This window comes from Chiloscyllium punctatum, chromosome 18, assembly GCF_047496795.1.
Source record: "Chiloscyllium punctatum isolate Juve2018m chromosome 18, sChiPun1.3, whole genome shotgun sequence".
Classification (NCBI taxonomy): domain Eukaryota; kingdom Metazoa; phylum Chordata; class Chondrichthyes; order Orectolobiformes; family Hemiscylliidae; genus Chiloscyllium; species Chiloscyllium punctatum.
The window spans coordinates 97,284,017-97,344,964 of NC_092756.1; the positions used below are offsets into that span (position 1 = coordinate 97,284,017).

General features: G+C 46.8%; 3 protein-coding genes across 4 annotated transcripts in view; 2 read left to right on the plus strand and 1 right to left on the minus strand.

Moving 5' to 3' along the window:
* The window catches only part of LOC140489386 (ATP synthase subunit f, mitochondrial-like), an 18,068-nt gene extending 5,988 nt beyond the window's left edge, over nucleotides 1–12,080 (plus strand). Inside the window, exons 2-4 of the mRNA XM_072588886.1 lie at nucleotides 7,633–7,740; nucleotides 10,153–10,269; nucleotides 11,954–12,080. Of these exons, the coding sequence (XP_072444987.1) occupies nucleotides 7,633–7,740; nucleotides 10,153–10,269; nucleotides 11,954–11,982 (254 nt within the window). The 3' untranslated portion in view covers nucleotides 11,983–12,080. The remainder of the gene's footprint in view (nucleotides 1–7,632; nucleotides 7,741–10,152; nucleotides 10,270–11,953) is intronic.
* Nucleotides 12,081–20,624: 8,544 nt separating this feature from the next.
* LOC140489020 (16 kDa beta-galactoside-binding lectin-like) lies at nucleotides 20,625–34,200 on the plus strand. The gene is made up of 4 exons (XM_072588259.1): nucleotides 20,625–20,734; nucleotides 25,330–25,409; nucleotides 26,838–27,009; nucleotides 33,093–34,200. Exons 1-4 carry the CDS (start codon nucleotides 20,726–20,728, stop codon nucleotides 33,237–33,239), a joined length of 408 nt encoding a protein of 135 aa, XP_072444360.1. The 5' UTR covers nucleotides 20,625–20,725; the 3' UTR covers nucleotides 33,240–34,200.
* Nucleotides 34,201–46,951: 12,751 nt separating this feature from the next.
* On the minus strand, nucleotides 46,952–60,318 carry LOC140489387 (urotensin-2 receptor-like). Of its 2 annotated transcripts, none has more exons than XM_072588887.1 (2): nucleotides 59,658–60,318; nucleotides 46,952–48,458 (listed from the first exon to the last, which is right to left on the minus strand). In XM_072588887.1, the coding sequence occupies exon 2, from the start codon at nucleotides 48,397–48,399 to the stop codon at nucleotides 47,275–47,277; it is 1,125 nt and encodes a 374-aa protein (XP_072444988.1). In that variant the 5' UTR covers nucleotides 48,400–48,458; nucleotides 59,658–60,318; the 3' UTR covers nucleotides 46,952–47,274. The 2 variants fall into 2 exon arrangements, with proteins under 2 accessions (XP_072444988.1, XP_072444989.1); XM_072588888.1 differs by having other exon boundaries at nucleotides 59,653–60,318.
* Between the last annotated feature and the right edge of the window lie 630 nt (nucleotides 60,319–60,948).

Here is a 60,948-nt window from a genome sequence, read left to right on the forward strand (position 1 = left end):
GGGAAGGGGGGATACAGTGTAACCCGGGGGAGGGGGGATACAGTGTAACCCGGGGGGAAGGGGGATACAGTGTAGACCCGGGGGAAGGGGGGATACAGTGTAACCCGGGGGAAGGGGGGATACAGTGTAACCCGGGGGAAGGGGGGATACAGTGTAACCCGGGGGAAGGGGGGGATACAGTGTAACCCGGGGGAAGGGGGGATACAGTGTAACCCGGGGGAAGGGGGGATACGGTGTAACCCGGGGGAAGGGGGGAAGGGGGGATACAGTGTAACCCGGGGGAAGGGGGGATACGGTGTAACCCCGGGGGAAGGGGGGATACGGTGTAACCCCGGGGGAAGGGGGGATACAGTGTAACCCGGGGGAAGGGGGGATACAGTGTAACCCCGGGGGAAGGGGGGATACAGTGTAACCCCGGGGGAAGGGGGGATACAGTGTAACCCCGGGGGAAGGGGGGATACAGTGTAACCCCGGGGGAAGGGGGGATACAGTGTAACCCGGGGGAAGGGGGGATACAGTGTAACCCGGGGGAAGGGGGGATACAGTGTAACCCGGGGGAAGGGGGGATACAGTGTAACCCAGGGGAAGTGGGGAAGGGGGGATGCAGTGTAACCCGGGGGAAGGGGGGATACAGTGTAACCCGGGGGAGGGGGGGATACAGTGTAACCCGGGGGAGGGGGGGATACAGTGTAACCCGGGGGAAGGGGGGATACAGTGTAACCCGGGGGAAGGGGGGATACAGTGTAACCCGGGGGAAGGGGGGGATACAGTGTAACCCGGGGGAAGGGGGGATACAGTGTAACCCCGGGGGAAGGGGGGATACAGTGTAACCCCGGGGGAAGGGGGGATACAGTGTAACCCGGGGGAAGGGGGGATACAGTGTAACCCGGGGGAAGGGGGGATACAGTGTAACCCCGGGGAAGGGGGGATACAGTGTAACCCGGGGGAAGTGGGGAAGGGGGGATGCAGTGTAACCCGGGGGAAGGGGGGATACAGTGTAACCCGGGGGAGGGGGGGATACAGTGTAACCCGGGGGAGGGGGGGATACAGTGTAACCCGGGGGAAGGGGGGATACCGTGTAACCCGGGGGAAGGGGGGATACCGTGTAACCCGGGGGAAGGGGGGATACCGTGTAACCCGGGGGAAGGGGGGATACAGTGTAACCCGGGGGAAGTGGGGAAGGGGGGATGCAGTGTAACCCGGGGGAAGGGGGGATACAGTGTAACCCAGGGGAAGGGGGGATACAGTGTAACCCGGGGGAAGTGGGGAAGGGGGGATGCAGTGTAACCCGGGGGAAGGGGGGATACAGTGTAACCCGGGGGAAGGGGGGATACAGTGTAACCCGGGGGAAGGGGGGATACCGTGTAACCCGGGGGAAGGGGGGATACCGTGTAACCCGGGGGAAGGGGGGATACCGTGTAACCCGGGGGAAGGGGGGATACAGTGTAACCCGGGGGACGGGGGAAGGGGGGATACAGTGTAACCCGGGGGAAGAGGGGATACAGTGTAACCCGGGGGAAGGGGGGATACAGTGTAACCCGGGGGAGGGGGGAAGGGGGGATACAGTGTAACCCGGGGGAAGGGGGGATACAGTGTAACCCGGGGGAAGGGGGGATACAGTGTAACCCGGGGGAGGGGGGGATACAGTGTAACCCGGGAGAGGGGGGGATACAGTGTAACCCGGCGGAGGGGGGAAGGGGGGATACAGTGTAACCGGGGGAAGGGGGGATACAGTGTAACCCGGGGGAAGGGGGGGATACAGTGTAACCCGGGGGAAGGGGGGATACAGTGTAACCCGGGGGAAGGGGGGGATACAGTGTAACCCGGGGGAAGGGGGGGATACAGTGTAACCCGGGGGAAGGGGGGGATACAGTGTAACCCGGGGGAAGGGGGGGATACAGTGTAACCCGGGGGAAGGGGGGGATACAGTGTAACCCGGGGGAAGGGGGGGGATACAGTGTAACCCGGGGGAAGGGGGGGATACAGTGTAACCCGGGGGAAGGGGGGGATACAGTGTAACCCGGGGGAAGGGGGGGATACAGTGTAACCCGGGGGAAGGGGGGGATACAGTGTAACCCGGGGGAAGGGGGGGATACAGTGTAACCCGGGGGAAGGGGGGGATACAGTGTAACCCGGGGGAAGGGGGGGATACAGTGTAACCCGGGGGAAGGGGGGGATACAGTGTAACCCGGGGGAAGGGGGGAAGGGGGGATACAGTGTAACCCGGGGGAAGGGGGGAAGGGGGGATACAGTGTAACCCGGGGGAAGGGGGTGTACAGTGTAACCCGGGGGAAGGGGGTGTACAGTGTAACCCGGGGGAAGGGGGGAAGGGGGGATACAGTGTAACCCGGGGGAAGGGGGGATACAGTGTAACCCGGGGGAAGGGGGGGATACAGTGTAACCCGGGGGAAGGGGGGGATACAGTGTAACCCGGGGGAGGGGGGATACAGTGTAACCCGGGGGAGGGGGGGAAGGGGGGATGCAGTGTAACCCGGGGGAAGGGGGGATGCAGTGTAACCCGGGGGAGGGCGGAAGGGGGGATACAGTGTAACCCGGGGGAAGGGGGGATACAGTGTAACCCGGGGGAAGGGGGGATACAGTGTAACCCGGGGGAGGGGGGGATACAGTGTAACCCGGGGGAGGGGGGGATACAGTGTAACCCGGGGGAGGGGGGGATAGAGTGTAACCCGGGGGAAGGGGGGATACAGTGTAACCCGGGGGAGGGGGGAAGGGGGGATACAGTGTAACCCGGGGGAGGGGGGATACAGTGTAACCCGGGGGAGGGGGGAAGGGGGGATGCAGTGTAACCCGGGGGAAGGGGGGATGCAGTGTAACCCGGGGGAAGGGGGGATGCAGTGTAACCCGGGGGAAGGGGGGATGCAGTGTAACCCGGGGGAATGGGGGATGCAGTGTAACCCGGGGGAAGGGGGGATGCAGTGTAACCCGGGGGAAGGGGGGATGCAGTGTAACCCGGGGGAAGGGGGGATGCAGTGTAACCCGGGGGAAGGGGGGATACAGTGTAACCCGGGAAGGGGGGATACAGTGTAACCCGGGGGAAGGGGGGATACAGTGTAACCCGGGAAGGGGGGATACAGTGTAACCCGGGGGAAGGGGGGATACAGTGTAACCCGGGGGAAGGGGGGATACAGTGTAACCCGGGGGAAGGGGGGATACAGTGTAACCCGGGGGAAGGGGGGATACAGTGTAACCCGGGGGAGGGGGGAAGGGGGGATACAGTGTAACCCGGGGGAAGGGGGGATACAGTGTAACCCGGGGGAGGGGGAAGGGGGGATACAGTGTAACCCGGGGGAGGGGGGAAGGGGGGATACAGTGTAACCCGGGGGAAGGGGGGATACAGTGTAACCCGGGGGAGGGGGGGATACAGTGTAACCCGGGGGAGGGGGGGATACAGTGTAACCCGGGGGAGGGGGAAGGGGGGATACAGTGTAACCCGGGGGAGGGGGGAAGGGGGGATACAGTGTAACCCGGGGGAAGGGGGGATACAGTGTAACCCGGGGGAAGGGGGGATACAGTGTAACCCGGGGGAGGGGGGGATACAGTGTAACCCGGGGGAAGGGGGGATACAGTGTAACCCGGGGGAGGGGGGGATACAGTGTAACCCGGGGGAGGGGGGGATACAGTGTAACCCGGGGGAGGGGGGGGATACAGTGTAACCCGGGGGAGGGGGGGATACAGTGTAACCCGGGGGAGGGGGGGATACAGTGTAACCCGGGGGAAGGGGGGATACAGTGTAACCCGGGGGAAGGGGAGATACAGTGTAACCCGGGGGAAGGGGGAATACAGCGTAACCCGGGGGAAGGGGGAATACAGCGTAACCCGGGGGAAGGGGGAATACAGCGTAACCCGGGGGAAGGGGGAATACAGTGTAACCCGGGGGAAGGGGGGAAGGGGGGATACAGTGTAACCCGGGGGAAGGGGGGATACAGTGTAACCCGGGGGAAGGGGGGATACAGTGTAACCCGGGGGAAGGGGGGAAGGGGGGATACAGTGTAACCCGGGGGAAGGGGTGATACAGTGTAACCCGGGGGAAGGGGGGATACAGTGTAACCCGGGGGAAGGGGGGATACAGTGTAACCCGGGGGAAGGGGGGATACAGTGTAACCCGGGGGAAGGGGGGATACAGTGTAACCCGGGGGAAGGGGGGATACAGTGTAACCCGGGGGAAGGGGGGATACAGTGTAACCCAGGGGAAGGGGGGATACAGTGTAACCCGGGGGAGGGGGGAAGGGGGGATACAGTGTAACCCGGGGGAAGGGGGGATACAGTGTAACCCGGGGGAAGGGGGGATACAGTGTAACCCGGGGGAGGGGGGAAGGGGGGATACAGTGTAACCCGGGGGAAGGGGGGAAGGGGGGATACAGTGTAACCCGGGGGAAGGGGGGACGCAGTGTAACCCGGGGGAAGGGGGGACGCAGTGTAACCCGGGGGAAGGGGGGACGCAGTGTAACCCGGGGGAGGGGCGGACGCAGTGTAACCCGGGGGAGGGGCGGACGCAGTGTAACCCGGGAGAGGGGGGGGCGCAGTGTAACCCGGGAGAGGGGGGGACGCAGTGTAACCCGGGAGAGGGGGGATGCAGTGTAACCCGGGAGGTGGGGGGATGGGGGGATGCAGTGTAACCCGGGAGAGTGGGGAAGGGGGGAAGGGATGGGGGGATACAGTGTAACCCAGGAGAGTGGGGAAGGGGGGAAGGGATGGGGGGATACAGTGTAACCTGGGAGGGTGGGGGGGAAGTGGGGATACAGTGTAACCTGGGAGGGGGGGGGCAAGGGGGGATACAGTGTAACCTGGGAGAAGGGGAGGTATACAGTGTAACCTGGGAGGGGGGGGAAGGGGGGATACAGTGTAACCCGGGAGAGGGGGGGAAGGGGGGATACAGTGTAACCCGGGAGAGGGGGGGAAGGGGGGATACAGTGTAACCCGGGAGAGGGGGGAAGGGGGGATACAGTGTAACCCGGGAGAGGGGGGAAGGGGGGGATACAGTGTAACCCGGGGGAGGGGGGAAAGGGGGGATACAGTGTAACCCGGGGGAGGGGGGAAAGGGGGGATACAGTGTAACCCGGGGGAGGGGGGAAAGGGGGGATACAGTGTAACCCGGGGGAGGGGGGAAAGGGGGGATACAGTGTAACCCGGGGGAGGGGGGAAAGGGGGGATACAGTGTAACCCGGGGGAGGGGGGAAGGGGGGATACAGTGTAACCCGGGGGGAGGGGGGAAGGGGGGATACAGTGTAACCCGGGGGGAGGGGGGAAGGGGGGATACAGTGTAACCCGGGGGGAGGGGGGAAGGGGGGATACAGTGTAACCCGGGGGAAGGGGGGAAGGGGGGATACAGTGTAACCCGGGGGAAGGGGGGATACAGTGTAACCCGGGGGAGGGGGGAAGGGGGGATACAGTGTAACCCGGGGGAAGGGGGGAAGGGGGGATACAGTGTAACCCGGGGGAAGGGGGGATACAGTGTAACCCGGGGGAGGGGGGAAGGGGGGATACAGTGTAACCCGGGGGAAGGGGGGAAGGGGGGATACAGTGTAACCTGGGAGAGTGGGGGGGGGGAAGGGGGGATACAGTGTAACCTGGGAGGAGGGGGGGGGAAGAGGGGATACAGTGTAACCTGGGAGGAGGGGGGGGAAGAGGGGATACAGTGTAACCTGGGAGGAGGGGGGGGAAGAGGGGATACAGTGTAACCTGGGAGGAGGGGGGGGGAAAGAGGGGATACAGTGTAACCTGGGAGGAGGGGGGGGGAAAGAGGGGATACAGTGTAACCTGGGAGGAGGGGGGGAAAGAGGGGATACAGTGTAACCTGGGAGGAGGGGGGGGGCGGGAGAGGGGATACAGTGTAACCTGGGGGGGGGGGGGGGAGGGAGAGGGATACAGTGTAACCTGGGGGGGGGGGGAGGCAGGAGGGGATAGGGGGTGGAGAGGGAAGAGGGGATACAGTATAACCAGAGAAGGGGGGGTCAGGAGGTGGGAAGAGGGTATACAGTGTAACCAGAGAGAGGGAGGGGGAGAGGGAATACAGTGTAACTGGGGTAGGGTGAAGGAAGACGGGATGCAGTGTAACTAGAGAGAGGGGGAGAGAGAAGGGGCGATACAGTGTAACCAGGGGTGGGGGAGGTGGGAAGAGATGGGGTGGGATACAGTGTAACCAGGGGTGGGGAAGGTGGCGGGAAGAGAGGGGTTATAGTATACCCAGAGGGAGAAAGGTGGGAGGTGAGGGAAGAGAGGGGGTATAGTGTAACCAGAGGGAGAAAGGTGGGAGGTGAGGGAAGAGAGGGGGTATAGTGTAACCAGAGGGAGAAAGGTGGGAGGTGAGGGAAGAGAGGGGGTATAGTGTAACCAGAGAGAGAAGGGGGGCTACAGTGTAACCATAGAGGGGAGGAAGAGAGGGGATACAGTGTAACCAGAGAGAGAGAGGGGTGGGGGGAGGAGAAGAGAGGGGATACACTGTAACCAGGGCGAGGTGGGGGGGGAAAGAGGGGTTATACAGTGTAACCAGGGAGAGGGGGATCCAGTGTAACCAGGGAGTTGGGGACGGGGAGGTGTTGAGGATTTGAACAGATTCCACTGGGCGTGGATGGTGTTGACCTCCGAGGGTCTGGAATAGAGTGAACTGGGGTAGGGTGTATTGGAGGGGTCGGAGGGAGAGAAATGTCCCAGATTGTAGGATTAGGACACTATGTTTACCCGTGATGTGGAGGTGCTGGTGTTGGACTGGGGTGGACAAAGTTAAAAATCTCACGTCACCAGGTTATAGTCCAACAGGTTTATTTAGAATCACTAGCTTTCGGAGCACTGCTTTGAACCATCTGATGATGGAGCAGCGCTCAGAAAGCTCGTGCTTCCAAATAAACCTGTTTGACTATAATCTGCTGGTGTGTGATTTTTAACTATGCTTACCCAGTTAGTCTGGTTTTTAGTTGCTACTGGCAATCTCAGAGATTCAGGGTTTTGGGAACTGGCCTGTTGGGTTTAGAGTGAACTGTCAGCAAATCTAAATCTAATCACTTTTATTCAGGATGGGATGCAGCTCAGTTGACTGGTTTGTAACAACAGTGTGGGTCCGATTCCTGCACTGGCTGAGGTTAGAATATAGGTCCCTTCTTCTCACCCTTGCCCCTCTTTGCGATGTGGTGACCCTTGGGTTAAACAACCACCCGGTCCTCTGGGATGATGGCGACGGTTTTTTATAATGTTGAGGCCCAGGCTAATGCTCTTGGGACATGGTTTCAACTCGCCACATGAAAAGGGATGGAATTTAAACTCAGTTAATAAATCAGCAATATAAAGTTGGCCTTGATACTGGTAACCATGACAACTGTTGTCATCCAAACCTAAGTGGTTCACTAATGTCCTGCAGGGAAGGAAATCAGCTCCCCTTGTCCAATATGGCCTACATGTGACTCCAGGTGCGGTGATTATGGTTGGCTCTCATCCACCCTCTGAAATGGCTGAGCAGCCACTCAGTATTAGGGAAATTAGGGATGTGCATCAAATGCTGGCCTGTCCTGTGGCCCACATAAACAACTTCATAAGATTGCATTATCAGTTCTTGGTTAATTTCTCCTCGTATCTCCCTCACCCCTGACACTGCCTTCCTATTGGTTTCTGTGTCGGCAGTTCCAGTTGCAGAGAAACCTCTGATGAATGTGAAGCTAGGGGAGCTGTCCCGATGGATCACTGGACGAGATTTCACACCCAATGGCGTTATTGGGGCTTTGCGTAGAGGTAAGGTTATAATCCAACCGAATCTGCAAATAATTGGCAAGTAAATTATATTGGAAACTTGTCTTGCAAACGTTTCGTCCCCTGTCTAGGTGACATCCTCAGCGCTTGGGAGCCTCCTGTGAAGCGCTTCTGTGATGTTTCCTCCGGCATTTATTGTGGCCTGTCTCTGCCCCTTCCGGTTGTCAGTTCGAGCTGTCTGCTGTAGTGGCCGGTACATTGGGTCCAGGTCGATGTGTTTGTTGGCCAATATACCGGCCACTACAGCGGACAGCTCGAACTGACAACCGGAAGCAGCAGAGACAGGCCACAATAAATGCCGGAGGAAACAGCACAGAAGCGCTTCACAGGAGGCTCCCAAGCACTGAGGATGTCTCCTAGACAGAGGACGAAACGTTTGCAAGACAAATTCCCAGCTCGGCGAACAGAACCACAACAACGAGCACCCAAGCTACAAATCTTCTCCCAAACTTTGAATATTGGAAACGTTTGAAGCGTTCTTTAATCAGGCTTTGTATCAGTTCGTTAGTTCCCTGGAGGCTGATTGCCATAACCAGAGTTCTGCGACTGAACTAGGGACAGTTGTGAGGTTCAACAGAACCTTGTTTTAGCTATAATAAACACACCAAGGACTGAAGAAACTCACCAGATTATGGGCAACATCTGGAGACAGAGAAACAGAGTTAACATCTTGGATCCAGTATGATTCTTCTTTGGAACAGCTCTGAAGGGTGTCATGTTAGACTTGAAACATTAACTCTATTTCTCTCTCCACAGATTCTGCCCACCTTAGTTTCTGCAGCACTTAGTGGATGCTGGAGATCAGAAATAAAACATGTTTTGCTTTTACTTTGGTTACTTGAGATTGTTGAGGGTAGAACACAATGGTTCTCCTGGATGTATTGCCCTGTACACATTTACTTGTGCATGCAAGCCTCTGAGGTTTGTCCATGGATTCAGAGATTTATACAACGCAGTCTGCATCATCATAACTCCCACTAAAGGTGCGCTAATCCCAATTTCCTGCACTTGTCCCATATCCTTGAATGTTATGATATCGTGGTCTGCTGAGGACAGCAAAAAGGTGACAAATAGTCTTAAGGGCGAAAAAAAAATGGAAAATTAGAGGGAGAATCAAGCAAGTATACCCACCACAGGCTCTGTCTGGATATGAGCTGCTTAAAACAGCCAGCTCCCATTTTCACCACCTCCCGATCCCTAATACCAGCTTTTCTCCTTCCCCTGACTTACTATCGACCATCTTTTCATCTGCCTAAATTTTTCTCTGTTTTTCTCTTGCTGGAGTCCATGTCTTGAAATATTCATTTAGTATCTTACCGTCTTCTTGTAGTTCCACACATCAATGGCCAAATAGATCATTAGGAGGCCTAATTGCTCTTAATGCATTTGTTGAATCTTCTTTGGATTTTTAAATTAGAGTCATAGAGATGTACAGAATGGAAACAGACTGTTCGGTCCAACCCATCCCCGCTGACCAGATATCCTAACCCGATCTAGTCCCACCTGTCAGCACTTGGCTCATATCCCTCCAAACCCTTCCTATTCCTAAACCCATCCAAATGCCTTTTAAATGTTGCAATTGTACCAGCCTCCACCACATCCTCTGGCAGCTCATTCCATACACGTACCACCCTCTGAGTAAAAAAGTTGCCCCTTGGGTCTATTTTATATCTTTTCCCTCTCACCCTAAACCTATGCCCTCGAGTTCTGGACTTCCCCACCCCAGGGAAAAGACTTTGTCTATTTATCCTATCCATGCCCCTCATGATTTTGTAAACCTCTATAAGGTCACCCCTCAGCCTCCGATGCTCCAGGGAAAACAGCCCCAGCCTGTTCAGTCTCTCCCTATAGTTCAAACCCTCCAACCCTAGCAACATCCTTGATAATCTTTTCTAACCCTTTCAAGTTTCACAACATCTTTCCGACAGGAAGGAGACCAGAACTGCACACAGTATTCCAACAGTAGCCTAACCAATGTCCTGTACAGCCGCAACATGACCTCCCACCTCCTGTACTCCGTACTCTGACCAATAAAGGAAAACATACCAAATGCCACCTTCACCATCTTATCTACCTGCAACTTTACTTACAAGGAGCTATGAATCTGCACTCCAAGATCTCTTTGTTCAGCAACACACCCAAAGACCTTACCATTAAGTGTATGAGTTCTGCTAAGATTTGCTTTCCCAAAATGCAGCACCTCACATTTTTCTAAATTAAACCTCATCTGCCACTCCTCAGCCCATTGGCCCATCTGATCAAGATCCTGATGTAATCTGAGGTAACCTTCTTCACTTTCTTCACTGTCCACTACACCTCTTGTACAAAGCCACGTTCCCATAAGGACGAAGTGCTACTGACTGTTTTAACTGCGCTCTCTCTCTCTCTCACTAGGCCACGACCGATACTACAATAAGTACATTAATGTGAAGCGAGGTGGCATTGGGGGAATTGCCATGTTGCTGACTGGTTATGTTCTGCTCAGTTACATCTGGGAATACGATCACCTCAGTAAGTGGAGCCCCCTGGGGCTGGATGTTTGTCATTGAATGCATGAGAGTAAATGTCACACACATTGCAGCTATACCGAAGTACCAAGGTGTACAATATGCCGCATGGAGGAAGATGAAATATTAGTGCACTTTCTAGAATGTCCAGTTTGAAATGCTTTGCAATGTACTTTGGACAGTTTAAATAGTGTATTTTTCGGGAAAGAATGGGGAACAGAGTTTATTCCGACTCTTCATTGAGCTGGTTGGATGATCAGAGCATCTAAGGAGTGGGCAATTGATTCCAGTCTTGCACCCGTGCCCTGAAAATGTTTTTCCTTCTCCATACTGTCCGAAAAGCACTTTGGAACTCCTGGTCCAGCGCCACACGGACCACGGTGCTTCAAGAAGATGGCTTACTGCCAACTTCCAGGGCAACAGAATTCCTGGCCTTGCCAGCACGTGCCCGTTGAGTCTGCACCATCATAACTCCCACGGTGTGTTAATCCCAATTTCCTGCACTTGTCCCTCATCCTTGAATGCTATGATACAATGGTCTGCTGAAGATAGCATTAATACAGCACTTGCCGGTGCTGTATTTGGCATTTCAATCATACCCTAATTACTCCAATTTACATGGGAAGGTGCTGACTTTTATATGAGTGTTGCTGGGGTTTGAGGGAGAGGCTGAACAGGCCAGGGCTATTTTCCTGGAGCATTGGAACCCGAGGGGTGGCCTTAGAGGTTTATAAAATCATGAGGGGCATGGATAGGGTGAATAGCCAAGGGCCTTTCCCTGAGGTGGGGGAATCCAGAACTAGAGGGCATAAGTTTAAGGTGAGAGGGGAAAGGTTTAAAAGAGACCTGAGGGCAACTTTTTTCACACAGAGGGTGGTATGTGTATGGGATGAGGTACCAGAGGAAGTGGTGGAGGCTGGTACAATTACAACATTTAAGAAGCATTTGGATGGGTATATGAATAGGAAGGGTTTAGAGGGATATGGGCCAAATGCTGGCAAATGGGACTCGATTAATTTAGGATATCTGGTTGGTATGGACGATTTGGACCAAAGGGTCAGTTTCTGTGCTGTGCATCTCCATGACTCTGAGATGTCCTGCAGCCAACCAGAATGTAGTGTTAAGATCATACAGGAACATCCTGCCATGAGGACCTTTTGTAGTGAATGAGGATGAACTCTTAGTCAGAAGATTTGTGGGTTCAGGTTCCCCTCCAGAAACTGGTCTGCATAATTCAGTCTGACTTCCAGTGCAGAACTGGAGGAGTGCTGCAGGCCAAAGGTGCTGTCTTTTGACCAGAACCTTAAAGCCAGGTCCATTTTGCCATCTTGGGTGGACAAAGAACTCTCCCGGCATGATTTATAAAGAGCAGGAAGATGCATGCCCCAATGTCAATGTCAGTATTTGGTGCTCAATCTCCATCAATGAATGTGTGATTTTAGTCATTAATGTATTGCTGTTTGTAAGAGCTGGCTGTGTTGGAATTTGTTGCTTGTTGCGAAGTTTTCATGTAATAGTCACTTTAAGCCAATTGAGTACCTTTGATTTGAAGTAAAACACTTTGGGCTGCACTATAGGTTGTGAAACGTGCTGTAGGAACTAATGTATTGTTGCTATAAGTCATATGCTTTCCACAATCAATAGTTTTAACTTTCCTTTGACTGTTTGTAACTTTATTTCCCACTCAGAGCACGAGCGATGGAGGAAGTACCATTGAACTGCTGCTATGTTCCACTCGCTATATTTATGGAATTTGAGACGAGTGTTCAAGTTAGAATCATGAAAAATAAAATCAGAACCAGTTTCAGTGCTGAATTGTTCATTCTTTTGGCTTCTATACTTTGTGACTGAATATTCCCAAGTACGGGTACAATATGAACTGAGCAGAGCATCTGTCATCAGAAAAATGCTGGTATCTATTATGAAGGATGTAATAACAGTGCATTTAGAAACACATGATCAAGCAAAGTCAACATGGCTTTCTGAAGGGGAAATCATGTCTGACAAATGTATTAAAATTCTTTAAACAGGTAACAAGTGGGATAAAGGGTAATCAGTAGATGTAATAAATTTGGATTTCCAAAGTGTTTAATAAGGTGTTGCATTCAAGGCTACTTATGGGAATAACGTGAGCATGGATAGAACATTGACTTAACTAATAGACAGTTGGAATCATGGGCATTTTTAGGATGACAAACTATAACTTGTACTCCCACAGGGATCAGTGCTGGGGCCACAATTATTTATTGTACATATTAATGACTTAGATGAGAAAAGTGTACCACAGTCAGCTTTACAAATGATACAAAAAGATGGGAAGGCAAGTGGTGATGATGACAATGTACAGAGGTGTTTAGACAATGGGTATAATCTTTACAGATGGAATATAATGTGGGAAAATGTGAAATTATACACTTTGGCAAGAAGAAAAGAATTGACAAGGAGGTTATGACTCACTCCCCTCCTCCACGCCTGATAGCCAAAGAATTCCAAAAGTGATTGACCACTCTCAACGTCCAGAGTGTCCCACCAAGTGTGGCATCATGGAGCACTAGTTTATTTGAAGTAGCTGGAGTAGAGGAGAGATCTCCTTTGGTTCGAGTCGTACCTAGCAGAAAGGAAGGTGATTGTGGTTGTTAGAGACCACTCCGCTCCAGGTCATCACTGCAGGTGGTCCTCAGGATAGTGCCCTGGGCCAACTATCTTCAACTGCTTCAGTAAAGGTCATAAGGTTGGAAATGGGAGTGTTCACTCAGGATTGCATGATGTTTGGTTCCATTTTCAGGCTGCACTTACATGCAGCCAGACTTGGGCTAAGGGTTGAGTAACATTTGTGCCCATAGGTGCTAATGCCCATTTCCAATGAGAGAGATGACATTGGCATTATCATTGGATCCACCACCACCATCACCCTGGTGATTGACTGCAAACTGAATTAGACCAGCCATATGTACACTATTGGCCACAAACAAAGGTCAAAAGTCAGGAACTCTGTTGCGAATAACTCCCCTTTTGACTCCTCAAAGCCTGCAAAACAGAAGTGGGAAAGAATACCCTAAACTTACCTGTGTAGATGCAGCTCCAACAATATTCCGAAGCTTGACACCATGCAGATTGTAAAGTTAAACAGCATGCCATTAAACAGTTTAGATATTCACACTCTCCACTACCAATGTAGTACAGTTACAGTGTGTGGTATTATATGAAATGCCATATGTGATTGGAGCTTGGGAAGTAATGGAGAAGTGGAAAATGGCAGAGGCATTGAATAAATTCTTTCCATCAGTCTTCACTGTAGTAGATGCAGTAACATTCCAGAAATACTAAATAATCAATAGGAGCTGAGGAAATAAAGACAAAAAAAATCACTACAGAAGAAAGCACCAGGGAGACTAATGGACTAAAAACTGACAAGTCCCTGGACTTCAATTGTTGGAATACTCAACAGGTTTGGCAGCAAGAAAAATATGGTTAACACTGAGTCCAGTGACCCTTCCTCAGAACTGACAGCATCCAGGAAATGTCCCCGAGACTTGTTTGCAATATTTGAATCTACAGCTGCAAAGAATTTCTTGTGCAAACTTAATAAATGCCTTTCTGTGCTCAGATTTACCATTGGAGCATTCAAACAAGCTCTCTATCCATCAATGTTTTAGTGGAGAAGTCAGAAAATGGATCCTCACTGACCATCTACCAAAAACCTCCATTCATTGGCCAATATACATGTTGGAATCAGTAAAGTCCCACATGCTAGAACATCATTCATATTGGTGACCTTGAGAATAGTGCCATAGCCATTGGTGCACCAGGCAATTTTGACAATAACAAAGTGCATGCCAAAACTACCCTGTGTCAGTTTGGAGATACCCTGATCACATCATCATTTGTAGATTGCAAAAACTCAAGAAATGGCCTTTGTTCATCACTTCAGACTCTGACTAGTGTCCGGTCTATCTCATTACCTGAGAGGGGCAAAGTGTCTGAAACATTTGAACAACAGATGAAGCCAGCTGTCACATGCTACTGCAGTGTAGTAAACCAACGAGTGGTTTTCTCCATGGTCAAGATGCTGCAGTCAAGCCAAAAAGACGCTTCACCTCCCACACAAATGAATAATGCCATGTGTTTCAGTGCCAATGTGATGCTAGGTATCTAGACTGTAGATACCTGTGGCACTCCATTAACAACAGATTGCCATCCTGAAAGATATCCCCCTCATCCCAACTCTGTCTTCTGATAGTTAGCCAATATTCTTTGCATGCTATTGTACTACCTCCAACACCATGGGCTCTTATCTGATTATGACTGACGGAATCTTTCAAACAACACATCCATTGATCATTCGCACTGGGCATTTGAGTGTACTCAGCCAAGCCTGAGGATTATACCCATTATGAGAAGTGGTTATGCTCGGAAATAATTCATTAAATGATCCAGACCGTGCTATGAGTTTTGCTGTAAGCCAATCTAAGGTCATCAAGTGGAGCAGCTGTGTGCGAGTGTCAGAAACAACATTTGTGACAATAAAAAAAATTGTATATCGATATTTTCCTGATCAACCTGCAGCAAATGGGACTGGAACCCAGGCCTCTTGGCTCAGAGGTAGGGACACTATCACTGTACCACGAGAGTGCTAGGAATTTATAAATATACAGTTGGTTCTGCTATAACACGGTAGTTCCATTCTCGTGCAACCAGTGTTGTAAGAAAAGTGCATAATAGCATCACCATTTAAACTAATGGGGCCGGAATCGTGTTATAACAACGCACATTTTCTAAGTTCACACTATAGAAAGTGTCCCCAATTTGTCAATCATGTTGTAGTGAATTCACATTAACCAAAACGTGTGTTATAGCAGAATGACCTGTGTATTACTCCTTTAAAAAGGAAGCGTTTCGGAGACAGCTAATTGCTCCTGCATCTCTGTGGCAGCATCCTGACCAATTTGATCAGGCAGGTCAATTCTGAGAATCAAGATTGACAGGTAACTGTCCTTGCTGCCTCCGCGTGTCAATGATGGCCCATCTAACCAGCACTCTCTTCTCATGCGGTGTAAAAGGGTGTCCCCTTTGTTTCTTGCATCCTAGTTCTGATGAGTTGGAGATGAAAATTTTCATCTTCTTGGTCTCCTTTGGGCAGTGTTTAATTTCCATACTACCGAGCAATTATTAACATTTGCATTTCCAAAAGGCATTATATAAGGTACGACATTTAAGACTACTTAATCAGATAAGAGCCCATGGTGTTGGAGGTAGTACAATAGCATGCAAAGAATATTGGCTAACTATCAGAAGACAGAGTTGGGATGAGGGGGATATGTTTCAGGATGGCAATCTGTTGTTAATGGAGTGCCACAGGGCTCAGTGCTGGTGCCAGAATTATTTACAATATATTAATGAGCAAAGTGAATGTACTGTAGCCATGTTTGCAGATGGTATGAAGATAGGTGGGAAAGGAAGTAGTGAGATTGACACTAAGACTCAACAGAGGGATATAGACAGGTTAATTGAGTGGGCAAAGTTTGGCAGATGGAATATGTGGGAAAGTGTCACTTTGGCAGGAAGAATGGAGCAGAATGTTATTTAAATGAAGAAAGACTCCAGAAAGCTACTGAGCAAGGGATCTGGGAGTTCACATCCATAAGTCAGAAAAAACATAGAGTCACACAGATGTACTGCACAGAAACAGACCCTTCGGTCCAACTCATATTGACCAGATGTCCTAAATTAATCTAGTCCTATTTTCTAGCACTTGGCCCATATCCCTCCAAACCCTTCCTATTCATATACCCATCCAGATGTCTTTTAAATGTTGTAATTGTACCAGCCTCCAGCACTTCGTCTGGTAGCTGATTCCATACACGTACCACACTCTGCATGAAAACGTTGCCCTTTAGATTCCTTTTACGTCTTTCCCTCTCACCCTAAACCTATGCCCTCTAGTTCTAACTCCCCCCACGCCAGGGGAAAGACCTTATCTATTTACCCTATGCACACCCCTCATGATTTTATAAACCTCTATAAGGTCACTCCTCAGCCTCCAACAGTCCAAGGAAAACAGCCCCAGCCCATTCAGCCTCTCCCTGTGGCTCAAATCCTCCAACCCTGGCAACATCCTTTTAAATCTTTTCTGCACCCTTGCATGTTTTTCAACATCCTTCCTATAGCAGGGAGACCAGAATTGCACACAGTATTCCAAATGTCCATGTTCAGTGGGTAATTGAGGGGCAAATAGGATACTGACGTTCATTTCAAAGGAAATGGAGCATTGAGAGAGGAAAGTCTTGCTAAACGTATGGGGAGATCATATAATACTGGGAGCAGTTCTGATGCCCTTATTGAAGGACAAGTGGAGGCAATCCAGAGAAGGTTCACTAGGTTGATCCCAGATATAGAAGAATTTTCTTCAGAGGAGTGACAGAGTAAGGTTGTGCTTGTACTCAGAATCATTGAATCCCTACAGTATGGAAACAGGCCACTTAGCCCATTGAGTCTACATCGACTCTCCGAAGAACATCCCACATAGACCTACCCCTCCTTCCCCCCCACTGTCCCTTTAACTCCCATGCCCCAATGGTTAATCCACATAGCCTGCACATCCCTGGACACAATGGGCAATTTCGCACGGCCAACCCAACCGAACCCGCACATTGTTGTACTGTGGAAGGAAACTGGAGCACCCGGAGGAAATGCACACAGACACAGGGAGAACAAGCGAACCCCACACAGACAGACAGTCACCTGAACTGAATTGAACCCAGGTTTTTGGCACTGAGAGGCAGCACCAACTATCAGTGGTATTTAGAAGAATGAGAGGCAACCTGATTTAAATCGCAGATTATTTGGAGGCTTGCAGAGTAAATAGAAAGAGGTGGTTTCCCCTTTATGGGGGGATTTCAATTAAAGAGCATAATCTCCGAATAAGGGGTTTCCCAATTAAAGAAAGAATGAGGAAGAATTCCTTCTCAGAGGGTAATCGAACGGCGGGATTATTTCCTGCAGGGAATCATTGAGGCTGGGTCACGAAGTATATTCAACCTCTGAGAAGCATTTTCAAATTCAGTGAGGGAATCAAGGGTGAAGGGGCAGCTGATGGGAAAGTGGTGTGAGGATTACCAGATAAACTATATTCACATTGAACCTGCTCCATTATTCAATGGGCCAAATGGCTACTTCTGTTTTACATCTTATGATTTTATGGCACTATAACAGCTCAAACCTGGGACCTGTACTGTTTAAGAGGACAACAGCAGCTGATGCAAGGGAATATCATTGTGTACAGGTTCCCCTCCAAATCATACAATCCTGGCTTGACACTACATCACCATCCCTTCATGATCACTGAGTCCTAAATCCTGGAGCTCCCTTGCAACCAGCACTGGCTGTCAGTACCTCACAAAGACAGCAGTGATTTTTTTTTACCACCTAACTGCGGTAGTGCTTATTTTTTCCCCAGCACCCATGGTGTGTGTGTGTGCAGGTGTAAAACACAGTGAAGGACACAAAGTGCACGAATCTTTATTCAATTTCCACCACCAGGAAAGACAGCAGTGATTAAAGGTGGCTCACAGCAACTTTCTCCAGGCCAATTAGAGGTGCTCAATAAATGCTGGCCTTGGCCGTTATACTCATTCCACAAGCAGGTGAAGATAAGCATTCATTATAAGTTTCTCACATTTATGTTTAAATCCTTAATAGGTTCACCTTCCCCCTCTTCTCTGTAGCCTTCTGTCCTAGGGCCACACCCCTCCAACCCTAGTTGTCCCCCAAAGGTTGTGGTGAGCCGCGTTATCAAAATATTGTAGACTACATAATCACCAGAAAGTTTTTGATCATGAATTTGATCAAACTGACTTGGACATTTCAGAGGATAATTAAGCCAGTTCATAGCAGCCTAATGCCTAAAGCTATACTAGTCTGATTGCAGATACTAAGATGATTCAGGAATACTTGAATGGGATACTGGCTGGGAATACAGGGTGCAGCAGAAAATAGCTCTTGTGGTACTATGGTCATGTCCTCACCTCCAGGTCAGGAGTCTCAGTTCAAGTCCTACTTTCTTTGGAGATGTGCTGCAGCATTCCTGTACAGGTTCAGGTTAACATAAGATTAAGGAGAAGCCACTATAGTCTTCGCGAATAGAGTAGCTTTTTGTTTGTCATTTCTCCCATATACAGCTGATACAGTAAAAACAAGGCAGTGTTCCTCCAGGGCAGAGGGTGCTACATGGACAGCACAAACTACCCACTCATACACAGCATAAAGTGCCTAAGAAGTGCAAAGCAAGCAAGTTACAGTGTAATAGCTGAATGATAAATAATAGACATTTTTCTAGCAGCAATTTGAAGTTGTACAAAGAATTTCAGATGGGAAAGAGTCTGATCATACTGTGTGAAGGAGCCTGATGGCTTGGGGGAAGAAACGGTTGCACAGTCTGGCTGTGAGAGATCAAATGCTCTGGTATATTCTACTGGAGCAGGCGGGTAAAGAGTTTGAGTGAGGGGTGTGTGGGCTCTTCCACAATGCTCTTAAGCCTTTCAGATGCAGCATGTGGTGTTCATGTCTGTAATGGAGGGGAGAGAGATCACGATGGTCCTCTCAGCCGTACTCATTATCCATGGTAAGGTCTTACGATCCTGGTGCAATTCCTGAACCAGGCAGTGACATAGCAGCTCAGGGTACTCTCAATGAATCCTCTGTAGAACGTGGTGAGGATGGGAGGTGGGAGGTCGGCTTTCCTCAGCCTATATAGAAAGTAAAGATGCTGCTGGGCTTTCTTCGCTATGGAGCTGGTATTGAGGGACCAGGTGAGATTCTCCACCAGGTGGACACCAAGAAATTTGGTGCTCTTCACAATCTCCAGAGGGGAGCTGTCGATGTCCTTCAGAGAATGGTCGCTCCGTACCCTCCTGAAGTCAACAACCATCTCTTTCATCTTGTCCACGTTCAGAGACAGGTTGTTGGCTCTGCACCAGTCCAGTAGCCACTGCACCTCCTCTCTGTATGCTGACTGGTCATTCCTGCTGATGAGACCCACTACAATCGTGTCATCAGCGAACTTGATGATATGATTGCTGCACAGTCGGGTGTCAGTGGGGTGAACAGCAGTGGACTGAGCACACAGCCTGGGGGGGCCCCGTGCTCGGTGTGATGGTGTTGGAGATGCTGTTCCCAATCCAGGCTGACTGAGGTCTCCCAGTCAGGAAGTTCTAGGATCCAGTCACAAAGGGAGGTACTTAGGCCCAGCAGACTCTGCTTTCCAATAAATCAGGTGCTGAGGAATGATAGTGTTAAATGCAGAACTGCAGTCTATGAACAGTAATCTGACATAGCTGTCCTCTTTCTCCAGGTGGGTGACAGCCAAATGGAGGATGGCGGAAATGGCTTAATCTGTTGAGCAGTTTGGTTGATAGGTGGACTGCAGGGTGTCCAATGAGAAAGGGCAGCAGGGTCTTAATATGCCTCATCACAAGCCTCTGAAATCACTTTGAGATGATGGGTGGAAACACAACAAGGCAGTAATCATTGAGACAGGACACTGAAGACTTCTTCAGCACAGGAACAATAGTAGCAGCCTTGAAGCATTTTGTAACTATGGCACAGTTCAGAGAGATGCTAAAGATGTCCATGAGAACATCCACTAGTAATTCAAAGCATCCTCTGAGCACTCTGCCAGGGATGCTATTTGGTCCAGCAGCCTTCCATGGGTCAACTCTCAATAGAGTTTTCCTTACAGGTAAGTCGTAGGACTATTCTCTCATTAGAGAGAAATAACTGGTGGCGATTTAACCAGAGTGTCACCACACCTCAGTCAAGCAGCAAGCTTGAGAATATGGGACCTTCAAGATCACCTCAGCCATTGCAGGAATTGAACTTATGTTGTTAATCCCACTCTGCATTGCAAACAGCCAATAGAGCTTTACCATATGTATAGAGAGTGAATACATTCTTTCTATCTGAAAATATTATTCAATAAAGTGTCTAAAACTAACAAACTAATATCTTTGAACTATACCCTTTAATTCTCTCTGGCACACTCCCATGTACCTGGTACAGACTGGTCCTTACACCTGTCTTTTTTCCAACCTTTAAAATATATGAAAACTTTAACTATCTGAATCAAACTCCTCAAGTTACCCATCCACCTCAGAGACAGTAACACCACATCCCTTTAAATCCGATTTTTCCATCAGCTTCATCTCCGCTACTTGTATCAGTATCCCCCTGCATTGGATGCTTTGATTGGCTGTTGCTTCCAAGGAATGGACAAATGACAGGAGGGGGGTGGGTTGAATCTTCGAAAGAAAGCACACTGATTGGATCATCTTAAATGCCAAACATGTGTCAGCTGATGACTGATGGTATTCATATAGGCTGTGGTTGTAGTGATTGTTTCACATGGTTAGTTGAATGCTTGTTGTATTTCAGCCTTAGAGAGGTAAACGTAAAAGCCAGCGATAATGAAGACAGTGAGTATTGGTGAAGTGTCGGGTTGACAGCTGTGCTGCAGTTTAAAGCTTGTGTTGCCATTGATTCAAAGTGGGGGTCTAATAGTTGGTTTGTCAGCAGTGTATCTCATTAAGGCCTTTAACTTGTAGTAAGTGAACGTGAGCGTTATTTCTGTAGGTTTTTTTTCCGTATAGTTAGTCACTTTTACAAGAATGTAATCACTTTAGTGTTCAGAAGCCTTTGTTCATAAGCCTGATGACTTAAATGCTTGAATAAATTGGGTTGGGTGGGTGAGTAGTAGCATACAAATTGGACACTCATGAAATAATGGGCTTGTATGTGACTTGATGAAATACTTTGTGAAATTGAATATTTAACTTCTGAGACATGATATTGGTCCATGGCTCTTGCTTTGATATCCTTAAATCTAAGAATTTATCAGTACCCAGATCTCAACTGTGATTACATCTTAAATTAGGACTTTGTTTTAGGGTTTTGTTTAAAACTCAGGTCTGTATTTTGAAATGAGGCCACCTAGATTAATGTGGCTTAAGCATGATGTAACTCATGCCTCAAATCAAACTTTATTATCAAAACTAAACTCTTCCTGCATTTTTCAAACTCCATAAGAACTCTCCACAATCCTGTAAGTTTGTATCTTTTTTTTACAATTTGGCTCTTTCTAAACTTTCTAGAAAAGCCTGCAATTCTGTATCAACAGCATTTTGTAGTTAAAATGTTTTTGGGTACAGTGTAGGAAACTTTCACTTTTGAGCAAAGTGAACTCCTGCTTGTGCTAATGTGAATCTGTTTTGCTAATGTGACCTGAGGTTAAATTTGTTTTGGGGGAGGGGCTCTGCCTTCAAATTATCATGGAATCTCTTTATACACCCCTATATGGGGAGACTGGTCTAAGCTTAATGCTGTTTTTTTTCCTGAAAGATATTATCTGACACTCTAGTCCTAGGTTAAAGATGCTCTTGACTGACCTGATCAGATGTTGTGGTCCCTCTCTGGAGCAGGTGGGATTTGAACCTAGGGTGCCATTGGAAAATGGCTATGACCACAACCCTCCTTTGACCTGGATTATAAATCCATGCCCCTAGAATAGGATGTGAATCTACAACCTTGACTCACTAGCAGCTGACTGTGTAGTACACACTTTAGCAGTTTCTAGTAACTACTAGAGAGTAGTTTGTGACCTGCAAATAGAACTGTTTTGGGAATCTGTTTCTCAGTTCCTCTGCTTTAGTGACTAAGTCTCTGCTAGTTCCTCCATAATGGAAGCTTACAATGTTGAAAATGACCCTTCCCCTAGTCATGGAGACTAGGTACTGCACAGTCTGTAATCTAGCAATGCTGCATATTAACTTTTCCTCAGCTATTTTTTTGGATCAACACTCATTGCAATGTTATGCTGTGCTCTAGAGCAGGTGGTGGAAGTGGATGGTTTGCTACTATTGTGACCGTTCTTACAAAGATTAAGTAATGTTGAGATCCCAGGTTCCAATCTCTCCACAACAGATGTGGAATCAGAATTCAATTTAAAAACCTGGCATTACCATATGACCATGATCTAGTCTCCAGTTCTTGGAGACCACCCACATGGCTCACTAATTTCCTTTTTTGGGACAGAAATTGCCTAGTCTGGTCAAGTGTGACTGCAGACCCACAATGATGTGATTTGATTGATTCTTAATTGCCCAGAGGGCAGTTAGAGAGCCAATAAATGCTGGCTTAGCCAGTGATCGACTCATCCTGTGAAATAAAGTAGGTCATAAACCCTTGGGTTTCCTAGCCTTGAGGTGGGATATAAGCCCCACATTTAATAAATATTTAAGTCTTGCAGAAAGAATGGATTTTTTAAAATCCAAGAAGTCAGTGCAATCTGTTCAGGCAGCTACAATCCACCTCCGTGAGCAGGTGAGACCTGAGCCCAGGCTGCCTCCCTCTGGAGGGACAGCAGCATTGCACCTTTTGGTTTCAACTGTTTTTGTCTAAAAAGCAACACCTGTCCTCACTGCACATACTATTTTCAAAACACCAAATCTTTGATACTGTGTCCTTTCATTTACAATTGTCTAATTCTGTTGCAAGTGGAAGTTGCCAGAACTCCGACCAAGAGCATTCTTCAAATTGAGAATCTGCTGATGTTTACTGTGACGAGAGATTTACATTATGCTTCTCCATTGACATGATCAGGCCTGTCTTTGGTATGGCTGGCAATTAGCTATTTCACTGTTGAAGAGACACTTTCACTCTCTGGAAAAATCCTTTCTCAACACTTCAATAAGAGTATCTCACTTTGTGAAATGAACTGTGAGTGCCACTGATAGCTATTCTGCAACATGGATTATGTATAACCTCCTGACCTTGTCTGCTGAGTTAGGCTAAATTAGCTTAAAGCATTGAATTGGTTGCTGAAGCAGCATGCATGCTTCCAGGATTTTGTTTTGATGCTTCTCTTTGGAATTTTCAATTCTGAAGAAGCAAGATGTCTGAGGGGAATACAAACTGTGTGCTACTTTCATCCTTGCTCCCAAATGAAGGATGGATAGCATTCTCCTGCAGACTAAACCTCTGCTCTGCTCCAGTCTTGCCTCATCCAGTATCTAGATTAGTAGTGCTGGAAAAGCGCAGCAGGTCAGGCAGCATCTGAGGAGCAGGAAAATAGATGTTTCGGGCAAAAGCCCTTCATCAGGAATAGAGGCAGGGAGCCTGTTGGGTGGAGAGGAGAGATAAAGGGGGTGGGGAGAAGGTGGCATAGAGTACAATTTCTATGCTACTTTCTCCCCACCCCCTAATTTATCTCTCCTCTCCACAGGCTCCTTCCCTCTATTCCTGATGAAGGCCTTAGCCTGAAACATCTATATTCCTGCTCAGATGCTGCCTGTGCTGTTCCAGCACCACTCTAATCTAGACCCAGTTGGATTTACTGTTCAGCTTTAAATTACTCCATGAATTGTCTTTGAAGTAAATGTGCCATTTCCACTGCTTTGTCCCCTTTAATGGACTCAAAGTTGGCTGACTAACTTTGTGCTGTATGGAAAGTTCTAGCATTATTCATTTCTCTTCCAATTTCCAGCTACTGGCAGGACATTCCATGAACTCACGACTCGCTGAGTAAAGAATCTACCCCTACATCTGTCCTATACCTACCACCCCTTAATTTAAAGCTATGCCCCCTTGTAATAGCTGACTCCATATGTGGAAAAAGGTTCTCACGGTCAACCCTATCTAAACTCCTAATCATCTTGTACACCTCTATCAAGTTACCACTAAACCTTCTGTTTTCCAATGAAAACAGCCCCAAGTGCCTCAGCCTTTCCTCATACAATCTTCCTATCATACCAGGCAACATCCTGGTAAACCTCTTCTGTACCAGTTCCAGTGCCTCCACATCCTTCCTATAGTATGGCGACCAAAACTGCATGCAGTACTCCAGATGCGGCTGCACCAGAGTCTTATACAATTGCAACATGACCTCAGGACTCAGGAACTCCATTCCTCTGCCAATAAAGCCCAGTAAGCCATATGCCTTCTTCACAGCACTATTTACCTGGGTGGCAACTTTCAAAGATCTGTGTACATGGACACCAAGATCCCTCTGCTCATCCACACTATCAAGTATCCGACCATTAGCCCAGTACCCCATCTTTTTGTTACTCTTACCAAAGTGAATCACTTCACACTTGGCTACATTGAACTCCATTTGCCACCTTTCTGCCCAGCTCTGCAGCTTATCTATATCTGCTGTAACCTGCCACATACTTCCTCACTGTCAACAACTCCACCGACTTTCGTATCATCCGCAAACTTGTTCACCCAACCTTCTAGCCCCTCCAGGTCATTTATAAAAATGACAAACAGCAATGGTCTGAAAACAGATCCTTGCGGAACACCACTCGTAACTGCATTCCAAGATGAACCTTTACCATCAACTACTACCCTCTGTTGTCTTCCAGCCAGCCAATTCCTAATCCAAACCTCCAACTCCCCCTCAATGCCATACCTTTTTTTTTGCAGTAGCCTACCATGGGGAACCTTATCAAACACCTTAATAAAATCCATATACACCACATCTACTGCTTCCCCTCATCCACCTCCTTAGTCACCTTCTCAAAGAATTCAATAAGGCTTGTGAGGCATGATCTGCCCTTCACAAAACCATGCTGACTATCCCTGATCACATTATTCCTATCCAGATGTTCATCAATCCTATCCCTTACAATTCTCTCTAAGACTTTGCCCACAACAGAAGTGAGACTCACCAGCCTATAGTTACTAGGGTTATCCCTACTCCCCTTCTTGAACAAGGGAACCGCATTTGCTATACATGGCCTGTGTTGCTGGCTGTAGTCTATTCAAATAGTCCTTGGTCAAATAGTTTGCTCAGGCTGTTCAGGTAATTCCTTTTCCTGAGGGTAAGGACAGAATTCCTCCCTTTGACTGGTGTCTATTAATCTGAGACTTAACTGTCACTATTGACACCAGCTTTGGCTTCCACATTCCTTGAATTTGTTTGAATTGGGGTTGAAGCAGATGATCTGGGGGGACACTGATATGGTTTGCAAGCAGTGTCCTTAACATCTCCCCTATGGTGTGATCTCAATAGGTCTTGGAAATGTTTGATGTTGACATGAAGATTGGTGACACTGTCAAATTTAAAGTCTTTACTGACCCAGAGGCAGACAGGTAAGACGTTGTTCATTTTTCTATGCCCCTATTTGGCTACTGACTTAGCCTTGCAAACTCCTAACTATGTAGTGCTCTGAAGTGATTGGATGATTTTTTTCATGAACGTGTTGACTTTGGTTTTTGTCCTTGGTTGTGATAGTACTAGTTTATAACTTTCCTGCAATGTGGAAGCAGCCATTTTGGCCCATGGAGTCCACACCAACCCTCGAGTGACCCACCCCATCCCTCTAAGCCTTCATTTTCCCCTGATTAATCCATCTAGCCTAACATCCCTGGACCCTATATGGGTGACTTAAGTTGATTTTGGCCATGCAACCTCTACATCCTTGGACTGTGGGAGGAAACCCATGTAGACATGAGAAAGTTGCCTGAGGGTTGAATCAAATGAGGTTCCCGGGCACTGAGGCATTTAGCCACTGTTGCCTATTGTGTGTGAGCTTTGCTGATGCTCTCGCACTTGTAAGATGCTTTGGGAGGTTATTAGGATTTTTTCCACTGAGTCTATTGAGGAAGATTAGCAGCAACTCCAGGATTTTCTCTTTTTTAGTTTGAGGAATGGTTCTCTATCTTGGACATGACCCCAGAATAGGGTTGATGTACTATGAGTATCCTTGCACCATGGTATTCTTGGAATGTGGTTAAGGTCTTGTTTTCATGGAATTCCATGTGATACCTTTGCAACACATTAATTTAGACAATTGTTAAACTCTCTCCCTGGGGCCCCAAAGTGCTGCAGTCAATGCATTTATGAAAATGTCCCAACCTTGTTCCTGGAGCAAGTGAAATGACTTTCATGCTTCCTGTGGTTAGTGGCCATCTCTCAACAGTGAGATCTTGTCAGTGTTCTAAGAACAGAAATGCAGAACCCTACTGATCTGCCAGTCCCTACTGTGGAAATACAAAACCCACCACAGCAGTATGGAGAATGATGTTATCCAATGACACTGGTCATATGCAAGAGGTGGCGGGAAGACTAGAGTAGTCTGACCGATGTGAGTACAGTGTAAGGAGTTGGGAAACGTGACAGCCATCTATGGCTAGGTGACCTTTTAATAGTCCCATTCCCAGCAGCAGTGACTGGACCAGCCTTGTCTCCATGCAGGATTAGTACCCTGAACCATCAGCCTTGTGATAGCTTCTAGTTTCTGTTTGTGCTGGTATCAGTTTAGCCTTAAGGTGCTTTTTAGAGCTTTTGGGAGGGAGATGGGGAGGAAGTCTCCTACCATCCAGATTTAGAACTTTAGCTGACACTAAAATGAGTCTGAAATGGCTTCCTGCTCAGTATAAGTTTACCTATGAATGGTTGAACTTGAGGGTGAAGTGGCTGAGTATCCACCCCTTCAGTGAAGGGAAATTACAGCAATCTTTCCTTCTGGAAGATTGTGTGCAGGAGCACAGAATCTGAACACTTCTGTTTGTTTGCAGGTTTGCAATCAGCCTGGGAAAAGATGACTCTACGTTGGCATTACACTTTAACCCAAGGTTCAATGATGATCAGGACGGTAGAGTGATTGTCTGCAACAGTAAAGAAGATGGTGTGTGGTGCACTGAGCAGAGAGAGGAAACCTTTGTATTTGAGAAGGGAGAGTGCTTTAAGGTGAGCATGGGATTTCTGTCACTTGTGAATGATCTAGCTGTAAATGTCCTTAACCTGGGAGTTGGCATCTGAATCTCAAGTCCTGGGGCTTTGAGTTGTACTGCTGTCCATTTCTCAGGGTGAAAGTGCCTTGTTGTTCACTCTTATGAAAGCCAACATTCTCTGGCCATAGTTATGACAGCTTCAGTTTGTCTAAGTAATATCTGACCAGTTCTTGTGTGGAAGAGGCTGAATTGTCTCATCTGACAAAAGTCTTTGTACAATTTGGCAAATCCAAAAAGCCATAGTCTGTCATACAGCACAGACTGGAACAAAGGGTCTGTATCTTGGGAGGAAGAGGACTGGAGATCAGATTTGTGTAGTGCTGGAAAAGCGCAGCAGGTCAGGCAGCATCTGAGGAGCAGGAGAATCCTGCTGTGCTTTTCCAGCACCACACTTTGGATTCAGTCTATGCTGAACATAATCCCAAACTAAGTTGGTCTCACCTGGCTTGTATTTCTCTGAATGTTACCTGTAAGTTAAAGGTGGTATGGGAGGAAGAGGATGGATTTTTAAAGTGTAATAGGCTGTCCCTCTGAGCAAGACCTGACAGTGAAGTTAGAGCTGGATTGGTCAGAGGGCATATTAAGAATTGTGTAAAGGGATTGGCAATCTGGAACACTTCTGGAACACTTCTAGCAGCTCTGTACCCAGCTTCTACCACATTGTATTCTGGCACACTTCCCCCACAGAAACCAGGCTGTCCTTAAACTCAACCTCCATCACTGCTACAAAGTGGTGACAGTGCTGTGGTTTAAACCAGCTAACTTCTGCTTTTAATTTTGTTTAGCTTGCTACGTACTATTGGTGTAATAGTGTTCCTCTGAATGCAGAGTTCTTTCAGACTGCAAAAAGGCTCAGTGCCTACTCCCTAGGGACAACCATTACACTTCAGTTTGGACAATGTCAGTTGAGCCTCTACTGTTTAAATTGAGTTTGCCTTGGAATATTGGATACAGTCAGTTTGTTCCCATGAACATTTTTCAGAATGTGACAGTTTTGTGTGCTATGCCTGGTGGCTATACCCTCAGGTGATATCCACTTGATTGTTGCATTTCAGTTTAAATCTTGAAGCAGCCACTGCTCAGACTTTTAATCTGAAATCAAAAATAGTCCATGCAAAGGGGTGACTGGAGAAACCAGCTCTTGAAGATCCTTGGGATTGAAGATGGTAATTGGTGTGGATCTTGGTTTTTTTTCCCCCAAGATGAGGTGGAGGGGTGGCAAATGAGTGAGTTGTCAATTAAGATTGATCCCAGCGAATTATGGCCGAAGGAAAGACTAGAATACTTTGAAAAACTGGATGGAAGCAATGGTCTAGAGGGCTTACTCATTTTAAGCTGAGCCAATTGGCCACTGGGAAGACTGCTGAATTTCTTTAATTGTAGCAAATGTGTAGCTGTTAACCATCTGGTCACTATTGTGGTGTAGCAGTCATATCTGACTCAATAGCTATATTCCTCACAGCACTATTTTGCCAGACCTGCTGAGCTTCTCCATGCTTGTATTGTTCTCTGGTTTCCAGTGTTGGCCTGCAGATGCTAGAAACCAGATTCTGGAGTAGTGGTGCTAGAAAAGCACAGCTGTTCAGACAGCACCTCATGGCCAGGCATGTTCTACTCTGCAGCTGTAATGCAATCTGCACTCCTTCTTTCCCTTCACCTTGTGCTATGGTGAGGCCTGAACCAACCCAGAATATTACTGATTCACTCCAGTGGATAGTTGCTTAACTTGTATGGGGCAGGGGTACATATGTCATTAAGGAGAAAGTGAGGATTGCAGATGCTGGAGATCAGAGCTGCAAATGTGTTGCTGGAAAAGCACAGCAGGTCAGGCAGCATCCAAGGAGCAGGAAAATCGATCTTTCAAAGAAGGGCTGATGCCCGAAACATCTATTCTCCTGTTCCTTGGATACTGCCTGACCTGTGCTTTTCCAGCAACACCTTTTCAGCTACATATGTCATTAGTTCAGTTTCTGGACTAGCACATGTCAATTTGTTGTTTCATTGCCTTGGTTTGGAGGCTTTTGTTTACTCAGGGGTATGGGTGCTGTTGGCTGGAGCAGTGTTTTTGTTGCCTGCCCCTAGCTGTCCTTCAAGTTGGTATGAGCTATCTTGAACACTGTAGTCTGTGCTGCAGACTCCTTCAGTGGCCTTGGGAGGATTTGTTTTTGAAGGAAGTGATATTGCCAAGTCAAGATGTGACTTGCAGGGGTGGTATTCTCACGTATCTTCTGTCCAAGTCATGGAGTTGGAACATGCTGTCTAAAGACCTTTTTTGAATTGGGAACTCTTTAAACAAGATGGTAACTGTTAATGCTCTAGTTCTACACTAGGTGGCAGTTGCTGCAAACTTTAACTAACTGCAAACAGTTTGTAGCAGTACAGTTCCTGCTTAAAGATGGGCTATTAGTGTGTGTATATGGTGAGCAAACACTCCCTGCAGCAGTAATTTGGACTGATGCAAATACTAATTGAATTTATCATCCTATGTACAGAGGCACAAGCTTTGTCTTGCCTGCAATACAGGCAGATCATAATTAAATAGCATAATATGTCTGTTATAGATAAACAGCAGTAAAGCACAAGTACAGGCCAATGCCAAGAGTTTGTCCATTCTCAAAACAGTAGGGTAGTGACTGTTTGAAACCAGCTGTGTACATTCAGGCTTCTATACCTTCTGCCCAACTTGGTAGAGGTTATAGAAAAGCACTGCCAGGGTGGGATGGATCTTTGAGAATGCTGGTGGCCTGTTCTTGACAGTGGGCCTGGTGGATGGATTCTATAGATGGGAGGTTGGCCTTTGAGATTCAGGGCTGAGTTCACCACTCTCTGTAACCATCTGATCTTGAATGGTACAGTTACCATACCAGGTAGCAATACATCCAGCCAGAATGCTCTATGGTGCACCTATAATTATTGGCAGTTATTTGCCATGCCAAATTTCCTCTCCTGCCTGAGGAAGATGTAGCTGGCCTTTGTAACCAGTGTCCACATGAGTCCAAGAAAGCTTGTTGTGGATGCCTCAAGCTAAAGATCTGTGGAGTCAAAAATCAAGTCACTTTGGGACCTCTGGCCTGAATATCTTAATTCTCTGCAAGAGGCAGTAAGCAAAATGACTTGAGTTCATAATTTTTTAGCTTAGGCACCTCCTCCCTATGCCCTTGCTCCAACTATCTCACCCCAGGCCTTATCACATGGTCTGTGTTATCCACTAACCACAGTTCACCACTAATAGGACCCCTTAACAGCCATTTATTTTGAGGCTGACCACTTTCCAATCTTTTCTGGTCCAACTGTTCTTCCTTGGGCTCCATCTTTTACCTATCACTACTCCTTGCCCCATTTCCCCAGCCCCTATCCTCTGCAAAATTCCTTCTGGCAAAGGGTGACTGCCTGAAATTAACTGGACTCTACAGATGCCAGACTGGAGGTTTTCCAGAAACTTAATTCCTGACTCCAGGGGATATTGTTCCTCCAAGCAGCAAATCCCAGAGCACTCTAATTTCAAGCTTGCCTGTAGCCCACTGGGAGTGGGCTGACCAACTTGTGGTGAAATATTAGCAAATAGGGTTGACTAACAACACATTCTAACTGCAGAAAGAAACCCCATGGCCCATCAAATCACACTGACCCTCAAGAGCATCTACTGTCAACCCCCTATCCCCACACACTTACTCCAGATAAGCCATGGTATGGGAGGAAACTCCCACAGTACTCCGCTACCTTCCCCTATCCTCTCTGACCTATCACCTGTCCCCACCCCATTCACCTATTGTACTCTATTCTACTTTCTTTCCCCCCCCCCTTCTCTCACCACCCCAGAGGTACCCTGCTGTATTCCTGATGAAGGGCTTTTGCCCAAAACATCAATTTTCCTGCTCCTTGGATGCTGCCTGACCTACTCTGCTTTTTCCAGCACCACTCTAATCCAGACTCAGGTTTCCAGCATCTGTTCTCATTTTTACCCAGACTTGAGCCAGCCAAGGCTGGAATGGAACCTTGGTCCCTGGCACTGAAGCAGCACAGTTAATCACTGAGCAGGTTGAAACGGCTCAATGTGAATCTGGGACTTGGACAGGTGGGCCGAATTGCTCTTTGTGGCAACAGTGGCTCAGTGGTTAGCACTGCCTCACAGCACCAGGGTCCCAGGTTTGATTCCAACCTCTGGTGACTGCCTGTGTAGAGTTCGCAGACTTTCCCTGTCTGCATGGGTTTCCTCCCACATTCCAAGGATGTGCAGGTTGGGTGAATTGGTCATGTTAAATTGCCCATAGTGATAGGTGCATCAGTCAGAGGGAAATGGATCTGGGTGGGTTACTCTTTGGAGGGGGGGGGGGGTTGGACTTGTTGGGCTGAAGGGCCTGTTTCCACACTGAGAATCTAATCTAATTCCTAACCAATGCCTTGGTTTGTATTGAAATAATTGAACAGTCTCGGTGGTCAGTTTAAGTTCTTTCAAGCTACATTTGGAAACTAAGTGATTATAAAGTTATTTCTAATTAGAATTTTTGTTTGAGCTGCTCTCCTGTGTCTTGTTCCTGAGGCAGTTAATAGTGCTCCCTTTTACCTATATTAAAGTGCTCTGTAAAGCTACTGGGCAGTAGAATGTGCCCTGACAAAGGGGACACCAGTAACAGATGTGGTTCTGAATTGCCAATGTGATTTCTGTTCATTGGTAGGTAGAGGAAATGGTTTTTTGTTTGTGGCATTTAATGTACAACCTCTTGTATTCTGTGACCTAGATGCTGACTGCAGTTTTATCGTGGTCTCTGGGGCTAAAGGATAGGAGGGAAGATGGGAAATGAGGTACTGGGTAGGATGATCGTGGATAGCACAGCAGGCTCCAAGGACTGAATGGCCTACCACTGCTCCTATTTCCACTCCCCTCCCCCCAGGAAGAGTGCACTGACCATGCCCCACTTTCCACAAGCTCTCTGGTGACACTGCTTTTAACAAGTTAACCAGCTGCATCCCTTCTGAAATGTTTTAAGCAGGTGTAACACAACTAGACCAGTTAGGGGTCTGGGCTACTTGACATGTTTTGAGGGGGTCTGGCCTAGTCCATAAACACCATCCAATGCCTCCAATCCCAATGGGGCTGTCAGGATGATTACTTGGTCCTGCTTGGGACAGAATTCAGTTTTATTAACAAAGTCACACTTAACACAAGATTTCCCAAACCACGACTGTGACTTTAAACTCTATAAAATAAAATACTGATTTTGCCTAAAGTTTAGGCATTGTGGATGGAGGTTAACTTTGCCAAGTAAACAATTATGAAGATTAAGTCCATATTTCAAGGGTGAGTTAAATCAGGGATGAAAATCTGGCTACAGTTAGTCATCTCTAAACCAATTGTTCACCAGGTGAATTTACATCCCTTCACTTCCTTGCTTTCTGTTCTCCCTGCACAGGGAATTGGGTATCTTATTTACACAGGGTCTGGATGGCTAAATGTATCCCTGACTTTTCACTCTGGAGCTCAATCCCTCACTCAGGACTTTACCTGAGCCAGGAGACTTGGGCTAGGGATGCTACCTTTGCTCTACAAACTAAAGCAAAATAATAATGCAGAGCTGAAGCATGTATTAACTTTTTAGGTTGCAGAAGTTCAACTAAAACTTCTCAGGAGTTCAACTAAAAGTTATACTTTCCTAGTGTCCCTAGCTACTCTGGCATCTGCAGATGTCTATATTTCAATCACTGTTTGGTGTTTGTCTTAAGTTGTCCAGGCATTCTTAACCAAGGTTTAGTCAACTACAAACATTCATGAAACAGCCTTGGTGGCTAAAATGCACCAAATATCAAATTTAGAATCCATTTTGTCTTTAATTTGCAAGTTATTAGGTTTAGCAAAGGTGCAATATAACACTGCAATATGAAGTCCTTGGGCCTGAAACAAGGAATGTGCTACCACAGTTGAATGACATGCATGTCAGAAACCAGATGACAGTGGAGGGAAAGGAATAACAAGCTTATTGATGGGCTTGAGATTAAGAATAGTCAAAACATGACCTTCCATCTTTCTTTTTGTTTCAACAGTTTTCCATTATGTTCCTTGGAGTGAAGTTTGAGATTAAGTTGCCTGACTATGTTCTGGAGTTCCCTAATCGCTCCTCTATGGACACCATGACATACCTCCAAGTGCAAGGGGATGTTCGCGTGAAGTCCCTGAAGTTTGATTATTGATATTAACCTTGTCTTAGTTCTGCAAGGCAATGAGGGGAGGTGAATTTCTCAAGGGTAACTGCATTTTCTGAACTATCAACACTTTTTTTTTCCTCCAAGTGGGAATCGCCCATTCTGTTTGGAAGACCAACCCTCTATGCTGAGCCCCTATATCTCTCTTGCATATTCAGTCTGCTTCCTAGTGACCAGTCCATGCCTTTAAAGATTACTGACTTGATTCTCCTGGACTGGAGTCTCTGGAGACCTTACCTGAGGAAGTTTGGCCAGACTCTCAAACGAATTAGTCGGTGACTATTCTGCTCAAAAGTGTATGGCCAAGTTTTTTTGCAGACTGATGCACATTAGCACTTTTTAAAAATAAATTATCCTTGATCAAGGCTACCTTAATCCAACAATGGGAAGATTTAGCCACTGCATCCCATCTCCCACCCACCAAACCCCCCTCCCCACTTTTTAAAGTTGGTTTTGAAGTGAGGCAGGGGAGTTTGATCCAGGAAATGTCTGTGCCAGTTTCTTGCTGTCAAACTGCCCATGTTCTTAAAGGGCAGCCTGACCTTGGTGCTTTAGATCCACATTCATGAACAAACATGAGTTGTTGTTGGACCATGAGGATTAGTTCACTCAGCTATTTCACTGTTCAAGTAGTAATTTTTATTAAACTTTTGTAAACTGAGTTGCCACCTGGCTGTGGGGATAGGCCACTAAAAGAACTGACTCCAGATTGAGAATTCAGATGTTTGATCTCCTGAATAAAGTTGCTCAGAAGTTGAGATTGTCTGTCTGTGATTATCACTTTCTTTGACCTGCATAATTGTGGCAAGTCTCTGCCTGCCTTAACCAGCTCTGACTGAGATGTGATCTGTAAAAGGGGCCTAGGCTTGTTTGACATCAGCACAAGGCTGACAGTCCAGTGTTTGTGGAGTCTTTTGTGCATAAATTCTGCACTTGATGTTTTAACACCTCTGCAGTGGTAAAATGCATTGTTTTGGGACTGAGCAATTGAATTCAATTGCTAATTAAAATCTATTGATTCAAATTAATATTTTGCTCAATTGACAAGTCTTATTTATTCTAAGTAAGGGATAACTTCAGACTTGCACATTTTTTGAAGAACGATTTCCTCCACAACAATGGATGTGTCTCAAGATGTCTTATCCCATTTAGTTGGTTTTATGGGGGTGCATGCAGTGGAAGATTTATCTACTTTTGCCTAAATAGACAGCACATGCTGTTTGAAAGGGCTTCCATGCCTGTATGTTCTGTTCCACAATGGTGAGCTTTCAGCTGACAATCAGCACTAGCTGCCAGGCCAGACTGGGAACTCCTTCAAGGGAGTCACTCACTAAGGGAGCATTCACTAACTTTCATCCCAATGGTAAGTTGTAAATAATGGAGTCAGCAGTTTGAGGTTTGGAATCCCATTTTTTTTTTTCCTGCTGTGAAAATTGCAGTGCTCCACCAAGTGCAATAAATCTGCACACTCCTCAGAAGTACACCCATACAGGACATTCCAATAGCTGAAGAGGAATCTTGCATTTACTTAAGGATTCTCTTTCCCTGCCCATGACGTGGCTGACAATTTGAGCAGAGGCTCTATCCTTACAGGTCCAGTACTGACCTGTAGCTGTTAATGGGGTTTCAGCTTTTTTGACTGAATGCCATCTTTGAATTTGACAGACTGAGTTTTTGGGGGAAAAACTTAGGATGTTTGCAATCACACCAAGCCAGAGTGCCAGACCTGTGGGGAGAGGTCATATGGAGGGGAGTTGAAAGCTTGTTTTAACTCTTCCACTCCTGCATCCTGAAGATTCAGTCTCCACCCTTCCTGCTGAAGTCTGTCTATTCTGATGGTTAACTTCATGAGCCTGACCAAAAACCAGGATTTCTAAATTTTGCCTTCTAATTATGAAGCCATGTCTCTGACTAACAATCATGATGAAATTTGAGGTCTGGATTTCCTTTCGTGAATTGTTTTATAACTGTCTTCTTTCAGCTGTCTCTTCTGCCTGAGTTTGTGTTTAAAATTAAATTCATTCCCCTCTAGATCAGTCACTGACATTGGTCTTCAGTCTTTATAACAACCAGTTCAGGACATTGGAGGTGATTCCTACCCTATTCAGGCACCATTGGTTAAGTATGGCTTCACTTCACTGTAGTTCTGAATTTTACACTCTAACCTGTTCAGATGTCTCCACCTACCTTTTTGGATCAGGTGGGATTTGAACCTGGGTACACCTGAATTTTTTTCTCCCTCTTCTAGCCCCTTGCACTCATCCCACCCCCTCCACCTCCCTTATCTCCAAGTTTTATACTTTGTCCTGTTTCCTCATTCACTCACACTTTTTAAACCCCCTCTTTATTTCCTCCTTTCAGATTCCTACTAGCATTCTCTCTTTCCCCTTGCCTGGATCTCACATGCATCCACCAACTCACTCCCACCCATCTCTCCCCTCTGTATGGGTGGATAAGCAATGAAATTGGCAAGCTATCACATTTCAAGGACTTACTCCTGTATGGCCCTAATATGCTGGAAGGCAGTCTGTTTTAATGGCGGTGGGGGTACATCTTCAAGGTTTATCCTTTTTGTGCAATAGGACTATTTTCTAGATTTTACAATTCCCCCCCCCCCCCCCCCCCCATGGCCAAACCCCCACTTCTGGGTCCAGGAATCCACTGGGCCTGGAGATTTGGTTGTAATCACAGCAGTGTCTACTATTGAACTCTGATTTTAAGCCAATCTGGCCATACCCTTCAAAAGGTGAGAATCCTGCTGCTGCAGATATGCAGCAATCATCCCATTTGGCCTAGAACAGACTAGGGGCTGAATGGCCTGCTCCAGCTCCTGTGTTGAGGGGAGTAGAACATGATAGGTGCTAAATTAATGCAAACAGCTGACACTCCCCAGGGTAAGGCTGATTTGGCTTTAATCTTTTACCCTGCTTTGTCCAACCCTCACATTTTTCCTATTGAATTTTCAGTTTTAGAAAGAGGGGCTATTGCAGCATTTTCTATTGGTTTTTTTTCTGGTGGGGTAGGAGTGTAGGGAGAAGGAGATTTATTTCCAGTGAAACGTTTAGGTAGGAATCTTAAGTAGGTGATGCCTAGAACATCCACTTAAAATAATTCCCTATTAATCCAAATCTCATCAGTTTGGGTATTTCTAATCAGCATGTTGTGACCATCTTCTGGCATAGCCAGGGCTTCCTGGTCCAGTGGTGGAGACACTGCCACCATACCATAAGAACCCTGGGACTGAAATTTGCTTTTTGTAGGTGAAAGCAGATTCAATAACTTCTCAACTGCAGGCTTGAAGTAAATGTCAAGGGTGTGGGAATTAAAGAACAGGTGCAAGAGACTAAATGTTCCCCTGGTGGTTCCTACCGTCCTGACTATAGGATGAGAACCAGCACAGGAAGATTCGCTCCCACCCGGTCAGCCTTTTTATATGGACCATTCCCTCCAACACACTGGTCCACTCTTAGTCATTTGAGGTCCACAGTGTGGAAACAGGCCCTTCAGTCCACCTTGCCACTCAGTTTTCACAATTAAGCTAGTCCCCTTTGCCTGTATTTGGTCCATATCCCTCCAAACCTATCCCATCTATGTACCTGTTCAAATGTTTCTTAAATGACAATTGTACTCACTTCCACCACTACTCTTGCAGCCTGCTCCAAACATTTGGGGTGAAAATTACCCCTCTGGACCCTTTTTTGTATTTTCCCCAACTTGTACCATGCAGTTTTAGACTCTCCCAACATAGGGTGGATAGTGGACAGCCTTCCCTACCTATGCTTCCATTTTATTGACTTCCATAAGCTTACCACTCAGTATCTTGCATTCCATTGGATGTAAGTCCTGCCCTTGTTTAATCCACCAAACTGCAGGTTTGGCAGGTCCTTGCCTAAATAAACTCCACCTGCCATTCCTAAGCCTACTTGATTCATTGCATTCCTAGATAACCTTCACTGTCCACTATAACCCCCAATCTTGATGTCATCCCTAAGCCTTCTGCTCATACTTCCCAAATTCTCATCCAAATCATTGATCTAAATGATCAATAACAGTAGATGCAGCATCACTGGTTACAGGCCTCCAGTTGCTCAAACAATCCTTGATCACCACCCTCCATCTTCTGTCAAGCCAATTTCATATCCAACTGGCTAGCTCTCCCTGTAACCTGAGGCCCAACTTTACTCAACCACCTGCCATGTGCTAACTTGTTAAAGGCCTTGCTAAAGTCCATGCAGACAACTATTGCACTGCTAGTCAACAATACAAACACTCCACAAGGGGCCCTGCATTTTCCTCCTGTCTCCCATAATGTCCTGGGATAATTTCAGGAGCTGGGGATTCATGTCTGTTAAGCTTTTCAGCTCCACCTCTTCTGTAATGTGGACTCTTTAAGACATCACTATTTGCCCAACTTCCCTGGCATTAATGACTGTAAAATACCAAAATCTTCATTTAAGATCTCACCTGTCTCTTGTGCTCTGCATGTAGACTACCTGGTTAACCTTTAAGAGGCCCTATTCTCTCCTTAGTTCCACTTTTCTCCTTCATGTGCTTGGAGAATCCAAAACTATTCTACTTTACCTGCCCAAGCCATCCCATGTCCCCTTTTCACCCCCTTGATTTCTCTCATGTACTCTGATACCCTCTACACAAGAAATTCATTTGTTCCCAGCTGCCTATACATGTCCTGTGCTGCTTCCTTTTTCACAACCAGAGCCTCTAACTCTGGTCACCTCGGGTTCCCTGCTCCTGCCAGCCTTACCCTTCACACTAACAGGAACATGCTGCCCTTGAACCCTCATTGGCTCACTTTCAAAAGCCTTGACTTATCAGATGCCCTTCTTCCTGTAAACAACCTCCCTGAATCAACTCCATCAAAATTAGGCTTTCTCCAATTTAGAACTTGTGGACTCAACCCAACCTGAACACTTCCATAGCTATTTTAAGACAAATAGAATTCTGGTCACTAACCCCAAAGTGTTCTCCCACTAAGTGGAGGTCAAGTTTTGCCCCTTCTCTAGTAGGGTCATTTACATACTGTACAAGAAACTCTTCCTGAACAAATTTCTCTCCATCCAAACTCTTAACACAATGGTAGTCCCAGTCAATGTTAGGAAAGGTAAAATCCCCTGCTATTATGACCCTATTATTCTTGCAGCTATTTGTGATATCCTTACACATTTGCTGCTTAATCTCTTGCTGACTATTGGGAGGCCTATCAATTACTTCCCTGTCTTCCCCACCCCCCCTTTTTTTTTATTTCTTGGTTCTACCCATAGACTCTGGACAAACACTCAATATTTCCTTCATGATGTTCACCCTAATGAAATATACAACCCCCACCTCACCTGTCCCTCCCTTAGCCATGTTTCTGTAATAACAATTTTCCCTGGCCCATGTACAAATCCATGCCCCAAGTTCAGTTGCCTTGCCAGTCAGGCCACTTGCATTGAAATAAATGCAGTTTAACCCAGACTCCTTCTTTCCCTCCCCTCCCTTCTCCTTTCTCCTTCCCTTTCTCTTCTTCCCCCCCCCCCCCCCCATGCTCCTCCTCTGCTTCTAACACCTAACCATGCATTTGCAGAAGGTGCAACACCTGCCCGTTTACTTCCTCCCTCCTCACTAACCAAGGCCCTAGGCACACTTTCCAGGTGAAGCAGTGATTTACCTGCACTTCATTCTGTCTGGTCTACTGTACTTGCTGTTCACAATATGGCCCCCTCAATACTGGGGAAACAAGTCACAGACTGGGTGACTGCTTTGCAGAATGCACCTATGTTCTGTCTCTCCAGAAAAAGACCTGAGCTTCCACTTGGGAGATCATAAGGACTGCAGATGCTGGTGCTCAAGAGTGGAGTGCTGGAAAAGCACAGCAGGTCAGGTGGCATCTGAGGAGCAGGTGAATTGTCATTTTGGGGCTAAGCCCTTCATCAGGAATCATGAAGCTTCCAGTTGCCTCCACTTTACCACCCCACATTGTTCCCTGGCTACATCTCCATCTCCGGCTTACTGCAGTGCTCCAGCATAGCTCAGCACCAGTTGCTCGGGGTCCCTGCTGAGCTCAACAGTGAGGGCCTGAGCACCTTCTCCCATGTCCTTACCCTAATTCCCACATACCAGCCCTTCTCATCACATGGGCTGCTAACACCAATAGCCCCTTGTCAGTCATTAATCATGCTATTAGCAGCTACTTATTCTCCCATGCTGACCTTAACTCCTTCCTTTCCTGATGAAGGGCTTATGCCCGAAATGTTGATTCTCCTGCTCCTCAGATGCTGCCTGCCCTGCTGTGTTTTTCCAGCACCACACACTTGACTCTGATCTCCAGCGTCTGCAGTCCTCACTTTTTTTCCTTTATTCCTTTGTCCACCCAACTGACTCTGAGCTCCATCTCCACCTATTACTCCTCTGTCCTCCCCCACCCCACACATCTCCATGAAATATTCTAACTTTTTAGAACATATAACAGTACAGGCCCTTCGGCCCACAATGTTGTGCAGAGCATTTATCTTAATCTAAGATCAACCTAACCCACACACCCCTCAATTTACTGTTGTCCATGTGCTTGTCCAGTAGTTGCTTAAATGTCCTTAATATCTCTGGATACTACCACTGCTGGCAGTGTATTCCATGCACCCACCACTGTGTAAAGAACCTACCTCTGACACCTCCCCTAAACCTTCCTCTAATCGCCTTAAAATTATGACCCCTTCTGTTAGCCATTTCTGCCCTGGGGAAAGGTCTCTGACTATCTACTCTACCTATGCCTGCCATTACCTTGTACACCTCTATCAAGTCATCTCCTCCCTTCTTCCTCCTCCTCCTGTGTCAAAAGCTCTAGCTCACTTCATAAGATAAGCCCTTCAATTCAGGCAGCATCCTGGTCAATCCCCTCTGCACCCTGTCTAAAGCATCTACGTCCTGCCTATAATGAGGCAACCAGAACTGGACACCATATTCCAAGTGTGGTCTAACCAGGGCTCTATAGAGCTGCAGCAAAACCTCCCTGCTCTTAAACTCAATCCCCTGTTAATGAAAGCCAAAGCACCATATTAGATTACTTAGTGTGGAAACAGGCCCTTCGGCCCAACAAGTCCACACCGCCCCGCCGAAGCGTAACCCACCCATACCCCTACATCTACCCCTTACCTACGGGCAATTTAGCATGGCCAATTCACCTGACCTGCACATCTTTGGACTGTGGGAGGAAACCGGAGCACCCGGAGGAAACCCACGCAGACACGGGGAGAACGTGCAAACTCCACACAGTCAGTCGCCTGAGGCGGGAACTGAACCCAGGTCTCTGGCACTGTGAGGCAGCAGTGCTAACCACTGTGCCACCATGCTGCCATGTTGCCTTAGCAACCCTATCAACTTGAGTGGCAACTTTAAAGGATCTATGTATGTGGACCCCAAGGTCCTGCTGTTCCTCCACTGTGTTTAACCCTGTATACACCATTCCAAAATGAATCACTTCGCATTTATCCAGGTTGAACTCCATCTGCCACTTCTCAGCCCAGCTCTGCATCCTGTCAATGTCTCATTGTAGCCTGCAACAGTCTGAAGAGTCGTCACTGGACCTGAAACGTTATTTCTGCTTTTTCTGCACAGATGTTGTCAGACTTGTTGAGATGTCCCAAAAATTTGTTTTTGTAATGGGAAGTGTTTCCCTATCTCAACCCTTGCAAACGTATCTACTGGAAAAGCGGAGGATAGAACTGGAGGTAATCTTCACACACTCCGTGATCATTGTAATGCTGTAAATGAGCAGAGTTATATCATTAACTTTAGCTCAGGTTGTATATAAGCCACCAGATCAGAGATGAAACCTAAGGGCCATAGTTTAAGAATGAGAATTTAAAACAGATGAGAATTCTTTTCTGAAGATTGTTATTCTGTGGCATTCTCTTCTCCAGAAATTAGTGGAGGCTGGGTCTTTAAACTTAAAGCTGCTTGAGGTATATTTTTTGAAGCTTAAGGAACTGGTGGGTTGGACAAGCACATGGACAGCAGTAAATTGAGGGGTGTGTAAGTTAGGTTGGTCTTAGATTAAGATAAATGCTCGGCACAACATCGTGGGCCGAAGGGCCTGTACTATTCTATGTTCTAAAAGGTTGGTATATTGCATGGAAGATGTGTGGGGTGGGGGAGGACAGAGGAGTAATAGATGGAGATGGAGCTCTCAGAGTCCGTTGTGTTGACGAAGGAATGAGCCAGGGAAATGGAGCTCATGCCACTACCACATCAATTGTGGTCTTATTGATTGGTGGAACAGGATTGAAAGGCCAAATGGCCAAATTCTATTCTTAAGTCCCATGTTCCTTTGTACAGAGTCCATCTTCTCATCCCAACAAGTGCACATTGGCACTCACTCACTCACTCTCCGAGTCAATCCCCAGCAACAACAGAATTCGAAACGAGAAAGAAACCAAATCAAACACTGAAGCTTTTACACTTCCTGTCCACTCATGGATAGGAAGCAATAGGGATGGTATTTTTAGGTTGTGTTCTGTACTAACCCTCGATCATTCCAGCTCTCTGTTGGAGAGAAATTTAAGATAGTTATTTTCTTCCAAATTGTTCTGAGAAGCAGCTGCTTAAACCTGTGGATTGTTCAGCAGGGTTCAATTAAGTGTGACCCTGACCTTGTGAGCAAGTCTTTTCCTCTCTGCTTTGGTTTTTACACTTGGCTGGGATGGTGCAATTTTAAGCAATTAGACAAAAGCTGTTCTTCCCCTAACCCCCTGTCCCATTCGTGACCACATTTCAGAGGAACAAGTGAGTGCGTAAAAACTGCGGCTCACGTTATTGTGTGGTAGCGGCTCCATTAAAAGCAGCAGCTAGATCACAGTGTGACACTTCTGAGTTGAGCATTCTCTGTGGTTGACTTGAGGGCTTTTTTTATTTTCAATGTCCTGACAGCTTCTCCAAAACTCTGTCTTTGTGCAGCAGTGGGGCAGTGTGCCAGATGGTTCTGCTGAAGTGATAACAAGCTTCTTAAAAATAATACACTCGGTCAAACCAGTGAAGGATAGTTTATTGTCCAAAGAGTGTAGCACTGGAAAAGCACAGCAGGTCAGGCAGCATCTGAAGAGCAGGAGAATTGACGTTTTGGGCAAAAGCCCTTCGTCAAATGTTGGGGGTGGTGGGGAGGAAGGGTAATTTAGTGAACGGTTCAAGAGGACAATCTCCTTTCTGCTCCCTACATTTTGAAAGCTGTACCCTTGAGGCATAACACCTGTTACTGGTGCAGTGCCATCTCCATATAATAGTCTGCCTCAGGAGTAATGCACTCTCCTCTTGCCTTGGGTTGGAGTGGACAACAGCAAAATTCTTGGATTCAAGCAGAGGCAAGCCATTTGGCCCATCATGCTGGTGCTAGCTCTTAGAAGGAACTAGCCCACTCACTTGGACTCCTTCCTTGGTGTCTCTGCAAATTTTCTCCCCTTTAAATATACATCTAATCTCCCTTACATTACACCTCCTTCTGCATCTTTTGCTCTGCTCTCTGTTGCTTGTATCTTTTCTAGTTTATGACTGTTTGCTGACTTCTGGGTGGATTTTCAACCTCCCTTTCCTCAGTTCAAGGTTTGGAGTCTCTGATGCTTGGTGTTTTGAGTACATTTTTTTTGTTCATTCATGGGTTGAGGGCATCCCTGACTGGATCAGCATTTATTACCCATTCCCGAATACCCAGGAGGCAATTAAGTATCAACCGCATCGCTGTGGACCTGGAGTCCCAGCTAGGCCAGACCAGGTGAGGATTAGTGACAAAGAAAACTGCAGATACTGGAATCCAAAGTAGACAAGCGGGGGGCTGGAAGAACAGAGCCAGCCAGGCAGCATCAGGAGGTGGTGAAGTCAACATAGGTTAGATCTCATGGAATATAGGGCAAACCCGTCATTTGGATACAGAATTGGCTCAAAGGTAGAAGACAGAGGTGGTGGTGGTGGAGAGTTGATTTTCAGACTGGAGACCTGTGACCAGTGGAGTTCCACAAGGATTGGTGCTGGGTCCTCTACTTTTCATCATTTATATAAATGACTTGGATGTGAGCATAAGTAGTATAGTTAGTAAGTTTGCTGATGATACCAAAATTGGAGATGTCGTGAACAGTGAAGGAGGTTACCTCAGATTACAACGGGATCTGGACCAGATGGGCCATTGGGCTGAGAAGTGGCAGATGGAGTTTAATTCAGATAAATATGAGGTGCTGCATTTTGGGAAAGCAAATCTTAGCAGGAATTATAAACTTAATGGTAAGGTCCTAGGGAGTGTTGCTGAACAAAGAGACCTTGGAGTGTAGGTTCATGGCTTCTTGAAAGTGGAGTCGCAGGTAGCTGGGATAGTGAAAAAGGCGTTTGGTATGCTTCCCTTTATTGTTCAGAGTATTGAGTACAGGAGTTGGGAGGTCATGTTGCAGCTGTACAGGACATTGGTTAGGCCACTGTTGGAATATTGTGTGCAATTCTGGTCTCCTTCCTGTCAGAAAGATGTTGTGAAACTCTAAAGGGTTCAGAAAAGATTTACAAGGATGTTGCCAGGGTTGGAGGGTTTGAGCTATAGGGAGAGGCTGAACAGGCTGGGGCTGTTTTCCCTGGAGCGTCGGAGGCTGAGGAGTGACCTTATAGTGGTTTATAAAATCATGAGGAGCATGGATAGGGTAAATAGTCAAAGTCTTTTCCCTGGGGTAGGGGAGTCCAGAACTAGAGGGCATAGGTTTAGGGTGAGAGGGGAAAGATATAAAAGAGACCTAAGGGGCAACACGTACCACGTACGTGTCTGGAATGAGCTGCCAGAGGATGTGATGGAGGCTGGTACAATTGCAACATTTAAAAGGCATTTGGACGGGTATATGAATAGGAAGGGTTTGGAGGGATATGGGCTGGGTGCTGGTAGGTGGGACTAGATTGGGTTGGGATATCTGGTCAGCATGGATGGGTTGGACCGAAGGGTCTGTTTCCGTGCTGTACATCTCTATGACTCAAATTCTATTTCAGGTGTTAACCCTTCTTTAGGGCTGAAGAAGGGTTATACCTGAAACGTTGACTTCTCCACTTCCTGATGACTAGGTAAGGATGGCAGTTTCCTTCTCTCAAGCACCTCAGTGAACCAAATGAGTTTTTCCAGCAGTCGATTCATGGTCATCATCAGACTTTTAATCTTTTTAATTGAATCCAAAGTCTATCTTCTGCCATGGCAGGATTTGAGCCTGGGTTCCCAGATCTTTACTGGGAGCCTCTGGATTAATAGTCCAGTGATAATAGCACTGGGTTGTCACCTCCATGGGGGAGGAGTACTCAGGGGCTGCAGATATGAAGCATGTCCTGAGGCAGAATGTGATCTGTGTCCTGAAGAGTCATAGTCCCGGAAATATTGATCCAAGATTTTGAGTTGGTTGTAAATAATCTGGGAGCCATGAGCCATTTGCACACTCAAGTGATCGACTTGACAGTAAATACAAAGCAAATTTTATTTGGCAGTTGACAGTTAGAGGTTACACATCATACAAGACAACGGTATGAGGTAAGCACAACATAAGGAGAAAGAAACTTCGGTTATAATGGGGGGGGTGGCGGGAAGGGTGGGATTTAAAGGGGCCCTGCCCTTATTGAAAGGGAAAGCAGTGACTTTGTGACAAAGTGTTCCCTTCAGATACTTCCAAAAGATGCCCTGGAAGAAGGTGGAGTAACTGGATCAAATTCAACTGACAGGCAGAGTAGTGGTTTTTGGTTTGCTATTTATTGGTTTAGCTGAAAATGTGTTGCTGGAAAAGTGCAGCAGGTCAGGCAGCATCCAAGGAGCAGGAGAATCGACGTTTTGGGCATCAGCCCTTCTTCAGGAATGAGGAAAGTGTGTCCAGCAGGCTAAGATAAAAGGTAGGGAGGAGGGACTTGGGGGAGGGGCATTGGAAATGCGATAGGTACCTGGGGTGTGCAGTGAGAGAGGGACTCACTGAAACCCTTGTAGAGAGAGGAAGAGAGCTTCTTCAAGGAAGGCATCCTTGCAAGAGGATTCGCAGTAGGTTAAAATCTTCGAGGAGAAAGTGAGGACTGCAGATGCTGGAGATCAGAGCTGAAAATGTGTTGCTGGAAAAGCGCAGCAGGTCAGGCAGCATCCAAGGAGCAGGATTGGTTTACCCTTGGCTAGTTCCAGTTTCACATTGTTTCTAATACTAATTAAAGTTTTTTTAATAACCTTGGCTAGCCTCAGAACTGTGCACAGAGCTGGTGTCCATGTTACTGTAAAGACAGGGAATCACCAGACAAGATACAGAGGGGAGTCCGAAGGACTGTAGCAGAAACCTGAGATTCTGATGACACTGACTGGGCCTATTTCTCTCGAACCGAGAGGGGATGTAATTGAGGTCTTTAAAAATTTGATTGGGGCCAAACAGAGAAAATCGTTCCAGTTGTGAAGCTATAGGCCAGGATTACAGGGCAGTCAGTCAGAAATTGAATCAGAAATTCTGAAGCAAATCTTTCCTTCAGAGAGCAGCAGGAAATAGAACTCGCTCCCACAGGGAGTGCCCAAGCTGAACTGTATAGATGAGGAATCTGGATCAACGTGAGGGAGAATGGAATCAGACGGTCTTCGGAAGGGGCGAGCTGAAGGGAAGGGTGTGAAGAAGCTTGTGGGGAATCTAAACACCAGCATAGAGCAATTGGGCTGAATGGCCTGCAAATAGTCCTCTTTTAATTTGGAGTTTAGAAACTTGGATTCTAAGAGCTGTCTTCTGCCAACGACGTAGCTGAAACCTCTTTCTGATGCCTTGCAATAAATTTGCAAAGCAGGACAGAAAGAATCAATCCGCATTCACGTAGAGCATCTTTCACATCCTCAGGATGCCTTAATGCAGCAGGAGTAAAGTGTTAGTCATTCAGAGACGTACATGAGGACGATCTGATCAGATCCAATGACCATTCATTAATTCAGGTTGGGGGTGTGGGAGAGTGTGGAATAGGCAGGAAGGGCATGGGAATCCTAATATCTGAGCCAGTCTGTTCAGGGGTGATGTCTAGAAGCACCTCCTCACACAGAGGGGAGTAGGAATCTGGAACTCTCTCCCTATAAAAGCTTGGGTCTGAGACTGGGGCCTTATTGAAAACTTTAATGCTGAGATTTTAACTACATCATCAGGGTAAATGTCATCATAGTCCCAGAGGACCATATAGCTACTTCTGTTAGAGAGAGAGAGAGAGAGAGAGAGAGAGAGAGGACTGATGGTGATTTAACCTGAGGGTCACCACACCTCAGGCGAGGGGAGAGATTGAGGAGAGAGTCCTTCAGGTAACCTCAGTGGGTGTAGGAATTGGACCCACGCTGTGAACACTACTAACCAGCCCAGGGCGGTGCTGGAAAAGCACAGCAGGTCAGGCAGCATCTGAGGATTACTTAGTGTGGAAACAGGCCCTTCGGCCCAACAAGCCCACACCGCCCCACCGAAGCGCAACCCACCCATACCCCTACATTTACCCCTTACCTAACACTACGGACAATTTAGCATGGCCAATTCACCTGACCTGCACATCTTTGGACTGTGGGGAGAAACCAGAGGAAACCCACGCAGACACGGGGAGAACATGCAAACTCCACACAGTCAGTTGCCTGAGGCAGGAATGTCTCACCTCTGAAATTCTCAACTCCCCCTCTCTCTCTCCCCCTCTCTCTCTCCCCCTCCCTCTCCCCCTCAGCCCTTTTGCCTAAAATGTCGATTGTCCTGCTCCTCGGATGCTGCTTTTCCACCACCGTTCTAATCTTGACTCTAATCTCCAGCTTCTGCAGTACTCCCTTACAACTACTAACCAGCTGTCTGGCCAACTAAATTAGAGAGAGAGAGAGATGGATAAAGGTTTGAGAATTTCAGAGGTGAGACAGGCAGGTGGCATGCAGATCAGCCAAGGTCCGGTAGAACAATGACTGAACAGGTTCGAGGGGCTGTCTCCAACTTCTGTTACCATCGTCAATCAAAGACTTGCTCCAGAATACACAAAGATAAGACCATGGTACCTTGGACGCAACTCATTTCTTGAGAATGGCTTGTTGAGGCCAACATAGACCCTGCTGTGTGATCTCTCTCCTGCCGCTCTGGCTGGAGCAGCTCTGGTTGTGCCCCTTTGGGCAGTTGACCTTTTGCACCCGTGACTGTTCCTTTGCCCCCCTTTTGAAGGTGGCCCGCTCAGTGGAAGTTCTGCCGCGGTGTGCCATGTACTCCTTGTAGTTCTTGGTGAGTAACACATACAGGAACGGGTTGATGCAGCTGTTACTGTAGGTCAGGCAGGTCACACAGAAATTGATGTACATCTGTACCAGAGGTGTCAAGCTCAGTGTTTCGTGCGTGTACAGTTTCACCAATTGCCAAACCCAAAATGGCAGAAAGCACGCCCAGTATAACAAGATGATGCTAAAAATCATGTACAGGACCTTTTGCTTTAGAGTACGGTTCCTGGTGTCCAGAACCATTCTCCCTGAAAGCCAGTAAGCTTGTGCCAACCGGATGTATAGGTATCCAATGACAATGCCTGGAGATAAAATGCTGGTATTGAATAAAACAGTGAGATACGTTTTGTAGGCATCAGGACTCCACGTTGGGAAGCAAATCCTCTTTGTTGACCCTGAAGGGCTGATGGTCTCTCGTAAATGGATCATAATCATCATTGGCAAGGTCAGGACGCACGACAATGACCAAATGGCAGCAGTAATCATCCTTCGGCACATTTTTGTAGCCTGGCTGGCCAGGGGTGAGGTCACAGCCCTGTATCGTTCAACACTCATGGCCGTGAGGATGAAAATGCTGGCGTGCATGGTCAGGAGGTCCAGGCTGAGGAGGAACCTGCAGCCAATCTCCCCAAAGTACCAGTCTCTGGCAAAGTACGTGCAGACCACAAAAGGGATGGTGAGCAAGTACAGAAGGTCAGCCAGTGCCAGGTTGGCAATATAAACGTACATGGACCCGGCAGACTTGATCGATCGGCTGGCGATCGCCAACATGTAGATGTTGCCAAGCGTGCCACAGACACACATCATGGTTAGGATCACCCCGAGGAGTGTGGTAATCAGGACCTCATTTACATTACCCGGACCTGGAAGGGACGAATTGCTGCTCAGGTTGCCCTTCGTGAGATGACCATTCTCAACACTCTCCATTTTGTGTCTCTGTATAGTGCGAGAGTTTTTAAACCATCTTTCTCTTCCTGCTATTCCACCTGGAAAAGAATGCACAATATATTTTATTTCAATTAGTTCAAAATGTCTTTGGTTGTCTCTTCTTATGTGTACCTTTTTTTTAGTTTTTGTTTTGTTCTTTCATGGGAGGTTGAATATTTGGCCAATATTTATTGCCTGTTCCCTCATTTCCCAGAGGGCAGTTAAGAGTCAACCCCGCTGCTGTTGGCTTGGAGTCACATGTAGGCCAGATTGGGTATGGATGGCAGATTTCCGTCCCTAAAGGGTGTTCAGTGAGTGGGGTGAGTTTTGAATACCAATGGATGGTAAGCACATGGTTGCAATTTAACCAGCTTTTTATTCTCGATTTTATCAAGTTCAAATTCCACCATCTGTTAGTGTCCCCAGAGCATTAGTCACTAGTCACATGATACTTGGTTGTAGTCCAACAGGTTATTTGAAATCCCAAGCATACAGAGTGTTGCCCCTTCAGGTGTGTCAGCTGACAAAGGAGCAGCACTCATGTGACTTCTGACTTTGTCCACCCCCAGTCGAACACTGGCACCTCCAGACCATGCCCAGAGCATTAACCTGAGATTCGCGATTACTATAGTAAAAGCAAAATCCTGCTGGAAATCTGTAACAAAAATCAGAGAAACTCTGCAGAGGACTAGCAGCCTCTGTGGACAGAGGAAGAGACATACTGGAATCAAAATGTTGTCTCTGTTTCTCTCTCTCCATAGATGCTGCCAGATCTGTTGAGTTTCTCCAGCATTCTGTGTTTGCTCTGTCCAGTGGCATGGCCCACTATATAACTACCTCCCCACTATAATTTCACTTCCTTCCCTATACGCACTCCTGAAGCAAAGAGCAGTCCTAGCTTTGTCAATGATTTTGGGTCGAGTTGACTCAGGTGTGACACCCTCCATCTCAAGATTTAATGCCTCCAACTCCTGACCCTTGTTTGGCCACCTGCCTGGTGTGATCCCTCTTAGATCAGTGACTGAAGTAGCTAGTGAAGGCGTGCCCATCTGTACGAGAATTGAGCTGTCCTTGTTGCAGTATTTAAGATGATCTTAATGGCACAGGCCACCTGATTTGATTTGATTTATTACTGTCATATATAGCTAGGTACGGGGAAAAGCTTTGGTTTGTGCGCAGATAGATCGTACCATACAATGGTCATAGGGTGATTGAACAGCTTAGATTAGATTATATTAGATTCCCGACAGTGTGGAAACAGCAAGGGCCCAACAAATCCACACCGACCCTCCACAGAGTAACCCACCCAGACCCATTCCCCAACCTTATATTTACCCCTGACTAATGAACTGAACACTATGGGCAATTTAGCATGGCCAATTCACCTAACCTGCACATCTTTGGATTGTGGGAGGAGACCGGAGCACCTGGAGGAAACCCACGCAGACACTGGGAGAATGTGCAAACTCCACACAGGCAGAGCGAGAGATGTAAAGTTACGGCTGCAGAGAAGGTACACAAAGCACGAGATCAACATTAGATTTGAAATTTGCGAGGTCCATTCTGAAGTCTAACAACAGTAGGGAAGAAGTTGTTCCTGAACCTGTTGGTCTGTGTGTTAAAGCTTCTGTATCTTGTGCCTGATGGAAGGCAGTGGAAGAGATTATCACCGGGATGAGGGTGGTGGGGCCTTTGATGTTGGCTGCCTTTCCGAGGCAGTGCGAAGTGTGGAGGGAGTCAGTGGATGGCAGGTTGGCTTCTGTGATGGACTGGGCTGTGTTCACAACTCTCTGCGGTTTCTTATGGTCCTGAGTAGAGCAGTTGCTATACTAAGTCATGATGCATCTGGATAGAATGCTTTCTGTGGTGCATCTATAAAATTAGTGAGGGTCCTTAGGGACATGCTGAATTTCCATAGCTTCCTGAAGAAGAAGAGATGTTGTTGTGTCTTCTTGACCTAATGTTTAAAGCTTCAGCGATGTCTTTAGTTTTCCTTTAAATACTGCAAGCTCAACTGTACAGCAATTTAACATTCCTTTCCAATTCCTTGGATTGTGCTAATCGAGGGTGGGTTGAGGGTTGGAGTTTTCTGAATATAAAATGACACAATCGAGCTTCTGTTAGCCAGTGCAATTTGCCCTCTGAACCCACACTTTCTGACATAGAACACTATCAGTGTTCCTCAGTGTCCCTGGGTCAGAATCCTTCCTAACCACACTGAGGGGGTGTCTACACCAAATAATCTACAGAGCTTCACGATGGGAGGTCACCAACACCTTCTCCAGGCCTGTTTGGGAATGAGCTGTAAATACTGGCTTGGTATTTCCATGAATGAATTGTGAGCAACATTCTCCAGCCTATGTATCAGTGATTTGAAGGGAAATCTTTGGCCCATCAATGTCGAAAGAAAATCCCACATCCCCAATCATATTATTACACGGTTTCCTGAAGAATATCTTTCCTATAATTATTCCAACAGACGTGTCTGTTCCAGGGCTTTATTTGCCCAGCACCAGTTTGAACGGACAGACCCTAATCCTAATGTTGCAGTTTGCCTAATCTGTTCTTCTATTTCACGTGCTTCTATAACATCCATCTCATTTGGATGGCACGGTGGCTCAGTGGTTAGCACTGCTGCCTCACAGCGCCAGGGACCCGGGTTCGATTTTACCCTCAGGGTAACTGTTTGTGTGGAGTTTGCACGATCCCCCCCTCCTCCCCCCCCCCCCAATGTCTGTGTAGGTGGTCTGGTTTCCTTTCACAGTCCAAAGATGTACAGGTTTGGTTGATTGGCCATGCTAAATTGCTCATAGTGTCACAGGGATGTGTAGGTTAAGTGGATCAGCCATGGGAAATGCGAATTTGCAGGGATGGGGTATGGGGGTGAGTCTGGGTGGGATGCTACTTAGAGTTAGTGTGGGCAAAATGACCTGTTCCCACACTGTAGGGATTCTTCTAAAAGTGAGAAACCACCAAACGTGTACACGTCAGAAATGCAGATGGCTGATTCATTCAATATGATTGGGAGAAAACACCAGAATTCAGAAAAGACTTATTCCAATAACTGATACACCGCACAAGATCAGAAAGCTCAGAGCAACATTGGGACTGGTTTGTTCATTATGTTCGCAAGCAGAAATCCTGCTGTTTATACACAGAGATTGTGACCAATTATTGACATTTGCTCTGGTCTTTCACATGTCTGTTTCCATGGAGAAATTCTGTCACGTGGAGATGTTGCTAAATTGGGATTCATCACTGGGTTGTTAGTTGAGTGAATGGAGATGCTGTCAACTTGAGGGAGCCTTGGTTCATCTCAACGGAATTCTAATTCATGCCAGAATTGAAACCAGTAAAGGTACAGGTGTCACAAAGCTGGTCCTTTTTCCTAAAAGCTGGTCCTTTTCTCAAGGAAACTGTGTCCTTGATTTTCTTTTCAGATGGGTGGTAAAACACTCTGGGCTCCAAAACGGCTGGGTTTGGTACAAAGACAAAAGGGTTTTGAGAGGCCTTTAGTTTAAATGTAAACAGATGAGACTTTAGGCCAAAGCATTTATGTTTAGAAGTGACCTGTATAATGAAATGTGAGTGGCCAGTCCTGGAAACTGAAGTTAAGCTGGGCAACTCAGTTCAGAACTAGTTCGGGAGTTCAGCAGTGGGCTGTGTGGAAACAGGCTGCTTAACTCTCTCTCCTTCTGTCCTTCTAACTTCAACCCGTAAGCCTTTGTTTCATTTTTATTGTGTTTAAGTGGGTTTGCTCATTGGGACTGTTGTGTATATTCAGAACAGCATAATTTAGTCTAGTTTGGATAGACTGAGTTCTGTAGGGGTTCTTTGTGTCCCATTTTGTAATTTTGTGAATAAATTTTAATCTGTTTTAAAACCTGGTAGTCAAGCAAACTTACTGAGTAATTTTCATTGTACACTTATTGCAAATTATGGTCTGGGCTGCCTGCTTGTTTTGAGTGGTCTGGCCTAGTCCATAACAGAGTTGGAACTCAGAACTTCAATCCATCTGTTTTATGGGTTGTATTTTCACCTTCATTATTAATGAAATGGTCACCACCAAAAACCTCCAGGACAGGTACAGTACGGGGTTAGATACAGAGTAAAACTCCCTCTACACTGTCCACCTTCAAACATTCCCAGGACAGGATTAGACACTGAGTAAAACTCCCTATACACTGTCCCCCATTAAACACTCCCAGGACAGGGCCAAGATTAGATTCCTTACAATGTGGAAGCAGACCATTTGGCCCAACCAGTCCACACCGACCCTATGAAGAGCAATTTATTTAGACCCATTTCCCTCTGACTAATGCACCTAACACTGTGGGCAATTTAGCATGGCCAATTCACCTGACCTGCACATCTTTGGATTGTGGGAGGAAACCCACACTGAGACAGGGAGAATGTGCAAACTCCACACACCCAAGGCTGGAATTTAACCTGGGACCCTGGTGCTGTAAGGCAGCAGTGCTAACCATTAAGCCACTGTGCTACCCAACACAGGGTTAGATTGAGGGCATCCCTTAGACCCATTCCTCTATCTTTTCCCTGTCCTGCCATTTGTCCCTGTGCACGCTGTCTCTCTGACAGAGCTGTTCCTCTGGCTTGGGAGGAGAGAAGAATGAAGCTTGGAGTGTCGGCTCTCTTGGCAATCACTGAGTCAGAGAGTCATACAGCACGGAAAAGGACTCTTCGGTTTAACTCGTCCATGCCAACCAGGTATCCCCAATCTGAGCCAGTCCCATTTGCCAGCATTTGGCCCATATCCCTCTAAACCCTTCCTAATCATGTACCCATCCAGATGCCTTTTAAATGTCGTAAGTGTACCAGCCTCCACCATACTCCTGGAGATAAATGCTAAACAATCTCTTGTTGAGCTCATGTTGTGTGGCCCCTGACTCTCAACCAACCCTGACTGACTGAACATCCAAAATTTAATCAAATGAGGTTTAACCAAGTGTGTCAGTACAAGTCCTCCTTCACAGACAGCTCTTTACTGAATCATAATGATCTGTCGCTGTATTGGAAATGTTCCATCAGGAAGCTAAATGCAAAGCGATGCTGTTAAATTACCGTGACATTAACAAACTGTGAAATGCATTTTGTTTCTCAGCTTTGTCTTTTAAAATTACAATGTTGAGTCTCTCTACTAGTCTGGATGAATGAGTTGTCCATAGAAGCACTGAGTCCAGGGCCTCCACATTTGACTACCGGTGTCATCTCCAGTATCTAATGAAGTTTGTCCTGGCTTTAGAGGAAGTTTTCAAGGGATGAAGGAGTTGTCAAATCAGGAGTGGTTGAGAACTCTGGGTCTGGAGTTTAGAACGATGTGTGGGGTAGGGTATATGGTTTGAAACCTACAGCATACTGAGGGGCTAGGGTAGAGTGGATGTGGAGACGATGGTTCCACCAATAGGAGAGACAGGGACCTGAGGGCACAGCCTCAAGGTGAAGGGACCACCCTTTAGAACTGAGATGAAGAGGAATTTCTTCTGATAGAGGGTGGGGAGTCTGTGGAACCCATTGTCTCAGAGGGCTGTGGAGGCCAAGTCATTCAGTGTAGATAGACAGACAGACAGACAGACAGACAGACCGATCGATCCCTGATTAGTGAGGGGGTCACGGGTCACGGGGAGAAAGCAGGAAAATGGGTTGAGAAAGAAATCATCCACGATCGAATGGCAGAGCAGACTCAACGGGCCGAATGGCCTCATTCTGCCCCTATACTAAATTGTCTTATGGCTCCTGTCTGGGAATAGGGTGAGAATGGGAATGGAGAAGTCAACTATATGAATTGCTGTTCCAAGCTGAGTAAACTTTACCTTCTAGCCCTGAAGGAGGGCAGCAGAAGTAATGTTTCCACCACTGTGAACTTGTTTGCTTACCTACAATTGGTGTGTAAAACGAATGGACGGATTTTAACAAAATCAGGCTCACAGAAAATCACAGACCCCTCCCCGCCAACGGAGAAATGATCCATTTTTGGGAAAATACCTGGAATATTTTTAAAGGGTTGGTTAAGCTTGGGAAGATGGGGGTGAGCACCTTTTTTTAAACATTGTTGGATTGTTTTCAAACATTGCCCCCACTGCTGGAAACTGCTACAGCTGTCAATATGCGAGCAGGGTTTTCACAGCAGGTTCTTGGATTGACCTGAAGCTGCCTCAGTGAGGTGGAAGCTCTTAATAAAAAGCTTTCTATTTTACAGCTTTGTAGGTACAGAGCATCAATGAAACAGAGAACAAGACCTCAAGGTAGAGCAGTGTCATTGTAATGAAATGGAGCTAACCCAGTGGGAGGAAGTGGGATAGTAGAGACATAGAGATGTGCAGCATGAAAACAGATCCTTTGGTCCAACTCATCCATACCAACCAGATATCCTAAGTTAATCTAGTCCCATTTGCCAAGATTTGGCCCATATCCCTCTAAACCCTTCCTATTCATAAACCCATCCAGATATCTTTTAAATGTTGTAATTGTACCAGTCTCCATCACTTCCTCTGGCAGCTCATTCCATTCACGCACCACCCTCTGCGTGAAAAAGCTGCCCCTTGGGTTCCTTTTAAATCTTTCCCCTCTCACCTTAAACCCATGTCCTGTAGCTTTGCACTCCCCTACCCTGGGGAAAAGACCTTGGCTATTCACCCTATCCATACCCCACGTGATTTTATATGTGTGTAGGTTAGGTAGATGAGCCATAGGAAATACAAGGTTAAAGGGTGGGGTGGGTGGGAGTGGTGGTTGTGGGAGGATACTTTTCAGAGGGTCATTGCAGGCTGAATGGCCTCCTTCCATACTCTAGGGATTTTAAGATTGTCTGACTTAATGCCATATGTGAAGCCCATGATATGTGGTTGGAGGATGATATTAAGATTTGAGCTCCTAAGTCACACAAGCTGCGGCCTTTATACCTGGTGGCTTAGTGGTTAGCACTGCTGTCTCACAGCACCAGGGACCCAGGTTTGATTCCAGCCTCGGGTGACTGTCTGTGTGGAGTTTTGCACATTCTCCCTGTGTCTGTGTGGTTTACTCCTACAGTCCAAAGATATGCAGGGTAGGGTGGATTGGCCATGGGAAATTGCCTGCAGTGTTTGGGGATGTCTAGGTGTATTAGTCAGGGGTAAATGTAGACTAATAGGGGAGGAAAATGGGTTTTGGGTGGGCTACTCTTTGGACCTTCTTGGGCTGAATGGCCTGTTTCCACACTGTAAGTACTCTATGATTTTATTTTTATGTGGCTGATCAGAATGTTGCTTCTTAACATCTTTCTCCCCAAATCCATTCCCCCTCCCTCTTGCTGTCTCCTTTGGTCTTACAGTTTCACACTCTGCTCTCCTTTCTCAGCCTCCTCGTGGCCTCTTCCATGTTTCTTTCTACTGCTTTCTCTTTCATTCTGTCACACTCTCTCCCTCAATTCCTCTGTTCAGCTCCTTTGGAAATGTACACCACCACTCGGTAATCCATCAGCTGGGTCGTTTTATTAGCTTATTGTGTGTACTTCAGTTCCTTGTATGATTTCATCAGAAATGAGAACTGGGAGGGATATACAATGGGTGGTTTATCTAATATACACCAAAGCCCCAAATAAACCAGGGGAAATGATCTCTTTGTACCTCTTTGTACCTTCTCTTTCAGTTTGTGGTTCCAATAAAAGGTCAGTGGGGTATGTGGGTTAGTGTGATCTTAGAGTAGGATAAAAGATCGGCACAATATTAAGGGCCGAAGGGCCTGTACTGTGCTTTACTGTTCTATGTCATCACTTGAAACGTTAACCCAGGTTTCCTACCTTTACAAAACTAATTCCATAGATGTTGCTTAATCTCTGTCCCCTGATTTGTTTAATATACAAACTACGATTTATGATTGAGGCTACGTCTGACGTCAGCAGGAGAACAAGAGACAAGGTTTCACTCAGATTGCCGTTCGGGTGAGTGGGGTTATATGGCCTCCTCCTGTTCCTTGTCTTCTATGTTTCTATGTAAAGCTTGGCCCATTACACAAATGAGCTGAGGTAGGCCATTCAGCCCATCGAGTTTGCTCCACCATTCATTGGGATCATGGCTGATCTGATAATCCTCAACCCCACTTTCCTGCCATTTCCCTGTAACCCTTCCTGATTAAACACCTGTCTGTCTCAGCCTTGAATATACTTAATGGGCCAACCTCAACCGTAAAGAATTCCACAGAAGCTGTTCACCCCGCTGACACCCAACTGTGCAGCAATGCACAGCTCGAATCACATCATCAAGTTCGCTGAAGACACGACTGTAGTGGGTCTCATCAGCAGGAATGACCAGTCAGCATACAGAGAGGAGGTGCAGCGGCTAACGGACTGGTGCAGAGCCAACAACCTGTCTCTGAACATGGACAAGATGAAAGAGATAGTTGTTGACTTCACGAGAGCACCGAGCGATCACTCTCTGCTGGACATCGACAGCTCCCCTGTGGAGATTGTGAAGAGCATCAAATGCCTTGGTGTCCACCGGATGGAGAATCTCACCTGGTCTCTCAACACCAGCTCCATCGCCAAGAAAGCCCAGCAGCATCTTTACTTACTGCATAGGTTGAGGAAATCCGACTCCAACCTCCTCATCCCCATCACATCCTACAGAGGGTTCATTGAGAGTACCCTGAGCTGCTGCATCACTGCCTGGGTCGGGAATTGCACCGTCTCAGATCTTAAGACCCTACAACAGATAGTGAGGATGGCTGAGAGGATCATCAGAGTCTCTCTCCCCTCCATTAAGACCATAAGACCATAAGACATAGGAGTGGAAGTAAGGCCATTCGGCCCATCGAGTCCACTCCGCCATTCAATCATGGCTGATGGGCATTTCAACTCCACTTACCCGCATTCTCCCCGTAGCCCTTAATTCCTTGTGACAACAAGAATCTATCAATCTCTGCCTTGAAGACATTTAGCGTCCCGGCCTCCACTGTACTCTGCGGCAATGAATTCCACAGGCCCACCACTCTCTGGCTGAAGAAATGTCTCTGCATTTCTGTTCTGAATTCTAAGGCTGTGTCCACCGGTCCTAGTCTCCTCACCTAACGGAAACAATTTCCTAGTGTCCACCCTTTCCAAGCCATGTATTATCTTGTACGTCTCTATTAAGTCTCCCCTTAATCTTCTAAACTCCAATTAATACAATCCCAGGATCCTCAGCCGTTCCTCATATGTTAGACCTACCATTCCAGGGATCATCCGTGTGAATCTCCGCTGGACACGTTCCAGTGCCAGTATGTCCTTCCTGAGGTGTGGGGACCAAAACTGGACACAGTACTCCAAATGGACATTTACACCACACGCTGCATCCAAAAGGCTAAGAGCATTGTGGAAGAACCCACAATTCCCTCACTCAAACTCTTCTCCCTCCTGCCATCTGGCAGAAAATACAGGAGCATTCAGTCTCTCACAGCCAGACTGTGCAACAGTTGCTTCCCCCAAGCCATCAGGCTCCTTAACACTGTATGATCAGACTCTTTCCCATCTGAAAATCTCTGCATGACTTGAATTGCTGCTAGAAAAATGTTTATTATTCATCGTTTTTCTGTTGCACTGTAACTTGCTTTGCACTTCTTAGGCACTTTATGCTGTGTACGAGTGTGTAGTTTGTGCTGTCCATGTAACACCCTCTGTCCTGGAGGAACACTGTCTTATTTTTACTGTATCAGCTGTATATGGTAGAAATGACAAACAAAAGTTACGCTGTTCTACTCTTGATTCACTCTTCTCTGAAAGAGAAAATACCTCCTCAGCTCTGTCTTAAATGTGCACTGTATCATTCTGAGATGACGTCCTCTTGTCCTAGAATATCCCACAGTGGGAAACAATCTCTCCATGCTGACCGCGTGAGGTCCTCTAAAGATGTTGTGCAGTCATCAAGTGCTCTCTGAAGGAAGCATGAAAGTGAGCCCCATGGTGTGGGACAGCGAGCAAACGAGTGGCCGGGGGGAGGCTTGGAGGGACCCTCACAAATGTCCATGTTCACTTTCATGATGGAGTTTTGTAAAGATGTGAGAGGTAATAGAGCTGGAGAGAAAGGGGTCAATACTTGGATAATGTGTTGGCGCAGGCTTGGAGAACCGAGGGCCTGTTCCTGGGTGATATTGTACATTGAGAAGAATTTTAAATTGGAGGAGTAGTGGAGCACTTGATGAATGGGATGTGGTACAGGACGGGATGTGGGGACGGACCTGCAGAGTGTGGGGTGAGTGGAGGTTTCTTGAGGGACAGAGGCTGGCAGAGAGCAATGGGATAGACGAATGGTCACAAAGTAATTATGGATGAGGAAGAATAGACAGAGAAGTTCGATTAATTCATCTGGAGAAAAGCTTCAACCTTTTCAAACATCCAAATGTTTTTTAAAAGTTTCCAAGCGTTTTGGCTCTACAATTCATTGAGAGTCTGTTCTAAGTTTCCGGTCAGAGGAGAAATAGCTCAAACGTTTACTCTTTGAGCCGGGTGAAGTTTATGGAGAAAGAAACTTCATTGCTATAGCACCTGTTACAAGCTCACAATCCTATTTTTTTTAAAGCCAATGAGGTCCTGTGGAGGTACAGTCATTGTCACAGTATCGGGAATGCGGATGAACATTTGTGTTAAAGTTGGAATTTGCTGAGTGCCCAGTCTGTACTGAGTACATCAGTCAGTAACAGAGGTAGCGCTGTGCTGTTCCTGAGGCACAGTAAATCAGTGATGTTTGTGTGTGGCTGTTCATTGAGGCCTCATGTAGTGAGCTAGCCTGCTAACACACCCCATGGAGTGGGGACTAATAGCCACCCAAAGAGTGATGTACACCCAGGATTAGGTAGCTTGGAGACACTAGTCTTTCCAGCCTCTTGCCTGTCTACTTTGGAGACACTAGTCATAATAGATTCCCTATAGTGTGGAAACAGGCCCTTTGGCCCAACAAGTCCACACCGAAGAGTTAGCCACCCAGACCCATTCCCCTTTATCCTATATTTACCCCTGACCAATGCACATCCCTGAACATTATGGGCAATTTCCCATTGCCAGTTCACCCTAACCTGCACATCTCTGGACTGTGGGAGGAAACCCACACAGACACAGGGAGAATGTGCAAACTCCACCCAGACAGTCACCCGAGGTTAGAATCCCAGGCAGTGCTCAACACTGAGCCACCGTGGAACTGGAGAGGGAGGTCAAAGATGATTAAAGGCACAACAGGACAGGAAAGCTTAATACATAAATTGATCATAAATAGAAAATATTGACTCAACCTTACACTGATCCAGTGTTGTAGCTGCTCATGGCTGCACCTCCCTGTTCCTGGTCAGTTTGTGCAGTCCTCCTGGTTTGATCCCGAATTAAAGAGCTTTGATCTGCAAAGGAACATGTGCAGCCTGCAAATCTGCATACGGTTGTCTCAATCTTTTGTCAATGAGATTCTCTACTTTCCAGCTGTCTCTCAGCTGAGCACTGGTAATCAAATAATGAGTTTCTCATCAATTACGTAATCCGTATTGAACAGAGAGCCCAAGGCTGGGTACGTTGTTACAATGAGGACTGGTCCTGTCTCCAGCCCAAACACTCTATTTATCCTGTTATCTGTGTCCTCACCTTCTCTCCTCCCCACCTCAATCATTCTCTTTTTTTTGCCCTCCCTGTTTCCACCCTCTCTCTGTCTTTTTCTCTTGCCCCCCCCAACTCCCTTTCTCACCCTGTCCCTTGTTCTCCTCTTCTGTACTTGCTCAATCCCTCTCTCCTTCACTCACTGTCAGTTCTCCTCTCTGATTCTCTTCCCCTCTTTCTTTCCCACCCCTGTCTCCCTGTTCTCCCTCTCTCTTTCCCCTTTCTGCCTGTTCCGTCTTTCTCCTTCCCTCACTCTTTCCCTGTCTTACTCACACACACTCTCGCCCTCTCTTGCTTTCTCCCACATTCTGTTCTGCTGGGTTCCAACTGATGGCTTTGTCAGCTGACCACAGCCCCCAGACACTAATCCCAACATCTACATGAGAAAAATAACGGGATGCGCTGTCTGCCTGTCATCGACTCCTGCCCAGTGAAATTCCACCTTTGCTTTATATCTTTCCAGTCCAACATAACTCTTGTTTACTTTGTCTTTTTGGTCTTAACACTCTCCCTTTTTCCGTTTCTCACACACTTTTCCTTCTTTTTTCCAATCCCTCATGTTCATCAACAGGAACAGGCTAATCTCGCCTACTAGAATTTACGTAGCGCCACCTGTTCAGCCTTCACTGCGAGTAGGTTGGAGTTTAAAAGTGGGCAGGTCTTGTTATAAGTGTACAGGGTGTGAGTGAGGCCTCACCTGGAGTACTGACTGCAGTTTTGGTGCCTTTGGTTTTAAAGAAAGGATGTACTGACATTGGAGGCAGATCAGAAGAGATTCATAGAATCAAATCCCTACAGCGTGGAAGCACAACATTCAGCTCATACCAACCCAGTGAAGAACATCCCACCTGGATCCAGCCCGCATTTCCCATGACTAACCCACCCACCCTGTACACCCCCAGACACTGTGGGACGATTTCCCATGGCTAACCCATCCTACCCTT

Excerpts from the sequence above, each read along its gene's own strand:
- LOC140489020 (XM_072588259.1), top strand. Across the intron at positions 25,410-26,837 it reads ACTGACCCAGAGGCAGACAG|GTTTGCAATCAGCCTGGGAA; the intron begins GTAAGACGTTGT and ends GTTTGTTTGCAG. Across the intron at positions 27,010-33,092 it reads AGAAGGGAGAGTGCTTTAAG|TTTTCCATTATGTTCCTTGG; the intron begins GTGAGCATGGGA and ends TTGTTTCAACAG.
- LOC140489387 (XM_072588887.1), bottom strand. The coding sequence starts at position 48,399 with ATGGAGAGTGTTGAGAATGGTCATCTCACGAAGGGCAACCTGAGCAGC.